Genomic DNA, 60948 nt, shown 5'->3' with positions numbered 1-60948 from the left:
AATAAATTAATTAATTAATTAATAAAATAAAGGTTTTTTTTTTTTTTTTTTTTTTAAATTATCTTTTTCGATTCAAAATGTTGATTACAATTGGTCAATGAAGAAAACAACAGTTTGGACATGAAGGTTATGGTGTCCTGAAAAGAGGGACCCAACCAGGCCATTGTGAACAATGTTTTCTTTGAGATATAAAGCCAACGTCAAAGCATGCAAATTCGCATAAAATAGGCTCAAATGTTAAAGGGTCAACATGTAAATAACGGCCATGCACGGCCCGACTGCACCCTCATTGGTCAAGGATTGCTTTGGAAGGTGCGCATACACGCTGCTTCAAAGCTGCCTTTGCGACCATATCACAATTTTAGTACAATCATGGAAACTTTATCAAAGATGATGGCTGCATTTGTTCTCTACAATATTTTATCCCAAAACAAGTGCTAGAGACTGTGTTTCTCCTGCTTTTTGTGTTAGGGACCATCAACAAGTTACAAATGACTACCATAGGTTTCTGACTATAAGCTGCAATTTTTTCCCCCTCATTTTGAGTCCTGCGGCTAATAGTCCAGTGCGGCCTATTTTTTGATTTATTTGGGTTAGTAAGAGATCGTCATAATTTTGACATGACACTGTTATGGGCATTAATGACATTATAAATTATGAACTCCATTTATGTCCAGCTCAGATCTTTACATCCATTCAAAAGTGATATAATTTGCCAAATGACATCTGTCATGAGCATTTATTAATGCTCATGGCAGTGTGATGTGTATGACAGGCTTATGGCACCCCTGTCAAATAAAGTGTTACCAAATGCCATAACTAGCAATTAATGAAACAACTAGAACAGTAACTGAAGAAGTAATTTGCACAGATTATGCATTTTGATTGTCATTTACATCTGTAGTACTGCAATGTATGTTAAGAGGCATATTGGGTGACAACATTGTTGACAGCCGGTGGCAGCGGAGGTTGACCGTCTCCCCTAAGAGAGCAGTGATGGCCAAATGAAGTTTCTTGAAGCAATGGTGGCTCATTCGGTCTTACAACAGTCTCATGATGCTGCTCTCAAGTATAGTATTACCGCATTACCGTATGAATATTTTTTGGTGTAAATATCACATAATACAATGAGGACAGTTGCGGTTTATAGTCCAGTGCGGCTTACCTATGAACAAATGCCGTTTTCGTGTCAAATTTGGAGGGTGGCAGCTTATAGTCAGGTGTGCCTTATAGTCTGAAAATTACAGTACTCACTTCCATCAAATAACACATATGATGACAATTTTAAGCTTTGTTAATGAGGGGATTTCCATTGACAATTAATACAGTAATCAAACATGACAAAGAGTGATTCCATTTATCTTGAGTGAATATTTTTTGTCTAGGTTACGTTATTAGTGGACGGTCCCTAACACAGACGTCAGGAGGGAGAAATAAATTTGTAAAGACAACAAATGCAACCAAAATCACCAAATGTCTGTTAACCATTTTCGATCCCACCATTTCAGTGTGGTAATTGTTTTATTTTTACACAGTATGTACCTAATATGTGGCTGTTTAGGGGAAAATGCACTCTTAAATGCAGTTTAATCATGCTAATAGTTACATTTTGTACAATTAGTGGCAATGACAAAGTATATTAGAGAATGAATTTATAATATTACAATGATGTACAGTGAATTAAATTACATAAATTCATATGTATGCATTATATTGCACCGTGAATGTCAAACTCAATGACTGTAACTTGTTTGTGTTGTTGCTGTCGTTGATAATTGTAACTATATCTTAAAAAATATTTAAAGGCTCTCTGCATTATCCATTGGTCCATTACAGCATCTCTTTTCTTCCGCGCGCAGATTGCAGTGCTGATTTGTACTTCAAGTCTCCCGCTGCTCCAGTTTTCCCAGAAACCATGCTGGCACTGGCATCTCTGACAGTGTGCATTATGTATATCGCGTATCTTTGTAATGCAGTGGGTGTCTGCTGGGTTTTGGCTCTGCGCTCGCCTTGGGCAATTTTTCTTTTGCACTTTGCTGAAGCACATGCTGTCCCCCATCACCCTGTTTTTGCTACATTTGTGCACAACACTAATTTGTTTATACATCTCAAACTTTTCACATTTTTGTATAGCTCCGAAATGTCTGAATAAAATGCCTGTGTTTTCATCAAGATAACACACTTTTTAATTTTTAGGGTCAACATCATTTCATGCAAGTGAGCAAGCACCCAGCCCACACTATGTACAGTTTCCCCTCCCAATTTGTGGGGGATCGTAACCAAGCCTTGCAGCGAATTTAGTGAGTAATGGCACAGCCTTTAAAAGTTTCATACTGAATGTTTATATAAATGCCAGAAAGTGGTAGCAAATGGCTAATTTTCTGTATATAATTTTCTTCAGATCAAATAAGTACTACTTTTACTAATTATTATCATAATAAAATTGGAATGGAATTAGATTTGAGTCAAAACAATTTTGGCTTCAAACAAAACTTGGACTTTAAGCAATTAAAATAAGAATAACCTGACAGTAAAGGTAGATGAGATCTTCCAGGGGCACTGGAAATCTACTCGACAAATGAGAACGCTATTAACATCAAGCCCGCCCCCCGTTTTGTGTCAAATTTGCAATCGGAAAAACTTAAAACGCATGAGAAAAGACAGGCAGCGCGCGAAAGAAACCTGTTTCGCAAGCAAAAAGATAAATTTACCCAGATAGCAGAATAGAACTGGAGCAGATATGGGCCAAATGTACTGAAAATTTCGGCCCAACTTTGTAAAACGGATCCGCCTCAGTGTCTTTTTGAGCAATGGCCCAAACTCAGTAAGGAGTCACTTGCCGGATCAGCAACCAGTTTTAGGCCAGAACTGGTCCAAAGTACCAAACATGAAATTAATGTATGGCCCGGATATGGCCCACATGTTACCCAATCTGGGCCAGATTTGTATCAAAACCGTTTTCAGTATTAAATTTGGAGTCCATTTTGTTCAATGTATCATACTGTAATGTGTTTATAATGCGAATTAAATTAGTCTATTAAAAGAAATAATGACAAGACTACTTTTTCATGCAATTTATTAATGCTAACTAGGGCTGTCAAAATTATCACGTGAACAGGCGATAATTAATTTTTTAAATTAATCACGTTAAAATATTTGACGCATTTAACGCACATGCCCCGCTCAAACAGATTAAAATGACAGCACAGTGTCATTTCCACTTGTTACTTGTGTTTTTTGGTGTTTTGTTGCCCTCTGCTGACGCTTGGGTGCGACTGATTTTATGGGTTTAAGCACCATGAGCATTGTGTAATTACTGACATCAACAATGGCGAGCTACTAGTTTATTTTTTGATTGAAAATTTTACAAACTTTATTAAAACGAAAACATTAAGAGGGGTTTTAATATAAAATTTCTATAACTTGAACTAACATTGATCTTTTAAGAACTACAAGTCTTTCTATCCATGGATCGCTTTAACAGAATGTTAATAATGTTAATGCCATCTTGTTGATTTATTGTTATAATAAACAAATACAGTACTTATGTACAGTATGTTGAATGTATGTATCAGTCTTGTGTCTTATCTTTCCATTCCAACAATAATTTACAGAAAAATATGGCATATTTTATAGATGGTTTGAATTGCGATTAATTACGATTAATTAATTTTTAAGCTGTGATTAACTCGAATAGAAATTTTAATCGTTTGACAGGTCTAATGCTAACTAATATGTTAGCAATTGCAAGGCAAGGCAAATTTAATTTTTATAGCACAATTCAACACAAGGCAATTCAAGTGCTTTATATCACATGAAGATCATAAAAATCATATTAAATCAATAGAATGTAAAAACAAAGACAATCGAAACAGGATATAAAATTCTACATAAAAATCGCATTTAATCACAAATAGAATAAAAAAATATATATTAATGCAACATACAACAACATAACAATATAACATTATTTTTTTCACAAAATATTTTAATTGAAACAAGCAACTCAACATTAAAGTTGACCCATTTTTAGACTGTAAACAACATATTGTATTTGTTAAGGTGCTGGGGTAACGTGGGACCTAATTCACTGACGATGAGACGGAGTGGTAGATAGTGTCCAAAGAATCCGGTGGGCAGTTTGGTGACAGAATAGGTGAATGGGCAGGCAGGCGTTTTTCCAGACAAGCAGTACAGGATCTAAGTGGGAAAAAAACACAAAAATGAGCTCAGTATCAGGTTTAAAGGATTCTTTGTTAGCTGAAAGTCACATACCTATAGATGAGTTGTTGATCGGGCGATGACGTGAGGCCAAGGACCAAGTAAACTGCTGTCGATGGTCAGCGGCACCTGGTCCCAGGCTCACTCATCTGTGCAATCAAGGCGACAATTAAGGCAAAATTGGCATAGTGCTGATCCAAGCCGCATCTGGCGCATTGACGTTAAGCGGGTGTGATTGCTATGCGGATCTGGCGAGCTGAGGCAGAATCCGGCACGCAGTCGCCTGCTATTGGGCGTAGGCTTAAAGATAATCTTACGTTTGTTGTTGTCCCTCCCCTCGACCAACGAAGCCACTTAAATGCCACCCAGAGGCCCAGACCTGGGTGCAGCCACAACCCCAGCACCTGCCCAAGCTCCGCCCCTGGTTTGTATGATTTTCAAATGTTAGATTAAAAAAACAAACAAACAAAAAAACCACTGAAAAGTATGCATTGATTTGATGAGACAATTTTCACCTAATAATTAAAAAATGAATGAATAAAAAACATTAATTTATCAGCTGCCATTGACAATGAGGGATGGCAGTGAATTAATGGATGTTTATTTGTGACCAACCCTCTCAGTTCAAATAAATTAAAGTCTACTCGTGCTAAACCAATTAAAATTCATAGCAAACGGCTATAAAGGGCCACATTGGACGCCCATCATTGTCAATGGTACTGAAAGAGTTAATGCACCCAATTATTTAAATTTTTTTTTGGTAAAGAATTTAGATTTAGATTTTATTTCTTTCATATTTTCTACAATATCTTCATATAAGTTTTCTTTTTTATTGAAGTTGGGTTTTTTTTCAGCTTTTTATTTTTTTTAAAAATTATATTTTATTGAATGTTTTTCTTTATTTTTTTGTATAAAAATGATTTTATGTGCAGTATTTGGTGTGACATGTGTCCATACGTCATGCTGTGGAACCAGCATCTATGAAATAAGTATGAAATAAGTATGTAAATAAGTAAGTAATCAAAACCCAGATAAACATAAATACAGTTTTTAAATGGTAATTTAGTTCACGAAGGAGATAAAAACAACAGAATTCTCATTTGGCGACACTTATTTATTTATTATATGACATTTATTGCGTTAATTCTGTAAACTCTTTGACAGCAATGCATGTAAAATCAATTTGAACAGTAAACATTTACTGCCAGCACTCCCAGTCAAAATAGACACGTGTCTATCGCTGTCAATGGCTGTCAATGAGTTTAAAAAAAAAAAAAAAGCAATTACAAAGATTACATTCAGCGGGTGTACCTAATGAAGTTTCCAGTGATTAGCAGGAGGTTCGGATAGAGAGTTGAATGAAAATGCTGGTTTTGTTTGTTTTGTTTTGTTTATTAGGGCGTCACAAGTAGTACTAAGTTTGTAGCATTTAATTTCCCCCCCATGATCACATACAAATTCTGATAACCCAGAAAAGTCACATATTGAGCAAATACATTAATATCAAAACTTTTTTTCCATTATTGAAGTCAGTCGTGCATCAGTGGAATTATAAACATGTACATTATTCCACCCACAAAAGGCATTGATGATCATATGTGCCACCTGACCAGTGTTGGTATTTGAAGACAGTGTAATCATACAGCTTACATACAATTATTATGAGCTTTGTTTATGAGAGAGCACCTTGAGGTTGAGTTTTATTTAAAAACAACTGCATGTTAAAGCCATATTTGAAGATGTAAAAAAAAACAAACTACTGGTGTACTCCATCCACATAAAAAGTTAGAGATTTGTTGAACTCAGTTTGAAATTAATTGACAAAATTCAGTTTTTGATACAGTGAGTCTGATGGAGTCACAGAAATGTATGGATATTATTGAATTTTGTCATACTGTACATTCTGAAACATTGAAATTCATTGGTTAAAACTAAGAAATACACATCCTGAAATTTACCCCAAAAGAAAACCAAAGGAGCTATGAAGTATTTTGATACCCACTTTCATTGTGGTATAGGTTGTTTTTTGTTGCATTTACTAGTGTAAAAACGGTCAGACATAAAATGTTCACATTGATTAGAATGGCGGTTATAACTTGAACAAATACAAAACATGACCATGAATAACCATGAATTCTATAAACAAAAGGTACTACAGTTACTACCCTTTGTCCTGATGGAAAAAAAAAATGTTTCAATTTTTCAGCCAATGTGCATTTTATAGTTAAATGTTTACATGATTCCTTATTTTCCATCACTGGTCTGATTCATTTTTTATTCATAGTTCAACTAGAAACTCTTCAGGGAGTGTGGCTTGTCAGCACACACCTATTAAAATCGATGCGTGCTTCCACATTGCATGGTAACAGAATTCGAGGATGATATCACTATGAGGAGTCTTGTCAGAATGTGGAAGTTGAGATATAACAACTTCATAGCAAATTAAAATGAATTATGAAACATGATCATAAAAAAGGTGTTGTTTTTCTTCATACTCTACTTTTGATGTGCATTAAGTTACAAAAACATTAAATATTAAGCGCATTTGATGTATTTTATTTTTCTTCTAAAAAAAAAAAAAAAAAAAAAAAAAAGTTTTAGGATTTACATGGTGTTCTGGATCAAATAATCTAAAGGGTAATATATTATTTGTGAGCTGTAAATTGCCCACCGTGTCAGAGATTAGCCCAAACTAACCAATTGAATCAGTGCCAAAGCGGATTCTTCTTCTTCCATCACATGGGTTGCCCCAAATCCAAGAAAAATAAAACACCAAAGACAAACAAACATCTACAGCGAGTCGACGAGTTCCATTCACATTCCAGTGGAAGAGCAGTCATGGTCACTCGAGTGTGGTTGTTCGGCCTTCCAGTGCCTGGTCATGACCTGAGGATGAAATACTTTAAGTAAGTAATATTATTGTGGAGAGCATAAGTTTGTTTACAATATCACAAAATTTTTTAAAATAACATACGTGGAAAGAAAAAAACGAGTGAGAATAAACAGCTGTGCAACACTGTCAAACAGTCAATTCTACAGGTCAGATACCTATGCGTTAGATAACATGACTGAAGCATTCATTAAAAAAAAAAAAAAAAACGCTGAATTTAAGGCAGCAGGGTCGCTTGTCAGCTACAAAATATTTACTGCATAGTTAAGATTTTCTTCAGCAACCCATCATATTTGTTTAGAGATTTTGATGAATTGGAGGCCAGGCCTTTTTATACCTTGCTTGTGAAAATTTGTAAGTCGTTCTTTAAATCAATGGGGACCGGTTGCTTCCCGTGGCACGTGTTGGCGAACAAAAATATTTGTGTCCGATTCATATTTAAGTATATATCTTAGTGCTGTCAAATTTATCGTGTTAACGGACGGTAATTAATTTTTAAAAATTAATCACGTTAAAATATTTGACGCAATTAACGCATGCACGGAATGACCCGTTCATGCGTTGCCTCAAACAGTTTACAATGACGCTGTTTTAGCACATTGAGAGCAAAAAGGCAGAGAAATGCAAGTGGACAGAGGCATCCATTGGACCGCGCCTATTGTAGGCTTAAGATTTGGCAACTCTTTCACAACAAAATTAAGTATTGTGGCTAACGACGTGAGGAAGAATGACAGGAAACAATCTTTTTCTTAACACGCTTAATTGAACACAATGCAAAACATACTGTATACCATTTGCTGCCACCTCTGACAGTCATGGTTGCCAAACTTCCATTCATATATTTGGGCGGAACAGTTAAGTTGCTACAGTATTGTTTAGTAAAAGCACAACAAAAATGATATTCTTATCACTCACAGGAAACAATCTTTTTCTTAACACGCTTAATTGAACACAACGCAGAACATACTGTATACCATTTGCTGCCACCTCTGACAGTCATGGTTGCCCAACTTCCATTCATATATTTGGGCGGAACAGTTAAGTTGCTACAGTATTGTTTAGTAAAAGCACAACAAAAATGATATTCTTATCACTCACAGGAAACGATCTTTTTCTTAACACGCTTAATTGAACACAACGCAGAACATACTGTATACCATTTGCAGCCACCACTGACAGTCATTGTTGCCCAACTTCCCATCATGCATTTGGACGGAACAGTTAAGTCGCTGCATTATCATTTAGTGAAAGCACAATTAAATAAATATTCCTATCACTCACAGGAGACGATCTTTTTCTTAACACCCTTAATTGAACACAACGCAGAACATACTGTATACCATTTGCAGCCACCACTGACAGTCATGGTTGCCCAACTTCCCATCATGCATTTGGGTGGAACAGTTAAGTCGCTACAGTATCCTTTAGTGAAAGCACAACAGAAATAATATTTCTATCTCTCAAAAAAATAATGCTCACAAAAAGAAAAGTGCTCAATGCAAATAGAACTGGCATTCCCAATCAAAATAGCTGTGCAAAATACACATAAAACTTACTTAAAAGTTTTTTTTTTTTTTTTTTTAACCAAAAATTACAAAAATATAACTTGCTCTTCCTCTGACCAAGATTCACTGTGTAACCAAGTTTGACAACCCTGCGATTTATAGTCTCCGAAAAAAATCGGCTAAACAGACAAATTCTGTTGAATCATACTATGATTAGATTATCTAACTATGATTTAGTAAGGACTTTTGAGTAGGGGAGTAATGTAACAGATGTCTTTAAATATACTTTTGTGCTGCAAAGATTAATCGATTAACTCGATGAGAAAAGAATCTTCAAATTTTGCTGCTTCGAGGATTCATTTAATGAGCGGGGCGTTCTAATGGTTTGTTTTGAAAGTGTTTGCTTTTAGTTTTATTTATTTGGGTGGATACACTACCCTCTAGAGGCAACAGTGAATATGACACAACTCATCTAACATGGCTGGATCCAACCGCTCCCTGTGAAGACCAACATAAGGTTGTAAGTTTTTGTTTGAGCTAATATGACTGTTTATGCATTTGTAATTTAGTTTAAAGGGTATATTTTTGCAGTTTTTTTTTTCTTTTCTTGGTGGGAATATGTGTTTGGACGATTTGTTAAGAGCATTGTAAAATAAAATTGCATTTTATAGCATTTACGCTAGTGGACTTTTGCTATGCAATTTGGGCAATTGTTCTTTCGTTGTACTTCGATCTCCATTTATTATTTTTTAAGCACAGATACAGTATATAACTATATTCTTTATTCTGTTTATTGCTCTTGTGAAATGAAAGTGCGATACAGCATAGTTTGAAAAACCATTCGGGAATTTTGTTTTGTGTTCGCATTTAATGCTCTTTTGAAAGTGCTATCTGAGCAAACCTTTGCTTTACATCTCCTAAAATTGATTCTGCAACTACTAAATGTTCCTAATCCGATTACTCGATCATATTCGAGCTAACTAATGGATGGATTAATCGATTACTTAAATAATATAGGTAACACTTTACAATAAGGGTCCCTTAATTAACATTACTTAATGTATTTTAGACAATAAGTAATGTTTAAGTAACATTACAATAATTCATTTAATCCCTTATCTAACATTTATTAATATATTAATTAACATAAGTTAATGCATTAGGTTAGGTTATAATATATAATATATATACTACATTACTTAACATTAATTCACATATTCATTAGTCCATTAATGAATAGTTATTAATGTATGCTGGTACTAGTAAGTGATTGTTGTTTTAAAATGAGAAACATTGCTCTGTGAGTCCTTGGGGGCTGCTAACCTAACCTTAAGTATGGTAGTATTTCATGTGAACGTACCTCATAAGCATTACCATATTGGCCCGAATATAAGACAGTGTTTTTTGCATTGAAATAAGACTGAAAAAGAGGGGGTCGTCTTATATTCGCGGTCTAGACGTCATACCCATTCACGACACTAGATGGCGCCAGATATTATTGAAGCAATGTTCTGTCATGACAGATCTCTGCTAATCTCAAGTTTAACCAGTTTGCATTATTTTATTGCAATGTTTTTCCTTATTCAGATTTGTTTCAAGACTACAGTTACAGTTAGACTTCACTTTGATGGTTAATGCAGTTATTGAAATTTTGTTGTTTTATCACAATAGATTGGTTTATTTACATTTCAAAAACCAGAAGCCATTCATTTATGAATGTGATTGCACTTTAGTTTACATATTTGAATGTTCAGATCTTAAGATTTGAATGAGGCAAAATAACATGCTTTTTCTCTCAAATATATTGTTATAAACATTTGTTTCGGATGTACTGTAATTATTTTCTGTATAAAAAATAATTTGGTGTTCAAAAAGTCTTTTTTCGAACTTGAGTCTTGAAAAAGAGGGGGTCTTCTTATAATCAGGGCCGTCTTATATTCAGGCCAATACAGTACTTTACCTTAATCAACCATTACTGAATGTTTTCAGGACCTTTATTGTAAAATGTAGCAAATGTGTCCCTTAACTAAGAAATTATAAATGCTTAAGTTAACAAACCCTAACCCTAAACCGTAACCCTAACCCTATATAGGCTTATATATTTTTAATTTTACAAAACCATTAGTTACTGTCTGGTTATGCATTAACTAATGCTTTAACTCATGTTACTTAATAAATCAATACATATTAGATAAGCAGTTATGTTAATTATTGTAATGTTACTTTAGCATTAGTTATTGTCTAAAAATGCATTAACTAATGTTGATTAAGGGACCCTTATTGTAAAGTGTTACCATAATATACTTTATATTGTACAGAGGTGTACAGATTCCTATTTAGAACATAAGAAACAAGAACTTTTGCCAGGCATCTCATTTGAAATGTTATGTGTCTACGATGAATTTTACTGATTTTCTTTCATAGGTAATTTGTAAGATGATTTTCAAAAGGTGTATTAACTTTGCCAGGATAACTATAGAAATTAGTTCAATTCGAAAGGATCATTTAGCATAAAGAAACTTTCTCTTCTTTTATAATTGAGGTCACATTCTATACATCTGCTTCTGTCAGTTTTCAGTAATTTCCATACAAAACGAGTCATTACAGCCACTTTTCTTTCATCAAAAGGGGGAAATGCTATTGCGAGCATATTTATAAGTTCAGAACTTTTTGTACAACCGAATGTGCTAATCGAGTTAAAGAATAGTTCGTCTCCTCTACATCTTTTTTTTTTTGGTGAAAAATGTAAAAAGTTTCAAAGCCCATTAATCTTAATTGAAAAATGAGAACACAATTTGTTAAATCATCAAATACTTTGGACGGGGAAGCCATTAAGTCTACTAATAAGTCGTAAGTAATTCGATACACTTTGATGCTCTTCATTGAGTCGCCATAAAAGAGTGCAATTTCTATACTCTGCTCCAGAGGAAGGTGACATGATGTGAAACCTAATTTACGGTCCTTGCTGTTGGGACAGAACATTGGGAACACCTGTACAATCTTTGGCGGGCGGTCTAGTTCAGGAAGGAGAAAAATAATCAATTAACTGAATGACCCTCTTCAAATTGTTGTTTCTTGTGCTTGCTTCTTTGCTGTTGGTTTTCTCAGGACTGTAAATTCTATCTGTCTGCACCTGTGTGTTTTTATATTTTTATTTATTTGCTTTGTTTATTTATAATTCTATGTTTTGCACTGTGGTCTTGATCTGGAAGGACCTATATGTCATCCATGTTATACAGTATATCATGTACCTGTAGCATACTTGACAATAAAGTTGACAGTTATAAACCTGCCAGGTTCATAAAGTACTGGAATTAAATCGTAGTGGTATTTTATCTAATCCCTGTTAATGAACACTTAGGCTAGGTTCAAACCGCAGGTCCTCATCCATAATTCCGATTTCTGTCATACCTGTATCTGTGTTTTTTTTTTTCTTTTTAGCGTGCCCGTTCAGATCTTCAATCTTGAAATATTGCTCATTTGGAGCAGAGAGAAAACCGAGCATTCTCAGGCTTATCCTCAACCCATTTTATTATTTATGACTGCTGTCAAGCCTGCCCCTTACCCATAAACTGTGTTCAAGGCAAGCTAGGCTCTAACGCTAATGTACAGCTGCACCGCTACCGTAGCGCCCTGTCTCGCTCGCTTTTTGCTGACGAAATTGTTGCATAAATTTCGTTTTGGGGCACTTTACAGTTCAGACCGTAGCCACATTCTGGAAAAATGTGGCCCAGATCGGATTTTAACCACATACGAAAGTGATCGGATTTGAAGTGGTCCACTTTTATGCGACTTTTCCTGTTCGGACCGTCAAGTTAACGCCTCACTCAAGTTGGGAAAAACACGGAAAAATCAGATAAGTGCATTCAAACCTGCGGTATGAACCTAGCCTTCATTGGACTTCCATTATTAACCAAACCAGAAGCACATACCGAGGCATGTAACAGCTCTCAGTGATTATTTCAAGGATGAAAATGAAATGTCTTTAAAGGTGCTATGAAATGGTGACCAATTCAAAAATGAAAATGACTCCAAGAAAGTAAATTTGGCAATCAAATCTAGCTTTTTTTTTTTTTTTTTTTTACAATATCATGGTTATTCCACCCAAAACACAGCATCAGGGAACGCCCACTTTTTTTCCCAGCAATTTTTGTTGTGGTATACAACCAGAATTGATGATGTATCCTAGCTTTCTCGTGTTGCGCTAGCTAGTATATCTCAACGGAATGACAGAACGGTCACACGGCAACAAGAGAATAGAAAGCCTTTGGACAAATTGCGAGCAGGCTGCGAAACATTTGCTGCTCATCCTGGGTGTGACATCATCTTTCTAGAAGGCGGGGCCAAGGCAGCTAAGAAAGGAGAACTACAGTAATTTTTGGAAAATAAACCACTACTTTTCATTATTTATTATTGTTTATTTTTTATTTATTTGGATCAATAGGTAACACTTTATTTGACACTGGTGTCATAACACTGCCATGAGACCGTCATAATTATGACATGACCCTATCATATAATTACGTCACTAACACCATTTATGTCCAGCCGGATGACACAAAATGACATCTGTCATAAGCGCTCATTAATACTCATGACAGTGTCATGTCATAATTATGATGGTCTTATGACAGTCTTATGGCACCACTGTCAAATACAGTGTTGATAAATACCATAACTAGCAATTAATGAAACAAATGGAAAATAACTGAAGAAATAATTATCACAGAACATGAATTTTGATTGTTATTTAAATCTGTAGCGCTGCAATGCATGCTAGGAGGCATGTTGGACGACAACAATGTGTAGGTGGCATCAGAGGTTGACTGTCTCCCCGAATAGATTATCTTGGCCAAATGAAGCTTCTTGAAGCAATGACGCCTTGCAGCCAATAGGTTCAAAGCTTCATGGTGGTTCATTTGGTCTTATGACAGTCTTAAGTTGCCGCTGTCAAATAAAGTTTTAGTCCAGTGCGGCTTATGTATGAAGAAATGCCATTTTTGTGTCAAATTTGGTAAATGGCGGCTTGTCGTCAGCTGCGCTTTATAGTGTGAAAATTGTGGTAATTAGTAATAAATAATTCTGTCACTTTTTTGGATTGATTTGGGTCCAAAATATGGTCTTCTATCATTTTAGAGTTATTTGTAGTATTTCACAGCACCTTTAAGTTGAGTGGATCCAAGTAAGTTTTTATTCCCTGATTTTTGTCTTTTCTCTGCATTTATAGAAAACAGCCCTTTTGAACTTTCTTTATGATAAAAAATCACCCAACATGAGTATTACTTGATCAGTAAGTCTTTAATCTTTGCACAAATAAAGGACTCTCCCTGAATTTACCTGGTTGTACTTAGAAATAATGTGTCAGTGTTCAAGACACTAAGCAAACTGTAGGGTCTCTTGAGTACTGACAAAACCTAACTTACTGTGCGAGCTGGCATTTAGTTGTCGTAACAGAACGTCCTGTGTAGTGGATGTTACACCTGACCACATTGTTGGTAAAATCAGATTCCATCACCAGGAATTTGGGATTCACTTTGAGCTAAAAACAAAAACAGAGGAGATTTGAGTACAGTCTCTAGCATTTATTGTTCAAAAAGTAAAAATAAAGCCAGGAAGGTTTGGCTCCCACCTTTAGTATGTAATTTCCAGGCTTGATGTCAGTGATGTCAATCCATTGACAGTCAATATCAGCGTTGTAAGTATCGTAGCAACCTGGGCTCAAACCCTGAACAAATGGATACATAAAAGTCATTCATATGGATAATTTGGGTTGATTCAATTTACTTTCACTTTTATTTCACAGTTAACTGTAAGCCGCGGGTATCAAATTCCAGTGCAGCAAACATTCAAAATCATGGGGAAAAAACAAATAAAAAAACTTCACTCAGAAAAATGTATTTCTTATAACTGAACGTAACTGTGATTTCTTTCCCTTGTCTCTACATACAGTTAAAACTTTTAATATATAAACATTTTGTTTAAACTCAATCTGTAAGACAAAACTTTAATATAAACAAACACATTTTGCAGTACAGTGATCCATTGTTTTTCGCAGTTAATAGCACAACGCGAAAATCCAAAATCCGCGAAGTACAGGTGGTGCAAACTAAAACAAACAAACAAACAAACAAACACACAAACAAACAAACAAACAAACAAACAAACAAACAAACAAACAAACAAACAAACAAACAACCCAAAAAACTTAAACTGTGATCCCATGCTACTTCGTGCTTCAAACTTCGCGCTCACTGTCCATCGTGGATTTTGTCTCCATCGCAGAGACAAAATTGTAGACCTGCACCAGGCTGGAAGGACTGAATCTGCAATAGGTAAAACGCTTGGTGTAAAGAAATCAACTGTGGGAACAATTATTAGAAAATGGAAGACATACAAGACCATTGATAATCTCCCTCGATCTGGGGCTCCATGCAAGATCTCACCCCGTGGCGTCAAAATGATAACAAGAACGGTGAGAAAAAATCCCAGAACCACACGGGGGGACCTAGTGAATGACCTACAGAGAGCTGGGACCACAGTAACAAAGGCTACTTTCAGTAACACAATGCGCCGCCAGGGACTCAAATCCTGCACTGCCAGACGTGTCCCCCTGCTGAATCCAGTACACGTCCAGGCCCGTCTGCAGTTAGCTAGAGAGCATTTGGATGATCCAGAAGAGGACTGGGAGAATGTATTATGGTCAGATAAAACCAAAATAGAAGTTTTTGGTAGAAACACAGGTTCTCGTGTTTGGAGGAGAAAGAATACTGAATTGCATCTGAAGAACACCATACCCACTGTGAAGCATGGGGGTGGAAACATCATGCTTTGGGGCTGTTTTTCTGCGAAGGGACCAGGACGACTGATCTGTGTAAAGGAAAGAATGAATGGGGCCATGTATCGAGAGATTTTGAGTGAAAATCTCCTTCCATCAGCAAGGGCATTGAAGATGAGATGTGGCTGGGTCTTTCAGCATGACAGTGATCCCAAACACACAGCCAGGGCAACAAAGGAGTGGCTTCGTAAGAAGCATTTCAAGGTCCTGGAGTGGCCTAGCCAGTCTCCAGATCTCAACCCCATAGAAAATCTGTGGAGGGAGTTGAAAGTCCGTGTTGCCCAATGACAGCCCCAAAATAGCACTGCTCTAGAGGAGTTCTGCTTGGAGGAATGGGCCAAAATACCAGCAACAGTGTGTGAAAGGCTTGTGAAGAGTTACAGAAAACGTTTGGCCTCCGTTACTGCCAACAAAGGGTACATAACAAAGTATTAAGATGAAATTTTTGGTATTGACCAAATACTTATTTTTCACCACGATTTGTAAATAAATTCTTTAAAAATCAAACAATGTGATATTCAGTTTTTTTTTTTTTTTTTTTCCCACATTCTTTCTCTCATGGTTGAGGTTTACCCATGTTGACAATTACAGGCCTCTCTAATATTTTCAAGTGGGAGAACTTGCATAATTAGTGGTTGACTAAATACTTATTTGCCCCACTGTATTTTCCCTTTTAAAAGTTTTTTTTTTCAGTTTTTTTGTTTGATCTTCATCATCTAGCATATCGGAGAAAATGCGACAGTAACAAAAAAACAAAAAAACAAAACAACAACAACAACAAAAATACAATTAAGCGATTAGTTATGAGGTAGATATCCATGACTTTTTACAGAACCATTTTTTTCATTGTGACGTAATTTGTTTAAACGTTTAAAATATGCGAGTGAATAATTTTTTAAAGTCTTTTTTTTTTTTTTATTAAATATTGAACATCAATGAATGATACTAAGCTAAAAATGACAGGCATTTTGAATAACAAATATAATTAATTACCTTTGTTTTATGGCTGGGTTGAAACAAAAAAGCGGTTGCGCGACGTCTGTAAACGGGGGTTTCCAGGGTAACACAGTTAAATAGTAAAATAGTTCGGGGGCCTAATGCGCCATGAATCTGCTATGGCAGCATACAGACATATTGTTCTATCAAACACAACAGTTGTTTTAGCTTAAACTACTGCAGTTTCTTTTAAAGAGGAGTGCAAGAGCAGAAACTGCTTTTTCAGTCTTGTCTTGTTTTTTCCGCCATATGTATATTTTGATAAATGCTTTTTAAGCACTGCATATTTAGTAATTATGATATAAATGAGGTGTATATAAAAGAAAACAATGATTTCTACATGTACACATGAATATATCTTACCATTTTTAAATAAAACACTGAATTTACTGATCCATTTTTTAATTGAAAAATATCCACAATGGACTGAGGGGACTAAGTTTTAAAATGCGAAGTAGTGAGGGATCACTGTACAGTAATCTATTTCTTTAGCTATATCTAATAAATGGCTGTCTCTAGCCTTCAAAGTTTTTTGTTATATTCTTTAATTACAGCTATGTTGTTTTCACACAGGACAAAATTTTTTCTTTGGTGTCCCCATCGTTTGCCAGTTTTGAGCGGTAAATTGGCTGAGGTCAGTTTGTAGCAAAGAAAAGAAAAAGGCACTTGCCACTTTTAACTAGCATGTTAACACACAGGAAAAGCTTTCTGGGACCTGCAATATTAGCGGTGCATGCACTCTACGACAGTGCACCAGCTCTAATGAACATTTTGAGGACCAGGTATAATTACACTGCTGGCCAAATTTGGCCCATGGGCCTAAATTGGACATTTATGCTGTAATTGATTTATTAATGCTGCAGTTATGTATAATTTTTTATATCACCTGAGTGTGCGAAGTGCAGGCATAACGCTTCAGGTGTCCAAAGTCGCACGTGGTGTCCTCCAGACAGAAACTGGCCTTGTGTCCTTCGGCCACTTTTCGGCCAGTGCTGACCTCCAACAGGTCGTAGTGGCTGAACTCATCCATGCTGTGATAGTGCCTGCGGCGAGTCAGAGGGGAAAAAGAGCAGTCACTAAATGAGGAGGCAAACAAACATGAATGTGAGTGTGATAATTCCAGTGAAACTTTGTGATGTTTGTGTTAATATTGTGAACTCATGTGTTGGGGTTTGTGTAAATCTGTTCCGTGACGCGCACACATTAATAGGATCTTTCACAGCCAAGGGAGGTTAATTAATGACATATCAACACGTTACGTACTGTGCAAATGTTAAATAAGCGTGCAGCAGAGACACAATACTTGCATTATTGCGGAGGCTGTTTATTTGTGTGCATTTGCACAGCTTTGATAGATCAGAATTGCAAGTGGTGGCTGGCCTGTGACCTGAAGTTTTTAAAATCTCATTTGACATTAATTGCAGTTGCATGTTTTATACATTATAATGATTTTTTATTTTTTTTTGCATTGATGCATTCATACAGTAAAGGGTAACACTTTATTTGACAGCGGTGTCATAAGACCGTCATGATTATGACATGACACTGTTATGGGCATTAATGAATGCTTATGACAGATGTCATTAAGTGTCATCCGGCAAATTTTGTCACCAACTCCATTTATGTCCAGTCTGGATCTTTTACATCCATTCAAAAGTTTTTTATTTATCGGATGACATCTGCCATGAGTAGGGGTGTGACAAAATATCGAAATGGTGATATATCGTGATACTTTGTATCCCAAAAGGTTATCGATATGCTCCTGGCAAGAATCGAGATTTTAAAACGGTGTCAAATGTCTAAAAAAAAAAAAAAAAAAAAAAAAAATTAACCAACAAGTTACTACCAAAATCTTCAATCATAATAGTGTCTCAGTGAACTCTTAAGGCTGCTTTGACGGTGGTCGACATCCAATCCATTTAGACTGGGAAACGTTCATTCTTTCGAAATCAGATAGTGCTGCAACAATTAACTCAAGTATTCGATTAGAAAAAAAGATTCAAATTAAATTTTGCTGCTTCGAGTATTCGTTTAATCAAAGTGGTGTTGTAATGGTTTGTTTTGAAAGTAGTTTGAAAGTTTGCATGTTGTTTTATTGACCTCATTTCACATGGCTGAATCCATTTGCTCCCTGCTAAGACCAGCATAAGCTAAGTTTTTGTTTGAGCTAATGTTCTTTTTATTACATTCATAATTTAGTTTATAGGTATATTTAGCCAACTTTTTGTGGGACTATGTGTGTCTGAACCATTTGTTAAAAGCATTGTATAAAAAAAAAAAAAAAAAAAAAAAAAAAAAAAAAAAAAAAACGTTAGCATTTCATAGCATTTAAGCTAGCGGACTTTTGCTAAGTTAGTAAGTTGTAAGTTAGCCAACTCTTTTTTTGTTGTACATAGATCCTCATTTATTATTTTTTTAATACCGTTTGAGGCTCAGCTCAGGTATTTTAAATTTTTATGTTCGTTATCCGATTACTCGATTATTCAAACTAAATAGTTCATCAATTAATCGACTACTAAAATCATCGATAGCTGCAGCCCTAAAATCAGAGCATTCACAGTCATTCTGTCCAATTTTCAGGGCATTTAAAGTTCACTTGTTGTTCATTTTAGAGCATTTACAGGTGATGTCCTGTTGAGTTTGAGTCACTGCCTATTCATTTGGGTGATTCCCAGGTCACTTCCTGTTCTGTAACTCAAAATAAACAGGAAGTGACCCATAAAATACCCCAAAATCAACAGGAAGTAACTGAAAATTAATAGATAAATGACCTTAAATGGCCCAAAATTACCTCATTGCCTGGCACTGGCTACCACTGACGGACATAGACATTCAATCTGTCTACTCGTGATAAAATCCAATTTTCAGCAGAAGCTTGCTTTTTTTCTGTTTATTAGTTGTTTGTAGAATATCCTAGAATGATTTTCCGACCAATTAATCGATAATCGTTGTATCCCCATATCATCAGATTATCGTTATCGTGAGCTTTGTATCGCAAATCGTATCGAATTGTAAGGTACTAAGAGGGTGGGTATTCCCCACTCCTAGCCATGAGCATTCATTAATGCTCATGACAGTGTCATGTCGTAATCATGACGGTCTAATGACAGCCTTATGACGCTGCTGTCAAATAAAGTGTAAGTAGGTTAATATCTTTTGGTATAAATATGCCATAATACAGTTAGGACAGCTGCGGCTTATAGTCCGTTGCGGCTTATCTATGAACAAATGCTGTTTTTGTGTCAAATTTGGTGGGTCCGGCTTATAGGCCCAGAATTATGGTATACAAAGGTTTTATAGTATCACCACAGATCAGATTAAATGTGTACGTACAAGACACATTCTAAGGGACATTTGTGTGAGCTGGTAAAATACTCACATAAAATTTCCTTACACCGAATGTTATGTGACATAGTACTGTATATTTCAATAACGTGTTATTAAATTGATGTTTATTTCCTTGTGGCACAATTACAGTGAGGTAAGCTCTAAGGACCCTTAAAACACACACATACTGAGATTGTCTAAATATTGCTTCATTATTACTATACAGCATGTTGCAAAACATTTTACCCGAAAGGCTGTTAATTGACGACTTGGAAGGCAAATCAGAGTCAACACAGTGACCATTACGGCACTCATTCTTTCCACAGGTGACCAATTACCTCTTCCCATGGTACAAACACATTCTCTGGTATCTGAGTGTTGGATGCAATTTAAATGCATGTGTTTCATTGTTGATTCATCCCTGGAATCCCTATACCATTGCATGGGTGTCAATAAACAAGCATTGGTGTTAGATGCTATATAAATATGTTACCGGTATACAATTTGATGTTTGTGTGCGTGTTTGTAAAGCTTGGGAAAAACATGGAAATGCTAAAATGAAGTAAGGTGGACCAGGAGACCCCCTATATAAGCTATGGAGAATGGAGCTTTGGAAGGAGGTGGCGTAGATAGCTGGTAATCATATTGTAGAGATCATTCAAATCCCTCATTGCTAGTCATGAGGCTATTTCCAACAGAAAGTCACAGCTTGGAGGATGTTCTGACTATTTCTTCCTCACCAATGATCATGCACTGCACATAGAACAACCAGGATATATGAGGACATGTACGAGCAATCGTGAACCTTAAATGTTAGATAGCCGCAGGTACAAGATGCATGGTGGAAGAACGATCCATACAAACAATACTGCGGAAAATTGTTGATTTTGCTCTTATGCCCCTGACTATGACAAAACTTGACAAAATATCACTGGTGCTTTGAATGGAATATACTGTATTTTGTGAGGACTTGGATATCAATCAAAAATTCATGGAACAATGAAGCCAAGTCCTTTATTTTTGTTATAGACTGCCAATGTTGTCCTGAAAAAAAAAACAAAAAACAATTATTCAAAGAATAATTCAGAGTTCTAATCTTCTAAACATCCATCTGGTAGCTCGAGGAAGGTTGACATCAGAAGCATTTTGAGAGCTGTAAAGAAAGACCCTGAAACAACTGTAATCAAAGTCTTACTATTAATGACTTTGGTATTAACTCCTTTACAGTGGGGCAAATAAGTATTTAGTCAACCACCACTTGTGCAAGTTTTCCTACTTGAAAAGATTAGAGAGGCCTGTAATTGTCAACATGGGTAAACCTCAACCATGAAAGACATAATGTGGAGAAAAAAAACAGAAAATCACATTGTTTGATTTTTAAAGAATTTATTTCCAATTTAGAGTGGAAAATAAGTATTTGGTCAACTACAAACAAGCAAGATTTCTGGCTGTCAAAGAGGTGTAACTTCTTCTAATGAGGTCTAACAGGGTCTAACGAGATCCTAATGAGGCTCCACTCGTTACCTGTATTAATTAAACCTGTTTTAACTCATTATCGGTACAAAAGACACCTGTCCACAATCTCAGTCAGTCACACTCCAAACTCCACTATGGCCAAGACCAAAGAGCAGTCGAAGGATACCAGAGACAAAACTGTACACCTGCACCAGGCTGGGAAGACTGAATCTGCAATAGGTAAAATGCTTGGTGTAAAGAAATCAACTGTGGGAGCAATTATTAGAAAATGGCAGACATACAAGACCACTGATAATCTCTCTTGATCTGGGGCTCCATGCAAGATTTCACCCCATGGCGTCAAAATGATAAAAAGACCGGTGAGCAAAAATCCCACAACCACACGGGGGGACCTAGTGAATGACCTACAGAGAGCTGGGACCACAGTAACAAAGGCTACTATCGCACAATGCGCCGCCAGGGACTTAAATCCTGCTCTGCCATAAGTGTCCCCCTGCTGAAGAAAGTACACGTCCAGGCCTGTCTGCGGTTCGCTAGAGAGCATTTGGATGATCCAGAAGAGGCCTGGGAGAATTTGTATGGTCAGATGAAACCAAAATAGAACTTTTTTGGTAGAAACACAAGTTCTTGTGTTTGGAGGAGAAATAATACTGAATTGCATCCGAAGAACACCATACCCACTGTGAAGCATGGGGGTGGAAGCATCATGCTTTCGGGCTGTTTTTCTGCAAAGGGACCAGTACGACTGATCTGTGTAAAGGAAAGAATGACTGGGGCCATGTATCGAGAGATTTTGAGTGAAAATCTCCTTCCATCAGCAAGGGCATTGAAGATGAGACGTGGCTGGGTCTTTCAGCATGACAATGATCCCAAACATACAGCCAGGGCAAAAAAAGAGTGTCTTCGTAAGAAGCATTTCAAGGTCCTGGAGTGGCCTAACCAGTCTCCAGATCTCAACCCCATAGAAAATCTGTGGAGGGAGTTGAAAGTCCGTGTTGCCCAACGACAGCCCCAAAACATCATTGCTCTGGAGGAAATCTGCATGGAGGAATGGGCCAAAATACCAGCAACAGTGTGTGAAAAGGTTGTGAAGAGTTTGGCCTCCGTTATTGCCAACAAAGGGTACATAACAAAGTATTGAGATGAACTTTTGGTATTGACCAAATACTTATTTTCCACCATGATTTGAAAATACAGTGCCTTGCAAAAGTATTCGGCCCCCTTGAATCTTGCAACCTTTCGCCACATTTCAGGCTTCAAACATAAAGATATGAAATTTAATTTTTTTGTCAAGAATCAACAACAAGTGGCACATAATTGGAACAACATTTATTGGATAATTTAAACTTTTTTAACAAATAAAAAACTGAAAAGTGGGGCGTGCAATATTATTCGGCCCCTTTACTTTCCGTGCAGCAAACTCACTCCAGAAGTTCAGTGAGGATCTCTGAATGATCCAATGTTGTCCTAAATGACCGATGACGATAAATAGAATACACCTGTGTGTAATCAAGTCTCCGTATAAATGCACCTGCTCTGTGATAGTCTCAGGGTTCTGTTTAAAGTGCATAACGCATTATGAAAACCAAGGAACACACCAGGCAGGTCCGAGATACTGTTGTGGAGAAGTTTAAAGCAGGATTTGGATACAAAAAGATTTCCCAAGCTTTAAACATCTCAAGGAGCACTGTGCAAGCCATCAATTTGAAATGGAAGGAGCATCAGACCACTGCAAATCTACCAAGACCCAGCCGTCCTTCCAAACTTTCTTCTCAAACAAGGAGAAAACTGATCAGAGATGCAGCCAAGAGGCCCATGATCACTCTGGATGAACTGCAGAGATCTACAGCTGAGGTGGGAGAGTCTGTCCATAGGACAACAATCAGTCGTACACTGCACAAATCTGGCCTTTATGGAAGAGTGGCAAGAAGAAAGCCATTTCTCAAAGATATCCATAAAAAGTCCCGTTTAAAGTTTGCCACAAGCCACCTGGGAGACACACCAAACATGTGGAAGAAGGTGCTCTGGTCAGATGAAACCAAAATGGACCTTTTTGGCCACAATGCAAAACGATATGTTTGGCGTAAAAGCAACACAGCTCATCACCCTGAACACACCATCCCCACTGTCAAACATGGTGGTGGCAGCATCATGGTTTGGGCCTGCTTTTCTTCAGCAGGGACAGGGAAGATGGTTAAAATTGACGGGAAGATGGATGCAGCCAAATACAGGAACATTCTGGAAGAAAACCTGTTGGTATCAAGACCTGAGACTGGGACGGAGATTTATCTTCCAACAGGACAATGATCCAAAACATAAAGCCAAATCTACAATGGAATGGTTAAAAAATAAATGTATCCAGTTGTTAGAATGGCCAAGTCAAAGTCCAGACCTGAATCCAATCGAGAATCTGTGGAAAGAGCTGAAGACTGCTGTTCACAAACACTCTCCATCCAACCTCACTGAGCTCGAGCTGTTTTGCAAAGAAGAATGGGCAAGAATGTCAGTCTCTCGATGTGCAAAACTGATAGAAACATACCCCAAGCGACTTGCAGCTGTAATTGGAGCAAAAGGTGGCGCTACAAAGTATTAACGCAAGGGGGCCGAATAATATTGCACGCCCCACTTTTCAGTTTTTTATTTGTTAAAAAAGTTTAAATTATCCAATAAATTTTGTTCCACTTCACGATTGTGTCCCACTTGTTGTTGATTCTTGACAAAAAATTAAAATTTTATATCTTTATGTTTGAAGCCTGAAATGTGGCGAAAGGTTGCAAGGTTCAAGGGGGCCGAATACTTTTGCAAGGCACTGTAAATCCTTTATGAATCAAACAATGTGATTTTCTGTTCTTTTTTTTCCCTCCACATTCTGTCTCTCATGGTTGAGGTTTACCCATGTTGAAAATTACAGGCCTCTCTAATATTTTCAAGTGGGAGAACTTGCACAATTAGTGGTTGACTAAATACTTATTTGCCCCACTGTATATGTTTGTTAATTCTGATATGTACAACGTTTGGATTACATGCATGCATGTACGCATGCACAGTGTCAGATTGTGGAAGAGCAGCTAAAGTGTGATGCATATAACAAGATAATATAATAAGAGGGTGTGCAGAATTTTGTTTTCTGTCCAGTGGAGATCTGAATTATCTGATTATCTGTGTTGTTTTAAAGTGTTTTAAAGTGTTTTGTTGCACTGGAAGTAGGGTACATTTAGCTTCACAATCAGTGTGCTAAACCAGAAGTACTTTGTCGGCGTGTGGGAGGTTGTGAGCGATACTTCTACCCCTTTAGCTGTAATGGTTTGATTTAAGCTATGTATATTTGTTTATTAGTTCCGTTTTTACATTTTGTTTAAAAAAAAAAAAAAAAAAAAAAAAAAAAAAAAAAGAACACACCCACATGCACCTATTAATGCATATATACTCAGGGTGTTCCAAAAAAATCGATTATTAGATGCATCGCGATTCGACATGTGATGATTTGATTACGATTCCTCAGTGTTAAAAAATGATGATTTTCCCCTCATAACTTTATGACAGCCGCTAGTGGCTGAAGAAATGCAAGACACATCTGTCTGACAGATGGACGCGCAACATTGGATGTGAAGAGAATGCCACCAGCCGCCAGGGGGCAGTGCCTTCCTTTCAGAACGTTACTCCTACTAATAGGGGGCGACTGAATAGTTGGGAAGGAAGATATTGTAGTTCGTTGCTCCTTGTTTTTAAGTTGTCCAGCAGTAGGTTCAAGTCGTGTTAGTTGGAAAAAGTACCTAGTGTTTTTCTAAGTCCCATTTCTGTCTATCAGAGTTGAGTACTCGAACCCTCTTGTACTGTTTCACTTTCATTGTTGGTTTTGAGATGTTACTAGTTAGCGCCGAGCGCGATGCTAATTATGACTTCGCTAACATGTACTTCCATGTCAAGTTGTCCTTTGTTAGGTGTTGTACAAAGTTACTCCAGATGCTGAATGTTTAAAACCAGGATTAAGTACAGCGGTAACACTACAAACATGTGAAATAGTACAGAAATCTATGAATACAAAGTAAATTGGTTAAAAGAAGTCTTATTTCTAAAGACACTTTGTTTCCAGAAAATGTGGAATTCATTCCACCATCGTAAATTTTATTGTGTTGTTTGGAGAAATAAGTACTGCCTTTGAAACAGCTAAGGTTTTTGCACCTTGTAGTTGTATAGGCATGTTGAGAAATAAGTACTGTCTTTAAAATGGTTAATGTTTTTGCACTTTCTTGTAAAAAAATAAAAAGCAGTTTAAGGCGGCTTTTTGTTAAATGGGCATGTTTAATCATTAGAATATTTTAAATAAATAATGGACATAATTCTGTTTGGTTACTTTATTAATTAGTAATGTACGATGCATTGATATTCGTGATAATCGGGATCACCGTCACTACCGTGATCATCGTTCAATAATCGAATTGTAGCACTCTGAATCGTAATCGAATCGAATTGTGGGGTGCCCAAGATGGCACGCCCCTAATATATACTGCATGTATATATATGCATCATTGTGATGATGGGAAGGGAAAGTTGTAATAAACAGAAATAAGGAGAAAATCCACCAGTCTGTCCCTGTGTCATGATTGCCCTCCGCTCTTGAGAAAGCCTAAAGTGGTGTTGGGCCAACACACTGCTGTGAACTGATTAGACTCCAAACAAAATTTTCCAATTCTAATCAGAAAGACACAAACAACTGAACAAACGGAAGAACATTGTAGGAAGTTGAGGTTAGAATTCTTTTTGTGTCAGCTCTATTTTCATTCTACATGATGTGGCCTGACAGTTTCAATACATTTAGATGAGGGCAGGGTTCCTACAGTTTTTATCAAGTGAAATTCACTTAGAACAGAATTTAATAGTATTTGCATATTTGTATTTGAAACAATAAAAAAATGTTTTCATGGCCAACTTTGTAGAAAAATACACAGAGAAAAAAATAAGTAACTCCTAGAATATAACCGCAATTACATGCAATGCAATGCAACGCAAATTAAGGCTTACCAGACAAAATTCAATGCATTTTTAAGGCATAAGATGAATAAAGTAAGACTTTTAAGACCCAGTGTTGGTGGAAGGGTGTTGGCTGCTGTTTTCACTACATGAAACATGTCCTGGCTATTCTACAAAAATTATAAAGAAGTAAAAAAATATATATAAATAAAGAGGGGCTCAGTCTCAGCTACAGAAATGCCAATCTCATCATTCCAAACCAGCATGGTTGTCAAATGACTGTTAAATGTTTTTTATATGGTGCTTTTCTTTTATTGCTCCTCAAACTGCTCCTCAAAAAAAAAAAAAAAAAGGAACAGTTTTCCAACATTTTCATTCTACTTTGAAGTCATCACTTCAAACATCCGGAAATTATTGATGTGCACATAACTAATGGCTGGCCAAACAATAGTCTAAAGCAATAAAACTAGGCCATCTGGGGGAGGAGCTTTACAAGACACGAGTGGATATGAACATGAATTGCACGTAATCCAGAGCCGGGCGCATAACCATTTTGAAATATTTTTTTATTATTCTTGATTAATTGTTATTTATTGACAATAAATGAACTCAAAGTGTATTTCCGCATTTATTATACATTTAAGAATCCTTTCTGAGTAATTACTTCAAATGTTATATCATGGAAATAGTGACGTGTGGCGTGTCCCGGCGTGTCCATCAATATAATACAAAGTAAATCGGTCGCCATGACAATGCTGCTCTTGATATTACAACACAGTAAAGACACCAAATTATTTTTAAACTATGATTTGAATATTGCCTTATTTTGCCTCGCAAAGACACAATTCAACTTCGATCATATGAAATTCAGAGCAGGTTTTAAAGCCAGTTTTTGCAGCTTTAGTCCATCACCTGAAACAATAAGCATTTTGTCCTTGCTTGTCCATTGTAAAGCATTAACATTAGGACATCTATGGTTGCCATGGTAACTCCAGACTTATTACTCTTACTAGCCAGTGCAGTGCTCAAATGACTTTTAAGCGCCCCCCCCCCCCCCCAAAAAAAAAAAAACGTTTAAAAATATCTATATTATATTTTGCTTTATTTTTTTTAAAGAAGGCATCCACCTACTTGATAGAAATGATCCATGCTAATTTAAAAAAAATCAAATTCATATTCTTCCAGCATGGCCTTGTTGAGAAAGATATGTGGGAGGTTAGAGATGCTTGACTCGACTTCTTTCATAAGCAAACACTGTGCCCCACTAACCCATATTCCAGCTGTGCCACTCGAGCAGCTATGTGATTGAGTGCCATGGATTGACAGCAAAGAAAAAAATAATATTCCTTTTTCCAAAAATGGATTGATTTGTCAACTCAGTCAGTGCAATGATTGTCTTGGCTTGCTGCCCTCGGGAGCTGCCTCCATGTGTCAACGCTAACTGACAAATACAAATATAATATATATAAAAACAATCACAGCACTGACAATAATCTAATGGCCGCTTGCATTCCTCCTCCATCAGGATAGTCGGGCAGGGCCTTGGCAAGACCGTCAACGTCGAATATAACATCATAAAAGCGAGAGCAATAACACTCCAAATTCACACGGAATTCCTGAGTGACATTCAATTTGTTTCGCTAGGGCCCTTTCTGTGCCAAGTCAAACATTTCCACAGAGGGAGCTAAGGACGCCAGTAACATGTCTTAATAGTACGTGGCGTACAGGATCCTGCCTTTGTGTTTTCGCGTGGAATTTGTAAGGGACTCACCTTGATGGGAGTCCTGTCAAAACAAGAATTCTATTGATGCTGGGCCAACTCCAAGTTGATCAAGGTAACTAGGGTCAAAGCTTCCCAAAAGCAATATTATGAGCAGGACATTCTTCTTATACATATTGCTAGGGCAAATCACCCGAGATGAATAATAATAATAATAATAATAATACCTCAAACTTATATAGCGCTTTTTTGGACACTCAAAGACGCTTTACATAACATAACACAAAGACAGAATTAAGAATTAAGAGGTGGGAAAAGCTAGTTTGAACAGGTGGGTTTTTAGGAGTGATTTGAAGTTTTGTAATGAGTCCGAGTTCCTGATGGGTTTTGGGAGTGAGTTCCAGAGTGACAAAACTATTCTCAGATAGAGCTGCCATGAGATGTGAGTGACCTGTTTTCTCAGGATGCCCATTGTCAATTAGCTTTTTTCTTTGCTTTGACTTATGAGAAAAAATTTCATATGCTAGTGCTTAATGGTGGTGGTCGACTTGACCGATTTAACAAGCAACGGGTTGGCGCATAGTGAACAATTTCCCCAAAAATTAGCTCAAAGCTAATGACATCAATTATTAAGAAATAAAATGCATATGCTGTGCAATATGTAATTTTCGACCGTTAAAAAAGGAGCGCTTGTCGCCGTTTCCAAGATGATGATAGACGTCCAATCGTGTGGTGTCCAATCATCTTTCTTCTCTGAGTTAAAAGGAGCTTACCACTAACAGAAGTCCAATCCATTTGAAGTGGGAAGGCAGTAGTGAATGAATGTTTGTTTATTTGCTGCTATCCTCGCACTTCAAATACATTGGACGTCTAGTGCCTTCAGTAGCAGACAATGAGTTAGGGCGCTTTAACATCTGCCCTGTTTGGTCCGCAGAAAACCCAAAAAGTTCCTGCTGCGCACCTTTTAGGCTGGTGTGAATACAAACCAGGGAACTTTGGTGCTATTTTTAAGTGGAGGTATAAACAAATTTTATTAAATGATTATGTTGCTGAGTCAAGCTAACTCTAGGTCATAATACGAATTGTACAATAGGTCCCCACCAACTTTTAAGCAACTTTATTTGCGTTATGTAATGACTTCGGTTATATAGGTCATTTACTAGTATATTGTCTTCATGTATGTTTTAATTGTTGTAATTGACCCCACCCTTATTAAGTGAATTATTTTGCATTATGTTTATATTTAAATGTACATCTTTTCACTTGCTTAATGTGCCGGTCCATTTTTTCCTCCTAAATGCACATTTGATTGGCCTATGACTTGACCGTCACACACACACGCACATTAGATATTAGAGATATGACAAGTTTTTTTTTTTTTGCCAGCAGCAGCCATTGTTAGAAATGTAAAAAGACATCATTGTTTTGGAAGTGGGGAACACACCATTAATTTTTCTACTCTAGGTCCGACCTGCATCAGTGTTAGCATAAGATTAAACTCTGTGAACTTGCTAACCTGCAAAACTCAAGTAGGGAGTTGCTTCGAGAGACGTGTCCTTCTCTTTGTGTTTTCTACTGTTAACATTAAATAAACTGTGAGAAATGTAGTAAACTATGCTGGAAATTATGGAACTAGAAAAATGTTAGCAAGAAGCTAATTAGAGAGAGAGGGGTGCTGCATAACCTCATATGTAGCTCACACAACACAACATACACACAACAATCATAACTAACCCTATATTGCCAAATGTATCACATTTGATACACCTAAAATTTCAGGATTTTGAGACTAATTCAGAATTTTATCATTTCTTTTTGAAAAAAAAAATATAATGGATGCAAGTCAACACATGCATCTGCAGGTTCCATGAAAAAAACAAACAGGATTTAGCAAGGGTTATAGATATCTGAGTGCTTATTACACATATTCATTTTGACTTTTCTTTTCACAAATTTGAAAAAAAGGTTTCATTAGGACCTTATTTTTCAAAATTTGGGATTCTCTGATAACTGCTTCATATTGCTGGCATTAAAGGGTTAATTATGTACATTAATCATCATGGGATGCCGCGAGCTACCCACATTAGCTTTGCGATTGATAGGTCGATCGTGATTGACGTCATGAGCATCCCTGATTTAGCATATATACATATATATAGCATATGGATTTAGCGGGGTGGCGTGGCTCAGTGGTAGAGTAGTTGTCCCCCAACCCAGAGGTTGTGGGTTCAATTCTCCGCCCTGATGAACTCTCAAGTGTCTTTGAGCAAGATACTGAACCCCACGTTGCTCCTGGTGCTGTGTCACCAGTAGGTGGATGGCAAAATAGTGTAAAGCGCTTTGAGTGCCTTGAAAGGTGGAAAAGTGCTATATAAGTATAACACCATTACCATTTACCATATCAATTAATTAGGTTATTATTCGTAAGAAATGTAGCCCTGACCCCCGTTCACCCAATCTGTTTGGTCTTATTAATGTCCCGTACCAAGCAAAAAGTGTACGTAAAGATTATGCTGTAATATCGTCCCTACCAATGTTGAGACCAAACGTACGACCTTGAGTATTGGCATTGGCCAATACAAAACAGCTGATTGTCAAACTCAGTATCGGGACACAAACAATGGTATCGGTGCAACACTTACAGTGGGGCAAATAAGTATTTAGTCAACCACTAATTGTGCAAGTTCTCCCACTTGAAAATATTAGAGAGGCCTGTAATTGTCAACATGGGTAAACCTCAACCATGAGAGACAGAATGTGGAAAAAAAAAAAACAGAAAATCAAATTGTTTGATCTCATTACTTTGTTATGTACCCTTTGTTGTCAATAGCGGAGGTCAAACGTTTTCTGTAACTCTTCACAAGCTTTTCACACACTGTTGCTGGTATTTTGGCCCATTCCTCCATGCAGATCTCCTCTAGAGCAGTGATGTTTTGGGGCTGTCGTTGGGCAACACGGACTTTCAACTTCCTCCTCACCCCGTGGCGTCAAAATGATAACAAGAATGGGGAACAAAAATCCCAGAACCACACAGGGGGACCTAGTGAATGACCTACAGCGAGCTGGGACCACAGTAACAAACAACACCATACCCACTGTGAAGCACTGGGGTGTAAACATCATGCTTTGGGGCTATTTTTCTGAAAAGGAACCAGGACGACTGATCTGTGTAAAGGAAAGAATGAATGGGGCCATGTATCAAGAGATTTTGAGTGAAAATTTCCTTCCATCAGCAAGGGCATTAAAGATGAGACGTGGCTGAGTCTTTCAGCGTGACAGTGATCCCAAACACACAGCCAGGGCAACAAAGGAGTGGCTTCGTAAGAAGCATTTTAAGGTCCTGGAGTGGCCTAGCCAGTCTCCAGATCTCAACCCCATAGAAAATCTGTGGAGGGAGTTGACGGTCTGTCTTACCCAACGATAGCCCCAAAACATCACTGCTCTAGAGGAGGAATGGATGAATGGGCCAAAATAACAGCAACATTGTGTGAAAAGCTTGTGAAGAGTTACAGAAAACGTTTGGCCTCCGTTATTGCCAACAAAGGGTACATAACAAAGTATGAGATGAACTTTTGGTATTGACCAAATACTTATTTTCCACCATGATTTGCAAATAAATTCTTTAAAAATCAAACAATGTGATTTTCTGTTTTTTTTTTTCCACATTCTGTCTCTCATGGTTGAAGTTTACCCATGTTGACAATTACAGGCCTCTCTAATATTTTCAAGTGGAAGAACTTGCACAATTAGTGGTTGACTAAATACTTATTTGCCACACTGTATTTCCCAACATAATGCTTACTGATGGCAGCTGTGCCACTCCCATGTATGATGTGGCCTATTGGGCATGAAGTCAGCAGTGCCCTTGTTCTTCACTCTCTGTGGGAACCGCAGTAGAACTCGTACATCATAGTCGGTGGTCTCCGGTGCGTATGCTGAACTAAAGGATGAACAGAAAAGGGGGAAATGGTTTGGTTTTGATTATTCTTACAACAAGGAAAGATTTGCAACAAGGATTGTTAATAATTTATTCTGCAGGATACAGGACTCTCATCAAGTGTTGTGCGACAACTTACTGATAAAGTGAGTCACTTTAGTGCGAAAAAAGACAAGGCAACTGCAGAAAATCTGAGCCAGAGCTTGTGTTTGTGAGAGTTAACAGAAAATTATGGCAGCCCATCTGGTGGTAATTGCCTCAAATTCAGACAGGATATGAAAGGCTTTGAGGGATGGCTAGTTCATCTTCCTTTATGGTCATCTCAATGAACAGTGCCGCACTTCAAGCATGCCATCAACTTAACAAAGATGACTGAGGCCCACAAAGATGACCACTATTTTTAAAGTTCAAATATGTCTCATTATTTCTTGGATTGTAGCACTTAATTTAGAGTAAGGCAGTTAAGGCAAGGACTCTTATCTTGGGGAATCATTAAATTTAATGCATTGGTGGTGTGTGATTGTTTTAACTGCGTTTTCTGTTTTTTTTTTTTTTTTTATTAAGTTAACTGTGATGAAACTTGTAATGCAACAAAATGTAACAGCACATTAAAGCAGTAATGTGCAGTACATGACATCGAACACCTGTTTTCATGGCAAATCATAACAATTATTAGATCTGACCATATTTATAATCGGAGAAACTTAACAATGAAAGCCTATTTACAGGGTCGATGAAAAAAATGCGAGTTAAAGCAACGATATGTAACTTTTTAGTTTTGGTCAATTTTAGCGACACCTGTGGACAATAGCGGTAGTTTTGCCTTAAGGAAGACTGCTTTTCCCATGAGGGCCAGCGCTGTGTTTCCCATGAGGCCCAGTGCACACCAGCAGTGTCGTAAAATCACCAATCAAACAAAACTCGATCTCCCGGTCGCCTTCAGATAGATTAAACAACATTTCTGTTTCCAGCGGCTGTGTGAAGGATGAACAGTACTAAAGTAATGAATCCAGTTGTAGCTAAACAATAGTGTATGACGGTTAGCAACCTGTGGCTTAGTGTAGCTAAACTCTCCAGCCCCACCCAAACTCGTCAGCGCTGACGAGTGCAGTTGAGGCCGGGGGGGGGGGGCATTACACCAGCGAGTGAAAGCCGGGCCAATGTTTATTCTTTATATCCTGGTAGCCTTCCTTTTTTGCCTCTTCAGACGAAACTTTTTTGTCCTTTGTTGCTCTGCCATCTTTGCAGAATTTGCACAAAAGAATACACATCGACTTCCGTCTTTATAATGAATAAGGAAAGGGGGAAGTTACTAGGGGTGTAACGGCACACAAAAATCTCGGTTCGGTACGTACCTCAGTTTTAACGTCACGGTTCGGTTCATTTTCGGTACAGTAAGAAAACAAAATCCAAAATATAAATTTGCTAGTTTTTTATTACACACCTTTGTGCTTTCAACAATAGGAACATTAGCCTATACAAAGCTAGAATTCTGCTCAAAAAGTAGCAGGTATTTAAAGATAATCCAACAACAATTTGCCTTTCAGACCCCGTGTATTGGTCAGCTTTCTTTCTGAAAGAGAGAAGAAAAAAGAAGTCCTGTGCTAAAGAGAAAAGCAATCCCAATGACAAAGATTTTAACATGTATTTTACAAATGAAATGCCTCAATGAATCATTTTTTTTTTCTTATGAATGGTTTTCAAAAGCTTTATTGGTGGATTAGCTCAAGTTAAAGCGCCACACAGAAATTAATCATTTTAATTGTGTAAGCAGGATTTGTGTATTATTCTTATTATTTAATTACAGGTGTTTTAGCTCATTTCAATTTATTTTATTTAAATGGGCTATTATTTATTTTATTATGTGTTTATATTTTACGAATGTGATGTAGTATTCATTTATATTGTTCACACATACATTCCGACTTGTTTTGTTGTGGTAGGAGGGTTTTGTATTGAACACGTGGCCGTGTTGGTTATTATAGCAGAGAAGACAGCAGTAAATCAACAAAGACAAGTCAACTGTGCCCCGATCTACCACTCAATCTACCTGTTTGTCCTCATTATAGTAGAGAAGACGGCGTAAATATAATCTACACAAAGAAAGTGTAACCCGATCCACTCACAGCCTCGAAAAGTAAGGGTTAGAATATGTCAGAAACTCGTTCGGTACGCGTCCGTTCCGAACCGAGCACCACGTACTGAAACGTTTCAATACAAATACATGTACCGTTACACCCTTATAAGTTACGTATGCTGTAAAGCAGTCAGCACATTTGAATTTTTTTTTTTGTGTGGCAGGGTTCTTGCCACCCTGTTCAAAGTTAATTGGCGCTGGTGAAAGCAATGCAGACCCCTCAAGATATAAAAGAGGAGTCGTTCAACTAGTTGTCAGTTGACTTATCACAAATGTTATGAAAATGTTTTATAAAGTTTGAAAAGTTACCTAGTGTTGCTTTAAGATGATAACAATTTGTAATCTGTTGTTTTAGCTTTGCCTTGTTGTTAAAGGTCATTTTTGTATATGAAAATGATGGTCAGTTACCATGTGAAATAAGGGCCTGTGATCTCTTTTGGGGAGTTGTCTCACTAGGACTAATTTACGTTAATTCCTCCATCATCTAATGAATAAGCTTGCCTAAAAAATTGACCAACTAGCAAATAAACAATTATTCCTGAGTGTAAGTAAGAAGACCCCAAAGAAACACCTATTTATTAGATGGACATTCCAAAATGCAGATAAATAAAATGTTCCCCATATTTGTGGACAAAACTAACACAGAAGTGTTAGTTTTAAGTGTTGCTGAATAAAGCTTACCTTGATAAGCACTTTTCCTCAGCAGCACAGCGCAGTGAGTACATGCGAGCTCTCTGAATGTATGTTGAAGCCTGGACATAGTTAGCATCTGGAACCAGGTCAGGCAAACCTGATGAACAAAAGTTGAGAAGTCGAGACAGTTATTCAAAACAGCCATGTTTAGTCAGTCAAAATAAGACAAGTTAAAAAATCCTGTTGATTACAAAGGTCTGCTCTTCCAAACTATTCATCATATGACAAATCATTAAATGAATTTAAATAAAAGTTTTTTTTGTTTTTTTTTTAAGCTGGACAAGTTGGATTATGGTCAAGTCTATTCACATCAAAATGATAAACATATTACACTTATGTAAAAGTTGAGAATGTTGACAAAAATACTTTAAAAATTGCCTTTGGCATGAATAAACATATCATGTCAGGGATGGTTGGACCATTGAATGAATAAATTGATATTCCATTATATTTTCCATTGGACAAGTATTTTGAAATCCACACAAATTAGAAATCAGGCAGTGTTCAGGTTGAGAGATTACACGATAGGAATCAATGTATGAATCATGACAAGTTATCTGACACGGATCATCTTTTCCAATCTTTCTGCAATCCAACCCTTTTCGGCCACATCGGATATTTGTCATCAATTTTTAATTCCCTGGCATTTATGAAAGCAGTGATGGAGGACACGAGAGGGCAAGTGCACCGGGGTTGGAGGTTCAAGAATGGGTCATGGTACGGATAGCCATCGGCCGCTAATTATCAGGCATTCCAGATGATTATTACGCTTTTCTAATGAGATGCTCCATCGGCCTTTCCAGACCAGGGGTGAAGTTGGGGTGACCGAGCCACAGGGCCGCATTTTGTATCCATGTATAAAATAGTCCCAAAAGACATAATAATGCACACTCAAACTGTAACTAAATGGGTTTTATTATTACTATCAGGCCAATGTCTTATGTTGATGATGAGATGCTGCCCTAGCTAATGTGTTGCGATTTTCCTTGACGCTTGTTTTTAGTATGAACCTGCCACTTGAAGTTAACCTTTAATGAAGTATGTGTAGGTTGAGAGGTCTTAACTTGAGGGGTATGATGCACAACTGGGAAAACTTACAAGGTAGTTTACTAGTAGTGCTTATTGCCATTCAGCATGAGTTCATCATTCTTTATCTTAGATCTGGAGAAGAATGCACATGTCGGAGAAAAACCACAGTAATCTTACAATGTTAAATTCTTTTTAAGTGGACATCTGACACGGCTGCCTGAATGTTACAATAGCAAAGTTTGGTTTGTTTGTCCCATTCCTTGTTCAAGAAAAAAAAAATGCCATTTGGCTACGTTCAAATATAATCAAAGTTATCAAACCTGAATTACAGTGTATCACAAACGTGAGCACACCCCTCACATTTCTGCAGATATTTAAGTATATCTTTTCATGGGACAACACTGACAAAATGACACTTTGACACAATGAAATGTAGTAGTAGTGCAGTGTGCAGCTTATATAATAAATAAAGTTAATTTATTTTCCCCTCAAAATAACTCAAAATATAGCCATTAGTATCCAAACCCCTGGCAACAAAAGTGAGTACACTGCATGGAAACTACGTACATCCCTAAATGTCAAAATTGAGTACTGCTTGTCATTTTCCCTCCAAAATGTCATGTGACTTGTTACAGGAGTGTTATCAGAATTGCTGCAGAGATTGAAGAGGTGGGGGGGTCAGCCTGTTAGTGCTCAGACCATACATTGTACTCTACATCAAAATGGTGTGCATGGCTGTCACCCCAGGAGGAAGCCTCTTCTGAAGACAGTACACTAGAGAGCCTGCAAACAGTTTGCTGAAAACATGTCAACAAAGCACATGGATTACTGGAACCATGTCCAATGGTCTGATGAGACAAAGATTAATAGATAGATAGATATTAATGGCTATATTTGAGTTATTTTGAGGGGAAAATAAATTCACTCTTTTATATACGCTGCACACAGACTAATTTTCCTTGTGTCAAAGCGTCATTTTGTCAGTGTTGTTCCATGAAAAGATATACTTAAATATCTGCAGAAATGCAAGGGGTGTACTCACTTTTGTGATACACTGTACATGCATCAGTCAGGAGAAGTAATGCTAATAAACAATAATGATGTATTTACTTTTTCTCTCAGGAGATGCATTTCATCAAAGAGATCAGAGCATTTTGCCTCTGAGATTTGAGCCAAGTTTGCGACGAGTAAATTTGCCAATAAGTAAAATTACGATCATTTTTACCCCCCCCCCCCCCCCCCCCAAACAAGCATTCACTGTAGACTTCAGATGATTTCCCCTTGTGACAACAAAAAGGAGCTTGTTTCCTGAAAGGGTTGCATTGTTGACCATCATTTGGAATTATTTCGGGTTTGCACCGAAAAAAGTGAACAACAGACAGTCTCCTGCAAAGAAAATTTAAATGTTGTTGAAACCAAAACGAGGAGCATGACCAAATTATGTTAATTCATACAACTGACAAACAAGCGGCTGCTGTGCTGTTCTGTGCATGACTGTGTGGCCATTCATCCTGCATTTAAATGCATCAGTTCATGCATTCTACGCAGCCTCAAGCAGGACACTTATTTTTGAAGTTGGACATGAACGCATCACACTCTAGTATTCGTGAATGGTGAGTTCTCACTTTAGTAAGAGCAGCTACAGGTAGGCAATGTTGTGCACATGCCATGGGAAAGAGCTATTTTGCCTTAACATCTTATATGCTGTCAATTTGTCGGTGCCACTACCACAGATGGGTCATTCTCTGTTGTCATTGTGACTTTAAACAAAAGGGTTTTGGTGAATTTAATTCAGCAGTTGTTGTTTGTGTTAACACAGTAGCGGTTAGCCACTTAAAATGCTCGGCAGTAGTTGTTAGTGCTGGACTCTTGTCTTTTTGAAAATATTGTAAATGTTTTCCTGCTCAAAATAATAAAACAACAACAGCAAGTGTCACATCAGGTTCGTGCCGTGTTTTAAACTTTTTCTCTTTTTAAGTTGCATCTGTTAACACTTTTTTCCAAACTGCCAGGTGAACTATTTACATAAATTTCTATTAAGAATGGGAATTTTTTTTTTTTTTTTTTGTGGTTATTCAAATGTATGCAAATTTAGTTTGCACATATAAAGCTATGTCTTCTGCATAGTGGCTCTTCACTTTGTGTTTGGGATGCATTAGCAAAATAAAAATACTATCAAGAAAATAAAAAACGCCTTCTCCAAATATGTTTTCCCCTTCTTCTGTTACACATACAGTAGGCCTAAATGATGATATGGTGGATAACTTTGATAAATTGTCTTGTGATGAATGCGTCATAGAATCACTGTATTATGTAGGGATGTCCCGATCTCATATTTTTGCACCCGAGTCCAAGTCCGAGTCACCTGATTTAGATGATCTCCCCAGACCGAAAAAAAAACTTGTTAAAAAAAAAAAAATTGTTACCGTCCCACCGTGCCGACATAATGTGAATTATTTTTAAACATGAATAACAGAAAAATGTTTGTCTTTATTAACTAATTTGCTCCCAAAAACGTATAAATATGTTCTATTTTTAATTGTTTCGCTGTACCAAAGATGTATTTATTTGTCTTTTACGTTTTTTTTCATAAAAGACATCTCTGGGTTCTGATTCAACTGAGCTCCAAAGCACAAAGCTGAAAATCCATTTTAAAGCAATAAAACTGGCCACTGGAGGGCAGTAGCGTATTTGGCAAGACCCGCAACCCGATTCAACGGCAACCAACGGCCGGGCAGCACGGCCGGGGCGCTGGCGGAAGGATGCCAGGCAGCGGACGACCGAGCAGAACAACCGAGAGGACGCCCGGGATGCCAGGCGCTGGACGACCGAGCAGAACGACCGGGACCACCAGTGCGCGGACAATATCGTTGAGTCCGTGCTGCTCGCCGAGCAGACCCCGCAGAGACTCAAAAAAATCCATCTTTATGAGACAGGCGGCGATGAGGGAAAAGTTTACCCGGCTGTCGCGGTGACAACAGCGTCATTTCTCCGTTAGTTATGTGTAAATAAATTGTTACTTTGCTATCAAAAGCTCTATTTGTCTTGTTGTTTATGTTATTTTGTAAAAGGAAAACATTATTCAGATGTTTGGGATGTAACTAAAGCAAAAAATAGCTGTGTTAAAGTCAAAGTTATGTTTAAAATGTATGGTTTCACAAAAAGCTAAATTTCTCTGTTTTTTCATCAGAAATTGGAAAATTGCTCAAACTAAGCTATTTTCTAATGCTGATTTCTGAAGAATGGAAAAAGATATGAACTTATTTTTTTTTCCTGCTGAAAGAAAGGAGTCTAATCTTTCTTTTGATGGGTTCAAGTTTTCAATAGCAATAGAACATAATTTTCTGTGGGCCTTGCAAAATCAGTCAAAATCCAGTAAAATGGCCGGGAGCAAAGGGCCTTGCTCTGGTGAAAATGGCTGGGTGTGAATGAGTTAAATGATTCATTGAGTGAGTCCACTCAAATCCACTCACGCTTTGACGCTCACGATGCTGAGAACAGCCTCTCACTTACACAAAGAGTTGCCACAGCATACTACCGCTAATGTTTAGCAAGCTATACGATGATTGACACATTTGGGCCTTTGATGGTAGAGCTACCAAGCTTCTCTGGCAAGATCAAAGCTACAAACCTGTCAGTCATCATTAACTTTAAATAGCTAACTTTTGGGCACTACTGACCAGGAAAAACATCAGGAGGGAGCATGAGAGGCTACACGACCATGAAGTAGAAAAACATTAATATTTTTTTAAAAATTGAAAACTCGATCCTTTTTACCTGATTCCGATCCTCCGAAAACGGCGCTATTGACCCAATTTCCAATCACATGATCAGATCAGGACATCCCTAGTATTAAAAAAACAAAACATTTTTGTCATGTGAGTAACTATCTATCAACTACCACTTCAGGGTGTAGTCCACCATTCGCCTGATGTTAGCTAGGATCTACTCCAGTTCCCTCACCATTGTGAGCATAAGCGGGACAGAAAATAAATGAATATAATTATATAGAAAATTGTAGGCTACTGTTGTTGGGAGAACGCTTGAGTTCGATGTTGAGATTTTTCTTTCCTCACTAAATGGTGTTGTGGAAATGGCCAGGATGAGGTTTTTCCAATGAGTATTTCAAATGTATATCTCTGTTAGAAGCTTATTTGAACAAGGAGTACTGCTTTTTTTCCCTTTGTACTCATGTAGCTATACACTAGTGTGCCAATTGTTTTATTTTCAACAATCTTCTTTGGCGATGTAATTCAATGCAACATCCAGTGTGTTACTTTGTATTTTCTTTTACCGGTGTACAAAACAGACGGTGATTGACTTGACTAATGTTTAGGGTGCATTTCATAGGAGCTGCGTAAGTAGTTTTGACATGTTGTTTGCTAAGTGTTTAGCATGCAGGTGAGTTTAAAAGGGCATTAGTTCGCTAGCTTCCTTTGCAAACATCCCTTCTCAGCGCTCCCTCTCTGTGTGAGGCAGATGTAGTAGGACAGGGCACACTTCCTGGGGCAGACCATGTAAACATTGTTAGACACATGTGAGACCACCACCGTTCTGCTTTTCCACCATACCTCTCTCTTCCAACTGAGAAAAGACTTTGTTCTCTTCCCCCGCTAATCTTTGGAAATGAGAAATTGGGTCTCTTTTATGGGGATAAAGTGTTTTGCAGGGACTAAAGCTGATCGGCTCTCGACAGCATGTGACAATGCCACATATTACACTCTAAGTGGGGCACGCTTTGGAGACCTTGCCAGGCATTTTATATACCGAAGAAGTTGTAAAAAGGACAGGCAAGGCAGCCTTTAAGATACTTTTAAGCTAAAGACTGCGCTGCAGAGGAACGACACATTCGAGTATTTCACATTTATTGAGGTCAAATTAAAGACGAACAATGACTCATCGTTTTAGCACAGCTTTCATGGCACACTGTGTCGCCTTGTAAATGAGAGGAAATAAAATAAGGTTTATAGTCCTATAAGTTGGTAAATCAAATGTTTTCATTTCAGTATTTTGTCATTTCTCATTTGTGGTAGTACAAACAGATTTCAGTAAACTCTTCATCGATCTAGTTTATTGCTTTTGTTGTCTTTTCGATATCTTTCTACATCTGGCTAACAGCATGATAGTCCTCCCTCTCTACACATGCGTTCATGGCACCTGCCGTAGTGCTTTTTCTTCTCAGGTTGTTTATTTTGCAATATTAGCATTCTGTCACTATGTTGATTTCTTCTTATATTAGTGGACTGGAAAACCAATCCATTGAGGTGCAGTGGGGCAAATAAGTATTTAGTTAACCACTAATTGTGCAAGTTCTCCAACTTGAAAATATTAGAGAGGCCTGTAATTGTCAACATGGGTAAACCTCAACCATGAGAGACAAAAAGTGTTGTTTGATTTTTAAAGAATTTATTTGCAAATCATGGTGGAAAATAAGTATTTGGTCACTACCAAAAGTTCATCTCAATATTTTGTTATGCACCCTTTGTTGGCAATAACGGAGGCCAAACATTTTCTGTAACTCTTCACAAGCTTTTCACACACTGTTGCTGGTATTATGGCCCATTCCTCCATTCAGATCTCCTCTAGAACAGTGATGTTTTGGGTCTGTCGTTGGGTAACACGGACTTTCAACTCCCTTCACAGATTTTCTATGGGGTTGAGATCTGGAGACTGGCTAGGTCACTTCCAGGACCTTGATATGCTTCTTACGAAGCCACTCCTTTGTTGCCCTGGCTGTGTGTTTGGGATCATTGTCATGCTGAAAGACCCAGCCACGTCTCATCTTCAATGCCCTTGCTGATGGAAGGAGATTTTCACTCAAAATCTCTTGATACATGGCCCCCTTCACAGATCCCTTTACACAGATCAGTCATCCTGGTCCCTTTGCAGAAAAACAGCCCTAAGCATGATGTTTCCATCCCCATGCTTCACAGTGGGTATGGTGTTCTTCGGATGCAATTCAGTATTCTTTCTCCTCCAAACACGAGAACCTGTATTTCTACCAAAAAGTTCGATTTTGGTTTCATCTGACCTTAACACATTCTTCCAGTCCTCTTCAGGATCATCCAAATGCTCTCTAGCGAACCTCAGATGGGCCTGGATGTGTACTGGCTTCAGCAGGGGAACATGTCTGTCTGTGCAGGATTTGAGTCCCTGGCGGCGCATTGTGTTACTGATAGTAGCCTTGTTACTGTGGACCCAGCTCTCTGTAGGTCATTCACTAGGTCCCCCCCGTGTGGTTCTGGGATTTTTGCTCACCGTTCTTGTTATAATTTTGACGCCACGGGGTGAGATCTTGCATGGAGCCCCAGATGGAGGGAAATTATCAGTGGTCTTGTATGTCTGCCATTTTCTAATAATTGCTCCCACAGTTAATTTCTTTACACCAAGCGTTTTACCTATTGCAGATTCAGTCTTCCCAGCCCGGTGCAGGTCTACAATTTTGTCTCTAGTGTCCTTCGACAGCTCTTTGGTCTTGGCCATAGTGGAGTTTGGACTTTGGAGTGTGACTGACTGATGTTGTACACAGATGTCTTTTATACCGATAATGAGTTAACAGGTGCCATTAATACAGGTAGCGAGTGGAGCCTCGTTAGAAGAAGTTAGACCTCTTTGACAGCCAGAAATCTTGCTTGTTTGTAGGTGACCAAATACTTATTTTCCACTCTAATTTGGAAATAATTTTTTTTTTAATCAAACAATGTGATTTTCTGTTTTTTTTCCCCACATTCTGTCTCTCATGGTTGAGGTTTACCCATGTTGACAATTACAGCCCTCTGTAATCTTTTCAAGTAGGAGAACTTGCACAGTTGGTGGTTGACTAAACACTTATGTGCCCCACTGTATGTCCCAAATCAATATTATCCATAAGAGTACTCAGTTTTTTAGCAAGGTAGCTCCCAGCACTTTTTGAAATGGCATCTTTGGAAGGTTGTTTGATATGGAATCTTTAGGGGGCTAAAGTTAAAATGGCAGGACCCAACATACTGAGATACTGACTGTTTGCCTGGGGTCTGGCAGGCCTCAGTTGCAGGCTATAATCACCCATGCAAAAACTGGTTTCTGTAGTGTACTATTGGTAGTTTTCTTCTGTCCTATCATTTCAGAACCATTGAGTCAAATAACGAAATGAATTAAAAATGACCATGTTGGTTTGTGGCCATTCGCCTGTCAACCGAGAGCAACTGTGAAGGGTCTACTTACGTCCTTGAAAAACCAAGGTTGTATGCTCCTCGGCTTTGAAAGCTGTTGTCGCTGAAATGTTAAGAACAAAGAAGCGATCGAGAAGCTAGGGAGAAGATCTTCCGCTTGACTGACAAAACATGTCCAAATTGTTGCAGACGAAGGTTTTTTTTTTTTTTTTTTGAGCCACTGATAGAGTCTCGAGCCTTCGTGTGAGGAATTCATCGTTACACATTCGGATTAAAACCCAGAAAATCTTTCCAATATAAGATGAGAATAGCCTACTGTAGTGCTATACTTCCGTATTGGAGTGCTGGTGAGGTCTTCTGTAAATTACGTCATCAGGTAGCTGCTGGCACCTTGTCACGTCCCTCGTTGCTAAGGTTTCGCTATGGCCGTAACTTAAAAACTATGCGGTCAACTCAAAGTTTTGGGGGGTAACATGAGTTTTGACAGCGAATTATGCATTCAGTACAATTTAATATAGTAAAACGTTCAAGAATTCATCTGCCCTTTAAGTTAGGCCTCTTCTAATGCTGAAGACTGTTGCAGGGACTTTCCATATGGCCCTTCCTTACTTGGAATGGTGATTTGCTGTGTAAACAGCCCCTCTCGTCCCAAGCCGTCCTTTTTGAACCTTGTTTACTTTCTCCTGTCTCAAGTGCAGTCAGGAGCCCCACCTCTCACCAGACCCAATGAGGTCACCATTGCTGTTTCCAAACTGCACGTGAAACATGCTGAGCCCCCCCCGTTCAAACAGGGCTTTTTGTGTGCAGGGCCATCTTTAAAAAAAAAAAAAAAAAAAAAAAAAAACAGCACAAGCAGCAAAAGATAAATTTGCACCCTGTTTTCCCCATGAAAAATAAGGCTGACTCTTACAACGATTGCTTAAGACATCTGATAAATGCGCTGGAAATGATGATTGAATACTTAAGGGGGTGGTGAGAGTGAGTGCTCAACTTTTGCATCACTCGAATTCCTTTAAAGAATCGCAATGAGAAAGGGGAGAATCCCCTTAGTGACAGCAAGTGAAGTATTAGTCTGTCTACCTATGAAATATTTAAAGAACTTTAAGACTCTTCTTCAAACGCCCAGCCTCTCTGGAGAGCAAACTTCCCGAACAAAATGTGTACATTTGTCATTTTTGCAAACTACTCCAAGTGGGATTTAAAAAAATAAAAAAAATAAAGAGCTTATTTTACCTCTTTGCTCTTGTTGGTATATGCCCCCAACATTGGTTTGCTCAATGGCAGAGTTTGGAGAGTTTCTGCCAGATGGAACAGGCTGCAGGAAGGGAGGCTGCGGTCTTGCAAACGGTGGGAATTGCTCATACTGTGGACTCCGTACCGGTGCTTGTTCATCTTGGCTTGTCCGGTCCACTCTGCTATCTGGGACGGAGGCGGCAGAGTCCTCGTTGTAGAGACTGTGAGTGTATCTGCGGTCCAGTCCATCTGAGAATGGTGGCTGCGCCTGTGGGGGGACTGCAGGGCTCGCTCCGTAACTATAAGACTGATAGAACTGGTAACCATCATCAGTGAATTCAGGTTGTGAGGGGGGCAGTATAGGAGCCACACCGTACCCCCCACCGGTAAACCCCTGTCCGCCGGCATAAGCTCCGCCGCTATAGCTCCCACCAGGAACTGGCTGAAATGGTGGTTCATAGCTCCTGTATGGGCCCTCTGCATAACTAGGCTCAAAGGGCACAGGTTGGTAGACGGGCTGTTGAGGAATGGGATACTGAGGGTAGGATGGAATGCTATAAGGAGATGAAGGGTAAGATGAGGAGCCAGTGGATTGTCTGGTCCGAGTACCGGAGGCCCTCTGGAAGGGAATCCCACCTGTGGAGCTTGATGTTTGCCTCCAGTTATCAGGTACTTGCCCAAAACCAAAAGGATGCCTGGCCTGCCCCCGGATAGTCTCAGAAGATCCCCGTGAAGGCGCCTGCCTGCGGACGTTCCCACCTTGGGGTCTTCGGGAAGACTGAGGGCGGGTGTCGGCGACCACTATCCTGTGATCTCGGTCTTGGGCATCTGTCCCAACTGGAACATATTCAGACCCACTGTTGAGCAGGCTGAATACACGACCGTTGTTCTCCCATTGGATCACTTGCCGCCACGGCGTGGCTGAGCTGTCCTGCCTGGGGGTCCGACGCTGACTCTGGGCCTGACCTGAACCTGCCAGGAAGAACACTAAACAAACAACGGGCAGCATTATAACTTCCAACTCAAAACACCTTCGGCGCCCTTAAAAAAAACATGTGTCCCGGTCCCTGGGGTCGGTCTGTCGGAGGAGTTGAGGTGATGCAAGGCTTCTGCTCAGGTGCATCTGCAGGTCTTCTCCTGACAAGTGTGTGGAAGGTGAAATATGTGGTGGTCTGTCTATCGTCAGACGTTCCTGCCTGCCTGCCTGCTGTACAACTGCAAGTTTGTATTTGCCTGATTGCTTACAATGAGCTGTGAAAAAAATCTCAAAGGTTTTTTCTTCTCTCTTTTTTTTTTAAAAAAAAAGGAAAGGTCCCACATGGCCCTAGTGCTAGTGATGTTTCCTGGCCAGCAGCAGGCCAGCCCTCTGAGAGGCCTCCAAAATCAACATTACAATCTGCAAAGGCATGTACTGTAAAGAACACCTCACTACTCACAACTTGTTGGACTCTTTTCTCATTGTGTAGCATACTACATTTGCAGACATGCAAGCAACAGGTGTTTATATGGGTACAATAACACTATTTCTTTACCTTTTAAACTTCCACCACAATAATGACGATCAGATGTGTGATGCTGTAATTGGTAACAGAGAGCATTCTGTCAGAGAGTGGTTATACTTCCACAATAGGCACATGGTTGGAACATTGCTCAACAAAAGGAAACAAGCAGCAGTTCCTTGGGGTCATACATGTACATGAAATTCTTGCATAATTTATTCACAACACACCTTAATATGCTTTAACTACTAGTTTGTTTGTGAAACATTTTGTGACAAAATCAAATGTGTATTTTCCTTTCAATGAGGGTTATGCTTGTAGACATGATGAATTACATTGGAACTCAATTTTTTAAATCAAAATTATCAGCTTTTTTTTCACCAATACCCCCATTGAATACCATGAATGATAAAACAGGACCCACAAAAAAACAACCACGGCCACGTTCAACTGCCCCACCCGTAGCCCAAAATACAGCATTGGACCCGAGACACTTCAGTAATTTGACTCTATGTTCAGTGTTCTTGGACCCACAAAAACTGACTTATTTACTTTCATTCACATTGAATCCAACACACAAGGAAATCCCAACTGACTCCTGTTACCTTTCGAGCAAAATAATCAACAGGAAGTGAAGCACTAGTGCCAAAAACATGCTTTTTTTTTACGACTTAGATTAAATTATATTACAGTATTTTTCGGACTATAAGTCGCACCTGAGTATAAGTCGCACCAGCCATAATATGCCCAATGAAGCGGAAAAAAACATGTTTCACTGGAGTACAAGTTGCATTTTTGGGGGAAATTTACTTGATAAAATCCAACATATAGAACAGATATGTCATCTTGAAAGGCAATTTAATATAAAAATCAGGGTTGTCAAAATTATCGCGTTAACGGGCGGTAATTAATTTTTTAAATTAATCACGTTAAAATATTTGACGCAATTAACGCACATGCCCCGCTCAAACAGATTAAGGTGACAGCACAGTGTCATGTCCACTTGTTATTTGTGTTTTTTGTCGCCTTCTTCTGGCGCTTGTGTGCGACTGATTTTATGGGTTTAAGCACCATGAGCATTGTGTAATTACTAGGGGTGTCAAACGATTAAAATTTTTAATCGAGTTAATTACAGCTTAAAAATTAATTAATCGTAATTAATCGCAGTTCAAACCATCTATAAAATATGTCATATTTTTCTGTAAATTATTGTTGGAATGGAAAGATAAGACGCAAGACGAATATATACATTCAACATACGGTACATAAGTACTGTATTTGTTTATTATAACAATAAATCAACAAGATGGCATTAACATTCTGTTAAAGTGATCCATGCATAGAAAGACTTGTAGTTCTGAAAAAGATAAATGTTAGAACAAGTTATAGAAATTTTATATTAAAACCCCTCTTCATGTTTTCGTTTTAATAAAATTTGCAAAATTTTCAATCAAAAAATAAACTAGTAGCCTGCCATTGCTGATGTCAATAATTACACAATGCTCATGGGTGCTGAAGCCTATAAATTCAGTCGCACCCAAGCGCCAGCAGAGGGCGATAAAACTCTGAAAAACACAACAAGTACACATTTCACTTTGCTGTCATTTTAATCTGTTTGAGCGGGGCATTTGTGCGGTAATTGCGTCAAATATTTTAACGTGATTAATTTAAAAAATTAATTACCGCCCGTTAACGCGATAATTTTGACAGCCCTAGTAATTACTGACATCAACAATAGCGAGCTATTAGTTTATTTTTTTGATTGAAAATTTTACAAATTTAGATAAAACGAAAACAAAAGAGGGGTTTTAATATAAAATTTCTAAAACTTGTACGATCATTTATCTTTTAAGAACTACAAGTCTTTCTATCCATGGATCACTTTAACAGAATGTTAATGTTAATGCCATCATGTTGATTTATTGTTATAATATACAAATACAGCACTTATGTACAGTATGTTGAATGTATATATCCGTCTTGTGTCTTATCTTTCCATTCCAACAATAATTTACAGAAAAATATGGCATATTTTATAGATGGTTTGAATTGCGATTAATTACAATTAATTAATTTTTAAGCATGATTAACTCGATTAAAAATTTTAATCGTTTGACAGCCCTAATAAAAATACAATCGAGAACAACATGCTGAATAAGCTTACAGTATGATGTTACATGATGCATGAACAACGAAATGCGAATATACTGTCCTCACCAGGATGCTACGGCTCGATCCTGGCTATACAGCGAACTAAACTCCCAAATGACGATGCAAGACATCCATATAACTTGCTGAATCAATTTCGTCCTCGATACCAAACAGGTTCACATCAACGTTAATAAATGATAATTAGGTGCTATTACAGCAATGACACAAATGGTTAGCATGCGTTTGCCAGCATTAGCACATCGTTCAAACAACCACACAACTAGCTCCAAGTGTCCGATCGCGGGTGGAAAACACACCACAACAACAGAAAAGATGATCCACACAGGCGTTGCCTCTTTAAAGATATTTTACAAGCATAAACAATGAACGTAGGTTCGCAGCCGTCTCTCTCATTCTCTCTCTCGCCCACTCGCTCAGAGACACTGGGGTGCTATCTGTCTTCTTCTGGCGTGTGAGCCCTCTTCTTCACGTAAACAAGTGTGAGTGCGCTCCCACGTGGGCGTGAAAGCGTCACAAACTAAAAGCATGCATTTCAATATAAAAAAGTCAATAATACAATTAAACACACATTGGCTAAGGCAGAACGCGTACGTGGCCATAGCTATTAAGAGTTATTCAGATAACTATAGCTTAAAGAACATGCTAACAGGTTTACCAAACCATCAGTGTCACTCCAAAACACCAAAATAACATGTGAAATATCATAATGTGTTAATAATTTCACACATAAGTCACTCCTGAGCAGAGGTTGCGCTAGACATTTTCGTTGTCTGTCATTTTGACTGACAGGGTCATAAAAATCCAGTCATAATCTATTTTTACCAGTCACTTAAATTTTTAAAATGATAATGATGACATATTCAATAGTATTTAGTTTTCATTCATTTTTAATTAATATTGTAACGCTTGCTTGGCGGCGAAAAATTAGACACGGAAGTCGTGGTATTTTTCTCCCTCTTTTTACTCTGCTTACCGCCAACAACACCAACAAAACAACTCCACTCTCAAAGAAAAAGAGGCAACTATATAGACCCCAATCACCAACGTCACACTATGATCTTAATTGTGGTTGTCAGCCCAAAATCTTCTAAATATATATTAAATGCATCTTACCAGATATAAAATGACTACTACATAGTCTGTGGATTGTTTGGTGCCCAGATTTCTTGTCTAATTACAGCAGTCCATCTCGCTCTCCTCTTCGGGTCTCTCAGAATACGGTAGAACTTCAAGTCTCTCCGTCTATCTTCTCTGTTACTGCAACCAACCGCCACACACGCCTTCGCCATTTTGATTATTAATGTTAACGAGCAGAAAAACACGCCGTAATAGGAGGCATGTACGTAGCGGTAATGTGTAAACAGGACGAGCTGACGGACAATATGGCTGCTCCAGTCAGGGGACGGAGTTGTGACGTCATGTGATTGGGGTCTATAGACAAGTTTCCTGAGCGAAATACGGGCGCCGCCATCTTGGAAAATGTCTGCTTCGCACTTCCGGTCCGGTCGAGTAGCAGTGTATTAGCAGTGTATTGACGACGATAAAACTACGAAATCAAGTCAGAGAAACCCATGGAATCTTCAAAAATTGATTCAGCACGACCTAGATGACACGTAAATGAGATTGGATGGCAGTTCGTGTCACTTCGTGGACAAAATTATTAACAACGGTCAGCCTGTGTTAACGTGAGGAATGGATTGATACTACGGCCATTAGTGACCAAAATGTGGTTAAATTACAAGTTATATTACATTTGCCGACTGCAGAAGGGCTGACATGGATTGTTTTGTTACAAGGAAATGCTACAAGGTTATGTACATATGATGTAAACACAAATAGTATGTCATTCTTTTTTTTATTGCAGGCATTGATCGCAATAAAACATTTAGACATGATTCAATTTCTTGTTTTATTTAAAACGATTGGTGCAGTCCAAAACAGGTCAATAAATCACATTTATAAAAGTATTGCAAAAATAGCATACGAGAATGTGATATCAGACCGCAGAGCTCCGGAGCCTCGTGAACAAATAGCGACATCACGGAGGCCCTCGGCGGCATTTAGATGTGCTTTTTTCCCGTCCTCGGTAATTCCAGCTCCAATAGCATATATTTAAAGACGCTACTGTTCACAAGTTCGTAGTTGGATCACGGCAATCTCGGTGAACCACCGTCTGTCACAATTCCTGCCTCTCTCGGCCTCTCCCGGGAGTCAGCTGTCATCATCATTGTGGAACGCAAACTATATATGTTCGATATATGTCCATCAACGTACTAGTCAAGTTGTCTTCTCTTTTATAACAGCATTTCCCAGCTGTAAACAAACGAATAAAAACTTGTAACACTTGGATTTATGCGGTGCATTCAAACACGATTAGCAACAGGCGGCTAGCAGCAGTAGCAGAAGCTAGTTGTTGTAAAAATGATTAAACTTCGTAATTACAATCATCATCGCAATATTAATAGCAAAGGCAACAAGTCGTTTCATGCGCCAGATTTTAGGTTTCGTATTTTTAGAGCACATTACCTTCCATAACAGCGGGGGCATGACTGCAGGAGCTGTCAGTTTTGTCCATCTCCTTCCCTCCCACCTGTATGACGAGTACGAGCACCCATGGTTTGGAAATCGACATGGTACGAAGCATGGACGCCTTGGCTTGGTTCTCCACCCGCCTACATCAAAATAACATTCCCGGGATCTTGCATAAAGACCTCCCAACTTCGATTCCACCGCCATTGACTTCAACGGTAAACAGGCGGAAACGGAAGGGGAAGGAAGACATAAGGAAGTAAACCGGAAGTACCTTGGAAACTTGTCTATACACAGGCGACAATCTAGTCCACCAATTGGATGACGCGCTTGCACACCGGGTGCACCAATAAGAACCTCGCGTTGATGTGTCAATCACGAGTGCGCCTACACCGCCAGACCACGGTGACGCTACAATATTCTGACACAATAGCCAACGACGTCATGCATTAAGAGAGACAATAGCTAATTAATATGCCACCCTGTGGTCTGGGGTGTGAATTGCAACCTGTCAAAATGACGGACGGACTTCAGTTTTTTCCGTCACCGTTTTTAAAAAACGGTCAACGACGGAAAATATTCGATTAACGCGACCCCTGCTCCTGAGTATAAGTCGCATCGCCAGCCAAACTATGAAAAAAACTACGACTTACAGTCCGAAAAATACGGGTGGCCCTTTTTATTATCATCATTTAATATTTATGACTGTCTTGACCGGCCATCCTCTATTCCAATGTTTTCTCAAATCAGATTTTAGGTACTGTTGGTTGCTTTATCATTTTCATCTGCTCAGAGCTTTCAAAATCTTCGGTTACTTTCACACTGCTGGTCAAATCCAATTTCTTCCCAAATGTGACTACATCTCATTTTTTCATGCTCTATGAAATGTCCAATTCTTGGATTTTTTTTCACATCCGACCTGACCTCAATCGTATGAGGATAAAAATCGGATCTCTGTCCGATGCTTCTTCAGTATGAATTCATATCTGCATGAATGTGACTTATATGTCATCAACAAGTGAACTATGTCACCAGCGTTTGACGAAACCAACAAAAAAAGCAAAAAATAGTGTAGAATTTACTGTTTCCTTCTTCCGCAGGTTAATAAAAGTGTTGGCTTCGGTAAAGTAACATCCTTAAAGTTGCCTGAAAAGCATAACAACTCCCAAATGGACCATATTTACTTCTTTAAACACTCCAATATGTGATGATGATGTGTCACATGTGCCACAGTATGCATGCCTGTAATGTCAGATGCTTTCCCTTCATCCAGCGAGTCTCATAAGCCCCCTTTCACGTACCCCTGAATACTGTTTAAATCCCAGGATTAAAACGGGCAGGCCTTGTATGCGAAAGCAATTTCCTGGGTTGACTGACACGGAGATTACGCGGACATTTAACGGGTCGCGTATTATTATAATGTCCAGGACTTTCCCAGGACGAGGCGTATGTGAAAGCAAGCGTTAAATTCACGGGTCACAGCACGATGGCTGATGACGTAAATATCATAGCAGGCCGATCGTCACTTCCTCTGTCTTCGTAGTAAAATGAAAAGCGGTGAACAAACATCGCAATTATCAACAGAGCAAGCTGGAAATAGCTAAATTAAACTGAAAACATAACAAAATCAAATTGTTACTGGATCGTAGAGCCGAGGAAAAGAGTCCATCATCCATCTTTGGAAATGTGTGGTTTATTTTTTTGCTTATGTTAGGGTCCGCAAATGCAGAAAAAAGGTTGGCCCTCAAAGCACAATACAACGGAGGGATGCGTTCAAGGGTTTATTAAATACAAACAAAAATACATGCGATCGGGGAAAAAGGGGAATAACAATGGGTCTGTGACAGTAGGTCGACAGGGATCAATAATACTAATCTAAGCCGTAGGCAGAGAGCCAGGGGTGAAAGTGGGCCAGAACGGTCAGGAACGCAGTTCCAGTATATGATTCAGGGCCAGAACGCAGTTCCGGTATAAGATTCAGGGGCGGAACGCTGTTCCGGTACATGGTGCAATGATTCTGAAAATATGACAGCAACTGTCAAAACGCTATGTAAAAAAAGCTAAGCTGCCACACATGCATTTCAGCTCCAAGAAGAAAACAGTCTACAAACATCAGATTTACATACACAAGTGTTAACAACAAGCATTATAAAGTGCCATTCCACCAATTTCCATCAATATTTATTATTGATTTTATTCCACAGACGGCATGGGGGTTTCCCCAGCTGCTGCAGTTATCTGATTCTGACGATGATGAGTCACGTCAATGTGCGAATGCACGCAGCAAAGTAAAACGCCTGGACTCATTTATCTGTTCAATTGGCTGACATACTGACATGTGATCAGCAGAGACGGTCAGCTCTGATTGGTTCTAAAAAAAAAAAATTATATATATATATATATATATATATATATATATATATATATATATATATTAGGGCTGTCACACGATTTAAATTTTTAATCGAGTTAATTACAGCTTAAAAATTAATCGCAATTCAAACTATAAAATATGCCATATTTTTCTGTAAATTATTGTTGGAATGGAAAGATAAAACACAAGACGGATAGATACATTCAACATACGGTACATAAGTACTGTATTGGTTTATTATAACAATAAATCAACAAGATGGCATTAACATTATTAACATTCTCTTAAAGCGATCCATGGATAGACAGACTTGTAGTTCTTAAAAGATAAATGTTAGTACAAGTTATAGAAATTTTATATTAATACCCCTCTTATGTTTTCGTTTTATCTAAATTTGTAAAATTTTCATTCAAAAAAAATAAACTAATAGCTCGCTATTGTTGATGTCAATAATTACACCAAGCTCACTCATGGTGCTGAAAGCCATAAAATCAGTTGGACCCAAGCACCAGCACAGGGAGCCAAACACCAAAAAACAAGTAACAAGCGGACATTACACTCTGCTGTCATTTTAATCTGTTTGAGTGGGGCATGTGCGTTAATTGCGTCAAATATTTTTACATGATTAATTAAAAAAATACTTACCGCCCGTTAACGCGATAATTTTGACAGCCCTAATATATGTATGTATATATATATAAAGGTAAACGTTTACATTAACTTCAATTTGAATATATATCCCATGTTTTAAGTAGTTAAAATTGAGATTTGGCATTTAGTATGTGAGGAAACGAGGGAAAATAACTGCAAATAATTGAAAAAAATACAATTTTGAATGAAAATCAGTTTTTGTATGTGTTATAGAAATAACTGCTAAAACGGTTTTCTTTGCATTTCAGTAGTTTAAGAGGTTTGTCACCCCCCACCCCCAATATATATATATATATATATATATATGAAAGAAAAAAAAATACAGAAATAATACAATTTCTGGCTCAGTGGCGACCTTCACTTCGGCGAGTTCCGGCAAGAAATTCTAGCCACTTTCACCCCTGCAGCGAGCCGATAAGATAACAAAACAAATACACTCAAATACCAGCACAACGTAGGGGATTTCAAAACAAGGGCGGTAGACGAACAAGCTAGCAAATGCACGAAATTCAAGAGTACAAGGTGTCGAATGGCACCCAGCAAGTTAATATCTTGGCACCCTTCTCTTGGATTACCTGGTCTTAAATACAGTATTGATAAGCTTGATTTGGCTCCGGTTACGATGTCGGAACGCTCGCTCCCACAGCCAGCTCTGTAACAAAACACAATTTGAGCAACATTGTGATAGCCGATGCCAACCAAATGTTCCGGTTGTAAAATCGCACCAGCAGCCCTCTTCACACATAGAGCGGCAGTGGGCAACATGGGACAAGTCTGTGAAAGTGTCCAACCCGCGTCATTACCGGGATATCTCTACATGCATCAAAGCAATGACAAGAGTGTTAGGGCCTCCGCCCTCCCCCCTCCTGAGGCATGACCCACCTTGGGCAGGTGTGCACGTTTTTAACTGATTACAGGTTGGGATGGATGGAGCGGCCACAGGTGCGGAAGATTACCATCAGCCATCCTTAAAAGCCAGTGGACGCTGCCACCCATCCCAACCTGTAATCAGTTAAAAACATGCACACCTGCCCAAGGTGGGTCAGGCCTCAGGAGGGAGGGGCGGAGGCCCTAACAGCGAATAAATCCCGCGCCACCTTGCACGGGAATTTACTGTGAACGAAAGGGAAAGGGGCTATTCTCTATGTTTTACCAATGTGAATGGTTACACAAAAAGAAATCCGACTTGAGCGTGACGCCCTCATATTCGAATGTAGTCCGTAAAAATCCACAATACGAGCTGTTGAAAAATAAAAGTAACTAGTAAAAGTTACTCAGTTTCTTTAAAAACCTCAATTCGGCCGAACCTGTATTTTAAAGATCACAGTAAATACTGGTTACCATATAAGTTAAGTTACTAAAGATTAAACTTTATTAGTAATACAAATAGTCAATAAACCCTGTTATAGTGGGAAGTGTATGCTTTCTCCACCCTGATGCAAATCTAACTTATGGACATGTTGAAAAGTCTCCTCCCACATCCTGACACACAACCACACTACCACCACATGCACACACACACACACATACACATGAAGTCCCCCAGAGCCTGTGAGCCGAGACATGGTTGAATCCTATCAAAGCGGTGCTGCATGCACTTCGAACCTTGATTTGCACAAATGTTCTGAGAGGCAAGTCATTAGTCAACAAGCTCACGTGGGACTCGAAACATGCTGAACTGCACACAGGCACATAAAAAAAATCAGCAAAAAAAAAGAAAAAAAATACAATCCCCCTCTGTTATCAAAGTCAGCAGTTTAGAAGGTGTTTTCCTTGGAAGCCACTGGCGTCCCACAGCCAAGGAAGGACAATATTCCTCCATGCCTCGACTTCCCTTTGTGTCCCATAGAAACAGATCTTAACCCTTGATAGCAGGGGTCCCCAACCTTTTTTTCACCACGGACCGATGTGATTTGGGTCTTTTTTTCACGGACCGGTGTTCTGTCAAATTTTGCACCCTTATTAAATTTTGCTCCGAAAGCTTTTGTGGCGGTGATAAAAGCCCTCTTTTATATTCAGTTGGACTTTCAATGTTATCCAACGGTGCTAAAAAGCTATTTACATCATAAACATACATGTGCAACTCGAAAATGGCGTAAATTAATGCTTAACGACACGACGAAATCGTTAAGTGAGGGAGCTGTGTGCAGTTGTTGCGTGCAGCTAACATGGCAAACGTAAGTTAATATTCCTTTCTTTAAAGAAAGTTTGTAGTGTGTACTTAGGAATCGCTTACTTCACGGTCATTTTTAACGTTACGCACACGCCAAATTTGTCAGAACACCGGCAATGTGCGGCAGAAAAATACAGCAAACATGAAATAACATTTGTTTTTAGCCCCGTCATGTTAAGTGCAGGGAAAATACAACTCACCCACTGAATCGGTGGGAGGCCTGAACTTGTTTAGTTGAGATGAGATGCTTCCGAGATGGGAGAGTGAGAGAAGCCCGCTTCACAAAGATACGATGTTCAATTCAATTCAATTTTATTTGTATAGCCCTTGATCACAACAACATTGTCTCAAATGGCTTTGCAGAGGCAATATGATACACAATCAGAAACAGCAAATGAAGCAACAAAGATGAATAAATAAATTCAAGTCCTTGGTTTCCCCCATCCTTAGACCCTCCATGTCGGCAAGGAAAAACTCCAAAAACTCCGGAGTCTTCGGGAGAAAAATGAGAAACCTTGGGGAGTACCACAGTCAGGAGAGATCCACTCCCAGGACGGATAGACAGGAAGCCCCAGGACCGCTAATAGGAATTAGCAGGTGAAGTTACAGTAAGATAAGTGGTAGGTAGAGTTAGAAAAAGGAGATAGAACTCAGTGGCTGTACTTCCCCCAGCTTTATAGCTTCTAGTGCAGCTTAGACTAAACTTTGAGTCTACTCCGACTTCAACTAGCCTGACCATAAGCTTTGTTGAATATGAACGTTTTCAATCTAATCTTAAATGTGCAGACTGTCTCGGCTTCTTTAATATTAGCTGGAAGCTGATTCCATAAAACGGGCTTGGTGGCTAAAGGCTCTAGCTCCGACAGTACTTATAGAAACTCAGGGAACTACCAGTAGACCTGCATTCTGAGAGCGAAGTGTTCTGTTGGGGCGGTATGGAACCAAAGCATCGGTGAGATAAGATGGCCCCAACCCATAAATGGTCTTAAATGTTAGAAGGAGGATTTTAAATTTAATTCTAAACTCGACTGGAAGCCAGTGAAGGGCCTGGAGCACAGGGGTGATGTGCTCTCTTCTATTTGTTCCTGTTAAAAGTCTTGCTGCTGTGTTTAGAGAACTTTTAGGACAAGCTGCAAGTAGGGAGTTACAGTAATCCAATCTCGATGTAACGAATGCGTGAATTAATTTTTCTGCATCGCTTTTAGATAAAATATTTCTAATTTTGGCTATGTTGTGCAGGTGAAAGAAGGCTGTTATGCAGGTTTGTTTAATGTGAGCTTTAAACGATAAGTCAGGGTCGAATAAAACTCCTAGGTTTTTAACTGTGGTGCTGGAGGCTACACTTACATTGTCCAGAGTGACTATCTGGGCAGCTAAAGAGTCTCTCACACTTTTCGGGCCTATTATAAGGACTTCTGTCTTTTCAGGATTAAGTAGAAGATAGTTAGTGCTCATCCAGGTATTTATATCTCGGACGCAGGTGCTTAGTTTGGCCACTTGCCTGATCTGCTCAGGTTTAATTGATAAATACAGTTGTGTGTCTTCAGCGTAACAATGAAAGTTAATGCTATGTTTTCTGATGATATTACCAAGAGGAAGTATATACAGCGTAAACAAGAATAGTATTATTGAGTTATTACCAGAGGTGTTTTCTATTTTTATTCATTTTAAGTTGGTTAATTTTGTTTTTATTTTTCATCAACACATGTGCTTTTTATATGACTATCTACTGTCAGTAGCAACATGCACCAAAATAAAAATTTCAGAAACCAAGGTCAAAAACCGAAGCGCAAAAATATTAATTATGACCCTTTCATTTTATTTTTTTCTTCTGAAAAAACAAAAATGTGTAAGCTCTGGCAAAGATCTGTAACACTGAAATAAATTAAACTTTTAGATTTTTGTTGACACTTCAGGTTGAATGAACGAATGAACAACCAAATGTCACAACGTAGCCATTTGACATGGGATATAAAGATCATACAGCCAGTACAAAGCTAATAACGTTCAGGTTTTTGATTGCAGGATACAGCAATTCTGCATAAACCACATGCTAAGCAAGCATTGCAGTCACGCTGTGTAATTATGACCTGTTTCATTTCTGTTTAAAGTAAATCAGAAGGACAAGGTGTAAGATTGGTCGAGAAAAAATTGTGACAGCTTTTCCAGTTCTCACACACAGTCCTAATGATGTTAGCTTGATCGAGGTGCACACATTTTCTTCAGAAGGATTCATGTCAAGCTTGTTTGCATGCACGTCAGTGCCTTGTTTTTCTTTCCCGTTTAGCAATTAATGATACTCGTGGATGTTTTTTTGTTGTTGTTGTTGATACAGCTTGAGGCCCTTTGTTTCTTTGGCTTCCTTCTCTCCATGCTTAATTACAGATTGATCCCAGAGGGTTTTTCTCCTGCAAAAGAAAATGCAGAGAGAGATTGGGAACGTCATGAGATGCTGTCAGTGGAACATTCCAGTGAGATTAGCAGATTTTTTTTCCCCTTTCCTTTTGTGTGTGTTGCCTCCGCCGCCTCTTCTGCCATGTGTATTGTCACGTAGTGCCCTGAAAAGTATGCTGAAAAGAACACCTTTAATGGATTTGACTGTAGAATGGAGCGAGATTCAAACTACATACGGTATTGAATAGAGCTGAAACGAATACTCGAGCAACTCGAGTAACTCGAGTTTAAAAACTGATCCAAGTAATTTTGTTCACCTTGAGGAATTATTTAATTTTGCCAGCTCTAAGCATCACATTTTGCCTGGACTACTTTTAATGCGGGACAACGCGCTGACGTCACGTGCATAGAGGAAGAAGCAATAAAAATAAAATAAAAAATAAAAAAACTTACTGCAGCCGACAGCTGCTCCAAGCTACTCCAACATTGCTAAAAACTACGCCCGCATGATGCTAGTGTGGTTGTAGGTAGTGTCCGATGTGTCTCATAGATATCGCATGCATTTAGGACTAGATGCGAAATGACAGACTCGGCCGCGTCAGGGCAGCGTTAGTAAACAGCCACCATCTTTAAGCAGTAGACTTCTCATCGCTAATAAATATAACGTTACTGTCACTCGCTCATGTAATGTTAGCCTTTCGGAGGGCTAGGTTTCTATTGATTATGACCACTGTCGATGGCTAACGTCTCTTAGATACAGGCATTATTTAATCTGTAAAAACACAGCGTTGTAGAGTGATGAGGGTGTAAAATTAAAACATAATAAAGCTAACTGTCAGTTTTAGCTCAGTAGTCATTGCTGAATAAAACACCAAGTAGCACTGGTCCCTAATGTGCTCCAATACAGCAGGTATCATACATTTATTTTGAACACTGCAAAAACTCAAAACCCTATCAGTACTTATAGTTTAGACCAGGGTTCACTAAATCCGGACCTCAGTGCCACTTTTCCTGTCGTGTTTTCCACGTCTCTCTCCCCTAACACACCTGAATCAAATGATTATGTCATCAGCAACCTCTCCAGAAGCCTGATAATCAGGGGCGGACTGGGACTAAAAAGCAGCCCTGGACTTTGACTCAGCCCAGCCCATAAGAATCGCTATACGAAGGGAAACACAGACCCCATAGGGGGGTCCGGGAAAATGCCCCTCCCGGGAGAATTTTTTTTTTTTTTTTTACATTTTATTGTAAAATGCACCAATTTCGTGCACTTTGAGAGAAAAATGAAGAAAATGTGTCTAGACTGTGACTGTCTGACTACGGGCGCTCAAAGTACTGCAAGGCTGAACTGGAGTTGGATTCATTTTCTGTACTAGCTCTATGATCAACCTGAATAAACAAATGAAATAATTTATTTTTCAAAGCAAGTTTTACGTATCCAATTAATTATAATATATCTCTATAGATCTCTGTCTATAAAATGACTTCATTGTTTATGCCATAATTCAGTGGTCTCCAAACTATTCCACATAGGGCTGCGGCGGGCGCAGGATTTCATTCCAACAAAACAAGACAAAACCTCTGCACCAATCTGGTGTCTTACAAGTGTAATCAGTTGATTGCAGTCAGGTGCTGCTTGTTTTAGCAGAAACTTCATTGGTTAAACTGTCGGTACTCGATCGGTTAAAACAAAAACCAGGCCCCACAGCGGCCCTTGAGGACCGGTTTGGAGACCCCTGCCATAATTAATCTTGCCATACAAATAATAAATTTCAATGAAAATACAATACACATTTCAAGACAAATCCTGTATACATAAACTTCATTGGAAAGTATTAACCAGAAAACAAAACGATATATAAATGATTAAAAATGTATATAACATCAATTTAACTACCTAAACTTTAAAGTAAAACCATTCATTTTATTAATATTTTGTTATATTTCTTCTGAATTAATATTGCTATGCTGCGTGTGCATACATTGTTTTACGGCTAAAATATTTTTTCTTAGGAGAGGGATAGTAGGACTAGCATACTGTAACTTGACACGATTGCAAACGGGTACATCGACTAGCTGGCACTAACCCTTTAATTGTCATTTATTTGATTTAAAATGTAGCTACCTGATGGATAACAATTGCCAGTTTACAGAGCAAGTAACCCTCTTCATCCCAATTTACTTGCCCTGCGCTTGTCTGGGGAACTTCCAACAGTTTATCGTTGCCCCCTCCCTCTTCTTTTCTCTCTCCCAGCACCGTCTGCACGTCAGAGCGGCTGCAGCTCCCTCTCACCATCGCCGGGAGCTGAGCTGTTGTTACCCGACGTGGCCGTTGCAGCCAGACTGCTGCTTGCGAAAATATTTGTCGATTTATGACATTTTAATGCTTCACTCTCCAGTTTCTTTAATTTTTTCTCTCTAACCTTCTCCGCGCCACCCTGCTCTTTTCAGTTTTTTTGCCACCACCATCCATATTGTGCATTAACACTAGTCGCTATTTTGCTTCCACAAGGAAGGAACCAATGAAGGCTACTCTGTGCTTTCGTCGTTCCTAGTCGATCAGATTGGCGGTGAAAAGCCAGGCGCATTGCTGCCACCTGTCGGATTGGATGCGAACTGTAGATAATCAGAGGATAGGGGGGATAAAAACAGTGATGCATAATGAATGGCGGCCGCCGGCCGTCCAGGGCACCGGCCGTTCTGTGATCCTCCAGAACCCACAGATTACCAGTCCGCCCCTGCTGATAATGATCCTGATTATTTTGATTCAGGTGTGTTGGAGGAGGGAAACATGGAAAACACTACAGGAAAAGCGGCACCGAGGTTCGGATTTAGTGAACCCTGGTTTAGATTAACTTAAAACTTAACTAGAACTTAGAAATAACTTGACACAAATGGAAATTAAATTGAAACACGTGGGAAAAACACGTAGCTTTCAAGTGATGTGTGTTATCAAGCATAATTGCATTTTTAGGTAAGAAATATGATTTTTTTTTTTTTTTTAAGATCTCGAAGTTTTTTGAGTAAAAGCAGTG

The 60948-nt window shown here is 38.5% G+C and overlaps 1 protein-coding gene across 1 annotated transcript; it reads right to left on the bottom strand.

The window, feature by feature from the left end:
• Positions 1-5314: 5314 nt before the first annotated feature.
• Positions 5315-45377, bottom strand: loxl1 (lysyl oxidase-like 1). The gene is made up of 7 exons (XM_057854367.1): positions 44122-45377; positions 34697-34805; positions 31744-31881; positions 17334-17490; positions 14246-14341; positions 14040-14155; positions 5315-7107 (listed from the first exon to the last, which is right to left on the bottom strand). The coding sequence occupies exons 1-7, from the start codon at positions 45128-45130 to the stop codon at positions 7101-7103; spliced, it is 1632 nt and encodes a 543-aa protein (XP_057710350.1). The 5' UTR covers positions 45131-45377; the 3' UTR covers positions 5315-7100.
• Positions 45378-60948: the final 15571 nt, after the last annotated feature.

The sequence above is a fragment of the Corythoichthys intestinalis genome, chromosome 1 (genome assembly GCF_030265065.1).
Source record: "Corythoichthys intestinalis isolate RoL2023-P3 chromosome 1, ASM3026506v1, whole genome shotgun sequence".
In the NCBI taxonomy this organism is placed as follows: domain Eukaryota; kingdom Metazoa; phylum Chordata; class Actinopteri; order Syngnathiformes; family Syngnathidae; genus Corythoichthys; species Corythoichthys intestinalis.
The sequence above is the reverse complement of the archived record's forward strand: the minus strand, read 5'-3'. Positions and strand labels throughout refer to the sequence as shown.

Excerpts from the sequence above, each read along its gene's own strand:
- loxl1 (XM_057854367.1), bottom strand. The coding sequence starts at position 45,130 with ATGCTGCCCGTTGTTTGTTTAGTGTTCTTCCTGGCAGGTTCAGGTCAG. Across the intron at positions 31,882-34,696 it reads GAGGAAAAGTGCTTATCAAG|TTCAGCATACGCACCGGAGA; the intron begins GTAAGCTTTATT and ends TTCATCCTTTAG. Across the intron at positions 17,491-31,743 it reads GAGTGGCACAGCTGCCATCA|GCACTATCACAGCATGGATG; the intron begins GTAAGCATTATG and ends GACTCGCCGCAG.